The 67096-nt window shown below is 61.7% G+C and overlaps 4 protein-coding genes and 1 long non-coding RNA gene across 10 annotated transcripts in view; 2 read left to right on the top strand and 3 right to left on the bottom strand.

The window, feature by feature from the left end:
- Window positions 1-2656, bottom strand: part of LOC128829207 (keratin, type I cytoskeletal 19-like) — a 7406-nt gene extending 4750 nt beyond the window's left edge. The window contains exons 1-4 of the mRNA XM_054014499.1: window positions 2396-2656; window positions 1704-1832; window positions 911-993; window positions 1-35 (exon numbers count right to left, since the gene is read on the bottom strand). The exon at window positions 1-35 is cut by the window's left edge and continues 122 nt beyond it. Of these exons, the coding sequence (XP_053870474.1) occupies window positions 1-35; window positions 911-993; window positions 1704-1832; window positions 2396-2656 (508 nt within the window). The remainder of the gene's footprint in view (window positions 36-910; window positions 994-1703; window positions 1833-2395) is intronic.
- A 9239-nt stretch (window positions 2657-11895) lies between these two features.
- EIF1 (eukaryotic translation initiation factor 1) lies at window positions 11896-14373 on the top strand. The gene is made up of 4 exons (XM_054014501.1): window positions 11896-12056; window positions 12332-12495; window positions 13631-13732; window positions 14151-14373. Exons 1-4 carry the CDS (start codon window positions 12026-12028, stop codon window positions 14193-14195), a joined length of 342 nt encoding a protein of 113 aa, XP_053870476.1. The 5' UTR covers window positions 11896-12025; the 3' UTR covers window positions 14196-14373.
- Window positions 14374-21421: 7048 nt separating this feature from the next.
- LOC128829210 (gastrin/cholecystokinin-like peptide) lies at window positions 21422-25457 on the top strand. 3 transcript variants are annotated; one of them, XM_054014502.1, is made up of 3 exons: window positions 21422-23354; window positions 24562-24771; window positions 25225-25457. In XM_054014502.1, the coding sequence occupies exons 2-3, from the start codon at window positions 24564-24566 to the stop codon at window positions 25347-25349; spliced, it is 333 nt and encodes a 110-aa protein (XP_053870477.1). In that variant the 5' UTR covers window positions 21422-23354; window positions 24562-24563; the 3' UTR covers window positions 25350-25457. The 3 variants fall into 3 exon arrangements, with proteins under 3 accessions (XP_053870477.1, XP_053870479.1, XP_053870478.1); XM_054014504.1 differs by having other exon boundaries at window positions 21422-21556; XM_054014503.1 differs by lacking the exon at window positions 21422-23354 and having other exon boundaries at window positions 24375-24771.
- Window positions 25458-27177: 1720 nt separating this feature from the next.
- Window positions 27178-43489, bottom strand: HAP1 (huntingtin associated protein 1). 4 transcript variants are annotated; one of them, XM_054014484.1, is made up of 16 exons: window positions 43260-43489; window positions 38611-38687; window positions 38165-38281; window positions 37917-38017; window positions 37299-37407; window positions 36450-36528; window positions 36082-36212; window positions 35912-35986; window positions 35593-35721; window positions 35178-35248; window positions 34614-34820; window positions 33767-34080; window positions 31533-31751; window positions 30807-30912; window positions 30618-30682; window positions 29169-29258 (listed from the first exon to the last, which is right to left on the bottom strand). In XM_054014484.1, exons 1-15 carry the CDS (start codon window positions 43405-43407, stop codon window positions 30634-30636), a joined length of 1932 nt encoding a protein of 643 aa, XP_053870459.1. In that variant the 5' UTR covers window positions 43408-43489; the 3' UTR covers window positions 29169-29258; window positions 30618-30633. The 4 variants fall into 4 exon arrangements, with proteins under 4 accessions (XP_053870457.1, XP_053870460.1, XP_053870459.1 ...); XM_054014482.1 differs by lacking the exon at window positions 30618-30682 and having other exon boundaries at window positions 27178-29258; window positions 43260-43486; XM_054014486.1 differs by lacking the exon at window positions 30807-30912.
- Window positions 43490-49000: 5511 nt separating this feature from the next.
- On the bottom strand, window positions 49001-60380 carry LOC128829212 (uncharacterized). The gene is made up of 4 exons (XR_008443301.1): window positions 60325-60380; window positions 58378-58465; window positions 54177-54291; window positions 49001-49089 (listed from the first exon to the last, which is right to left on the bottom strand). It is a non-coding gene; the product is annotated as an uncharacterized LOC128829212 (long non-coding RNA).
- Between the last annotated feature and the right edge of the window lie 6716 nt (window positions 60381-67096).

The raw sequence follows: 67096 nt of genomic DNA on the forward strand, positions 1-67096 counted from the left end.
CCCCGCCCCGCCGGATGGCCAGCTCCGACTCAAACCTTTATGGAAAGGCTGCGTCTCAGTGACCCAGTCGCCACTACATGGGTCCTGGACATCCGCTGGGCCCTGCTGGCTGGGCATGGAAACCCGGCCAGGTTTGTCCTAGGAGTGCTAATGACCCGATGGCCCCTGCTCTGGGACCCTCATGCAGACGCCATCAGCCGGGGGCTGAGCGGAGTGCATGGGCGTCTGCAGCCAGGACATTCACCTCTGCTGGGTTTTCAAAGCAGTTGTCATGATCGTGAGCCCTTTGGGGCAGGGAGCACGTGTGTACAGCTCCCAGCACCATGCGGCCCCTAAGGCCCCATTCCCCTACCCCGCCTCTTCCCTCATGGCCCCACCCCCACTCCACCTCTTCCCTGGAGGCTCCACCCTTTCTCCGCCTTTTCCCCAAGGTCCCGCCCCCATCGCTCGCTCCTCTCCCCGCCTCAGCCCGTCACTTACTGGATCATCTCAAGGAGCCTGCCTGCAGGTAGGAGGTGGCCCTGGCAGAGCAGGGGCTGGTGTGGGTTGATAACCTGGCTCCTCTCCCTGCCCCAGGTAACGGGGCTTTTGGTTCAGGTGCCATTTAGGGTTGCCAAGGTCCCCTTTTCGACCAGACTTTCCAGTCGAAAACCGAGAATCTGGCAACCCTAAATGGTACCTGGACACAGAAGCCAAAACCCGGACGGGTCGCAACCCTAAATAAGTAACATCCGCCAATGCACCGACCTCTTTTGCGTGCGCAAATGCCTGTCTCACACCTGCGGCGGACGTGCTTGCAAATGTCACTGGGGCCATTTCAGAGCCTGCTTTGAAAATGTTGTCCTTAAAGAAAAAGGCCGAGGAGGAGGAGGAGAAGGAGGAGGAAGGGTGTCCAATGAAGATCCCTTACTTCACTCTGAAGTCGTCAGCAGCTAGTGTGGCATTATCAATCTGCAGGATCAGTTGGGCGTTACTCGTCGACGCTGCCTGGATCTGCAGAAGGAGGGAACGGGTGCTGCTGTTGTTTATTGGGTGACAGCCGGGTAGGTCAGTTACAGGTCAGTGGGCTGTTGGCTGCCCCCTGCTGTTATGTGAGCCGTACTCCAGCTCTCAGGTGTATAACTTTACAGGTCAGGGGGTCAGCCCCAGCAGATCTCAGAATAGCGGCTCTTCAAATCCCGTTGCAGTTGAAGTGGAAATATGAGCATGATGGGAATCAGAATGAGGGGACACACACACACACACCCCTCTCTGTCAGGGAATGATTCAGACACTCTGAACACGGCTGCTTTCCATTTCTGAGCCGCATTAATTTTTCACACTGGTACAAGATGTTGGTCCCTATTTCAGCAGCGAAATAGTGAATGCTGCTGACCATTGAATTGCCATTATTAGGGTTCAGAGTCAACACCCCTCTGAGATGAACAGGAACAGTTCACACCATTCAGAGCTATTGGCTGAGGCCAAACACGGCTCAGGCTGGTGTCTCTGCATCAGCCACACCAGAGTCACAATGGGAAGATTAGCTTCCTAATGACAAGGGCTTGTGTGCTTTAAGGGAAGGCTCGGCAAGCCCCCTCAAGGCAGCCGCTGAAATCCAGTCCCTGTAACAACACGGGGCAGTTCCTGGAGGCAAGGGGGGAAATGGAGCCATGAGTCAATGCCAGGTCCCCCCTTAGGGGAAGGACTCGGAGTCCCAGTACCTGTGATCTGAGCTCCGCAATGGTGCTGAAGTAGCCACTCAGGTCCTGGCATCCAGCCAGCGCTCTCTTTGCATAGACTTCCTGGATCTGCCGCTCCAGCTGCCCATTGGCTTCCTCGAGAGACCGCACCTGGCATGGGATTGAAGGCAGGTGAAGACCCAAGTGGGTGGTGACGGAAAAGGCTCCTCACCGGTCAGGGCCTGGGGGTCTGGGCTCTCCCTGGTAACAAAGCCGAACCCGCATCACTGCCTCAAGGGGAGCAGCCGGGGGGCACAGCCCTGGTGGAAATGCTTTGCTTACAGCAGATTTATGTGTACATTTGGGGGCTGGGTTTCAAAGTGGCCTCAGGCCAGACTCTAAATAAAGCTCTAGAGACTCTGGTGATGGGCAGCCTAGCGAGAGAGATTTCTGCACCCGCCTGGCTTGTGCACTCTCCAGAACTCAGCTCTGCCCTTGCCGCTGGTATCTGTATAACCCACTGGTCCGTGTGTCGGCTGCCCTGTGTTTGTACAGCCCCCAGCACCACGGGGACCGTTCTCAGCTGACCCGCATTACTACCATACCAAACGGGGTTAACAGGAAGAATTCCCGAGGATGTTCCCTTATCTAGAGCTTTGCTGCCCTCTCGGTTTCACTCGCTCTCCCGCTGAGCCGTGAGGCTGCCTTCCAGCCCATCTGGGTCGTGCACTCACCGTCTCCAGGTAGGCAGCCAGGCGGTCGTTCAGGTTCTGCATGGTGTCCTTCTCATTCATGCTGAGGAGGCCTGGTTCCCTGGCACCTCCTCCCAGCCCAGGCCCGACTATACCGGCACTGCCAGAAAACAGGTGGCTGCTGGTGCTCCCAGCCCCTCCGCAGACACCGAGCCCTCCCGGAACACCCCCCTGCAGCCCCACCATGCGGACCCAGCTCAGCCTGGGCCCCAGAGTAACCCCAGAGCGGGAGAAACTGGCCATGGTCCAGCTGAAGGCACCTCGCAGCCCAAATCCCTCCCTCTGCAGAGTGACCAAGAGTCAGGCTGCACCGAATCCCCGGGGAGTTCCCTTATATAGGGAGTGGAGGGGCTGAGGCAAGGCACCTGACCTCTCCCCTATTGCACTGGCACCAGGTGGAACACAGACACCTGTTGACTTGTTTTCTTCTCTTTTCAGCCAAACTTGCTTTACAAGGAGAGGGAGGCCAGGGCCCAGATTCTGATCTGTCAGCCCCAGCTGTGCTGCTGCCGGCTGCGTGACGTTTGCAGTCATCTGCCCGGGACGCACGGATCGCACGACCCCCACCCCAGCCGCTCTGAGTGCTGTCGGGAGGTGTCCCAGCCCCGCGAGCAGCGGCCTTATCTGCTGGAACTTCCCCCAGCAGCCAGCGCCTGGCCCCCTCCCTGGCAGGCATGCAGGCTGCCGAGCAGGATGGCTCCCCTGGCACCGCTAGCTGCGATCCCGCTATCGCACACATTGCTAGTGCTGTGCGCTCAGGACGCTCCCACGCTCCCGTCCCTGCATGCAATGGGACACGTGGCCAGCACATGGCGCAAGACCCGTTGGAAAAGGTTCCCCTTGAATAAAGAGGAGACACTATTGAGTGTCCGGCACGCTCCATCCTGGGAATAACAAATACAGACATCAGCCTGCGAGTCACACAATGCTTCGGGTACGGCACAGCTCTGCTTCTACAGCTGTTGGGGTCCTTCCAGGGGCACAGCTGTTTTGCCAGGAACTCCCTGCCCCAGCGAACGCCTCCCAGCCCTCAGCACTTCTTTGTGAATCGCTACCTTGTGGGTACGGGATAAGCACCTGGCATTTGGAATGGCTGCATCGCACCACCTGGCTAGTGGGGCCTGCTAAAGACCCAATGGCCTGAAGCGCAGCCTCCTAGAATTAGAGCCACGAGCTTGATTAAAACTCGAATGCTATTTCTGTTCTAGTCTGTGCAGGCTCTGACACCGCACTCCTCACCAGAGCAGCTGCGCGCCTTCCAGAGTGCAGGACATGCCGCTCCCCCTCTCAGATCCCCCCTTACTGGCTAGTTAGCATGATCAAAGAAGTGTTGTGTGTGAAGACTCCAGCCAGTGCGGCCTCGAGGCCGGGAGAGAGGAGGTGACACAGAGAATGCTGGGGAAGAAAAGCTGGTTCGTGAGAATGTTTGAGCCTGGAGGCCGGGTCTGAGCTGTGGAAGACAAACAACAGGAAGCCAAAAGTTGGCTTAGGCACCTGAGTGCTGCTAATTATTCCAGGTTTACCCAGGTAACAATAACCCCTAGCTTGTCTCTAGTCCTTTTCATCTGTAGATCTCAAAGCACTTTACAGAGGCCAGGATCATTATTTTCAGATGGGGAAACTGAGGCACAGATAGGGGACGTGACTTGCCCAAAGTCACCCAGCAGGCCGGAGGCCAAGAATCCAGGTCTGCTGAGTCCCTCTCCAGCGCTCTAACCACATGCTGTGCTGCTGAAGGTACCAGCTTTGTTTCTGTCGAACAGACCTGTGGCGCTGCCCTACCATTCCATCCAGCAGGCGTGGTGGAGAGCCGGCAGAGAAAGGGTTAATCTAGCACTAGTTTAGTTGCCCCCAGCCAGGGCCCGTCCTGCATTCCTGGGGTGGTGGATGTGGCTCTAACAAGGTGAACCAGTGGGGCTGGTGCCTGAGGAATCGTTTCTGTTCTCAGCTCCATGCAAAGCAGGGCTGGAGGCCCGGCCTGCCGGTATGTTCTGGTTCTGGTTCTGGTTCCAGCTGGGGCACTGAGGGGCGCACACGCTGCCTGCCCTCGGTACCTGCCTCCACCTGTCTGGTGTGTACGGACGGCGAGTGGCCTGCGGCACCTGCAGCCACGTCCAGCCAGTGACACGTCCAGGCACCGGAACCAGCCAAGCCAGCTGGCCCAGCACCCGCCACCGGCAAACAGCAGCAGCTCAGGCCACCGAGGTGGCTGGACCTTCGCAGAAGGGGAGGAGCTGAAAATATTTCTGCAGAAAAACTAGGTGGCCAAGGGAAATGGGAGGCGTAATAAATTCCTCCATTCCAAAGCCAGAAGGGCCCCCTGTGACTTCCCGTGTAACACGGGCCCTGGGACTGCCCTGACTTCATTCCTGTTCCCACGAGACAAACAGCCAATCTGGATTTCAAAATGGCCAGTGAGGGAGAATCCCCCCCCCCGGGGATACTGCTCCCGGGGTTACTGACCCTCCCTGTTCAAAGTCTCCACCTGGTTTCCTGACAGAATTTCTTTGGCTTCAGCTCCCAGCCACTGGCTCAGGTGACCTTCGTCTGCTAGACTGAAGAGCCCAATCTCAAATCTCTGTTCCCCGCAGGTACCCACGGGCTGTGGTCAACTCGCCCCTTCGGCTGCTCTTTGTTAAACCAACAGAGTGAGCTCCTGGAGTCACTGCTAAGCACGTTTTTCAGCCCTTTGATTATTCTCATGGCTTGTCTCTGACCCTTCGCCAGTTTGTCAACATCCTCCTTGAACTGGAACAGAGCTCGACCTGCCCTCCCTGGGGTTCGTCAGCAATAATTCCCTGGGACTGCAAATGGCTTCAAACTGCATTGCACAAGCACTCGGCTAGTTCAGCTAAACCAGGCCCCCCGCCCCCTTCCTACAATACGTGACGAGTTTCAAGGGGCTTGGAATGGGAGTGTTCCTTTGACTTCTTTTTCCTCCATTACGTGTTTGCGGAGTACTGGGCTGGGCGTGTGTACTGCAGTAACACCTACATGCCTCAACTGGGGATCAGGCCCCCCTGCGCTAGGTGCTGTACGCAGACATAACAAAAATACAGTTCCTGCCTCTGAAGAGCCTGCAACCTAAGGGCTTGTCTACATTCAAAATGCTGCGGTGTCAGTGTATCTGTAGTTCACCGGTCGGCGTAGGTAATACACCTCCGGAGTGGCAGTAGCTAGGTTGACAGAAGAATTCTTCTGTTATCCTAGCACGGTCTCCACAGGGTCTTAGGCTGGCTTACGTGCACCATTCAGGGGGGTGGATTTTTCACAGCTCTGAGCGACATAGTTATGCCGACCTAATTTACTAGTGTGTCGACCAGGCCTAAGTGTGTGATGAGGGTTCACAGGGAGATACAACAGCAGGTGGTGGAGCAAAGGGAAGTGTATGGTGTCCCTAACCTCTGTTTGCCAGAAGCTGGGAATGGGCGGCAGGGGATGAATCATTTGTTGATTATCTATTCTGTTCATTCCCTCTGGGGCACCTGGCACTGGCCGCTGTCGGAAGACAGGACACTGGGCCGGATGGACCCGTGGTCTGACCCAGTCTGGCCGCTCTGATGATCTAAGCGTGAGACTGTAATGAACAGCATGACACCCAGCCGTCACAGCTCACCAGCTGCGTTGTGTGGGCATCTCAGCATCATGTTGCAGACGAGTGCTGCTGGACTGCCCATGCTAGCCTGTTATTGTAGGGTTGTTGTGGGATGCTGGGCTGTGAATGCGGGATTGTTTCCAATGCTTCTCGATAAGCAGATGGAAAGTTCCTCTTTGGAGATCTCTTCTACAGCCCGCTCCTAGAGAGCCGTGTCTCTGTTCTTTCTAACAGGAACTTTGCAGATAAAGTCAGTCTTCCTACCCTGTTGAGGAGTTTGTTTCCTTGCTAGCTGGTGCCCTGTAGTGTCTATTTGTATCATTCACAGCTCATAAATAACATCTCTCTGGCTATGGTATCCCCAGTCCAATTCACCACGTCCTTGATGTGTCTAAGCCAAAAGCAGGTGTTACTGGTTACACATTGCTGTGGGCCTGGGCTATCACGAATGGTGCCCTTAAAACAACGCTGTCAGGCTCCACATCGCCAAGTTCCCAAGCACAGAGCTTTTCAACCACTTAGGCCTGCATGCCGATAGAGGTGGTAATTTGCCAAGTATTATGTGTAAACGGATCCTGCACCAATTTAATTCAGTTTTGAATCCACATGCATCTGATACAGACGTTTGGATGGCAGAATTGATCTCGCAAAGGAGATCAACAGTGCCACCTCGTGGACACTGCCGGACAAATACTTCCCACCGAGGAATGTCTGTTCTAATAGATATCACAACAGATTCCAGGTTAACTGGTTAAGGAACTCCTCGAGGTCACTAAGTTGCACAAAGGAAGGGGTCAAACAAGTGAGACAGAAACTTTCCCTACAGGTGCGTGGGGAGGGCATTTCCCATCTGCCAAGCCTTTATAGTTGCGAAGTAACCTGTGCCGTGATGCAGCAGTACGAGAGAGGCGAGCAGTGCCTGTGATCACTGCAGTGGCCTGTGACCCAGGGCTGGCTGGAAAACTCAGGTTGAAAAAAGGGAGCAATATTTCAACTAAAATGTTCACGTTGCCGTTTTCCAGCCAGCTGTAGGGGTAGCTCTGAACTGCGCCGCGCTCTCTGAGTCTGCCTCTCTCTTCGTTTTACCATCAAAAGGTCTTTATTGGAACAGCCGGGAGGGGTCAATTGGCTCCTTTTCCCCAAATCTCTATGAATACAGTCTAGTGACTTCTGGGATGGCTTGACAAAGGTTGGGACAAGGGATCAGTCCATGCGGTCAGCCAGTGGACTGGAGCTGCAGCTGGTAGATTGCTCTGTTGAAGTTCTTGGTGTCTAGACCGCTCTGATGGGCACCGTAGAGACAGGAACCAAGAAAATCCATTTGCTATAGGAAGTGACTGTGGTCATTCTAGAGGTGGTGCTTTTCCATGGGAGTCGTTACGGCAGTGCTGCTGGAGGTAAGCTTAAGATGGGATGTAAAACTCAGGCCCTGATCAGTTATGGTCATTAAAAGATTTGATTCCATGGCACCTTTCACAAGAGTTGGAGTGTTAGACGTTCCCCAACTTTGGTAATTGCCAACCCTGCCAGCCTAAATTCCCCCTGTAGCTTCAGTGGGTCTTCCCTCTCCATCTTAAACACCATTGGGCAGTTCTGCTGTCACAGTGCAGGGGCCACCTCGAAGTGGATGATCCCACTGTTCACACGATGTGAAGTATTTGGGGACCTGTCTAGCTGAGAGACACTATATACATGTATACTTATGTCTTTATCATCTAGAGACTGCGGAAGGGATGCTGCCAGATATGATATCTGGGAAGGGAAAGTATGAACAGAAAAGCAGGCACATTATCCTAGACAAAAGAACCATCTGTTTATTCCGGATGCTGGCACAGCAAATTCACATTTCAGAAAAAAAACAGAGCAGGATCTCCCATGAAGCCATCCCACAGAAACAAACCAAGGGGACAGATGCCTTAGAAATACCAGGCCCGGCCAATGAAATGCACTGAGGTGTGCCCACCACTCTGTATGGTAAAAACCAAGTTAGCTTTTAATCCATTTAACTGTGGAGCACCTCTAGGCTGGACATGTGTTGACGCTAGTTGGAGAAGTGGGTCAGACTAGATGACCACAATGGTCCCTTTTGACCTTCAAATCTATGATTCTATGATTTATAAAAATGAATAGAACTACCAAGGATGATGCAATCCCTAAATAACGTCATTGCTCACAGGTGCCACAAGGTGGCAGCACAGCCACTGACTCCAGTAGCAAAATATTCTCCCAGTGAATTCCTACCAGAGTAAAACAGCAACATCAGGAAAGCTGAGGGCTCCAGAGATGTGTGAGAGACTGATGAACTCCAGGTTCAACAAACCTCAGTGCAATACATACAATGCAATAGCCCCAAATGGCTCCAGGAGCGCTGGGCGGGGGGTGGTGGTGTCAGTTTCCTCCAATGTAACTGCTCCCCAGAGGATCTGTATGGTTTTTGTTTCTATTACTTGATTTTAATTGTTAGTGTATTTTTAAAAAAATAAAACACCAGGAGCTGGATGTGAAGTTCAGTTGCAAAGAAGAAGACCCCACAATTAAACTCCATCCGGTTTTACTCCAAATGGTGGCTGCACTGTGGGGAGACACTTCCCAACCAGTTTGGGAATGGGGGGTTTGGCTACCACGGGCCAACGGGAAAGCAATACATCGTCTTTTGATAACTGAAGCTAGTACAGACTGCTGAGATCCAGCCTCTTAGCCCCTGGATTAGAAGGACCTGGACACAGGATTAGGTGCTTCTATTTTTGAATTGCGTTCAGCAACAACAGGCCCATCCACACAAGGTTTGGGGAAAGGATTTGATCTGAGACAACTAATTCCGGCTGACAAGTGATCGGGGCTTAGCAGATTCTGACGAGCCCAAGGTGATAGATTCACCCCAACAGCCACAGACAGAGGGTGCTGGATTAATTGGTGGAATGACCAACCCAGCATAAGCCTCTGCTGGTCATAAAATCCCGCCCAATGAGTTGTTTTCAGCAATGCCACGCTGCAGTTTGGAGGGCAGTAGAGTCTGTTTGCGCTGACTGTAATTACAGTTTATAAGGAGTGTTTCTGGTGTCACAGCTCGAGCAGACTGGCTGCTGGGTGAGATGTGTTGTCCAGGGTGTCATGAGTCACTGGCAAAGCACTCAGAAAGCTGCTGCTTTGCGATATTTCAACGGAGCACGTATGTAGCAATCAAGTCACCCACCACTCACACAGCTACTTCTGGAGTGGAATGGGCCAGCAATGCTACACCACCGTTTAGGACAGGAAGTGGAGAGATTTACAGTAGAAACTCAAGTTACGAACGCCTCGGGAATGGAGGTTGTTCGCAACTCTGAAATATTCGTAACTCTGAACCAAACGTTATGGCTGTTCTTTCAAATGCTTACAGTTGAACATTGACTTAATTCAGCTTTGAAACTTTACAATGCAGAAGAAAAATGCTGCTTTTGACCATCTTAATTTAAATGAAACAAGCCCAGAAACAGTTTCCTTCCCTTGTCAAATCTTCCTTTTTAAAACTTGCCCTGTATGTTTTAGTAGTTCACATTGAACACAGTACTGTCCTGTATATATTTTTTTGTCTCTGCTGCTGCCTGAGTCTGTGTTTCCAGCTCCAATTAAAGTGTGCGGGTGACTGGTCAGTTCATAATCTGGTGTTTGTAACTCTGAGGTTCTACTGTAGGCAGTTGAAATGCCAGGGGGAATTTCAGTTGGTCAAAATACGATTGCCTGAAATGGAATTTAGTAAGAACAGGGCTAATGCTATATGTTTAACGAGCATTCCCCTTTTGGGGCCGGGTTAGCTGAAAGACAGCAGCGAAGTGCCCCCAGCACCGCCCTATGACACTCTGCTCAATCCTGACTCAAAGGGAATCAGTGACACCTCGTCCTGCAGCAGCTTGGGGTACCCTGAAGATCTAACTAGAGACCCAGCAGTGCTTTGCTTGCGATCTGACAAGCTCGAGATGGTATTAATGACCAACACCGAGGCTGCTGGACCCCACAGGTGCTTTTAGGAGTGACAAGATCAACTGTTGTTACTGGTTTGTGGCTGCGTTGGAAAGTCAGCCTTGGAAGAGAGCACAAGGAATCAGTCTGCATCTCTGAATCACTATCTACCTGCTGGGTTTCACACTACACCAGTCACCATCCTGGAATCTGAGTAACAAAAGTAAACACTCCAGCCTCTGCTGAAATAAAATCCGTTGGGGATGGAGCTGTAAGCAGTGAAGGCTATGCTGCATCCTACACGTCTTCTGTTCTGTTCCACAAGCCATCTGCCTCTCCTGCTTTCAGCGTCTGTACGCTTCCAAACAGGTTCAGAAGAAAGTTTCCTGCGCTGCGGGAGGGGAGACACAGCTCAGGGGGTCTCTTGTCAAAGCAGCATTTGGCCACTGCACATTTTTCTGAGAGTTTTAATTGGTTGAGATTCTTGGCGTAGGATCATACCTTCCTCAGTGTTTCCTGCAGTGTTGATGTAGCCAAGTAAGTCCCAGGATATTAGAGAAACAAGGTGGGTGAGGTAGTATCGTTTATTGGACCAACGTCTGTTGATGAAAGATATATGTTTTTGAGCTTACAGAGCTCTTCCTCTTTCACAAACAGACGCTGGTCCAATAAACGATATTATCTCACCTTGTCTCTCATCTGCTTTTGGGAGCCTCAAAATTATCAGTGATAACAATAAACAGCTCCCATGAAATCCTGGTTTTACCCATGACCTTCTGTCCCCTCCAAACCCTCTGCCAGGTGGGTCAGCACCTTTTGCTCGTGCTGCTCTCTGGTGGAGATGGACACGCGGCGCAGCCTGTCCCAGGCACGCTGGGGGGGCACCACATGTTTCCAGTGTGGGGCTGTTGTGTCCAGACACGCCAAACCCACAGAAAAAAACACAGAAATGGGGCTCGTTTTTGGCTTAAATGGCTTGTGAGTTGCTTGTTGGCTAGTTTCTGGCTTGTAGCTTGTTGTAGCTTGTTGTTCTTTTGTTTGATCTGCTCCCAGCAAGCAGGGGCAAGGTGGGGGGAGCGTCAGGGGTGCACAGACGGGCCCACCCCAGTCCCAGACTGCAGGCCGGGGGATCTAGTCACAGAGCGTTGGGGTTCTCAGGGCCTGGCTCGTTTTGAAATGGGATTCGCTTGAGTTCTGGCTAATTGTGACAGTCGGGGGCTTATTTACCACGTGGAAGTTGGCAACTGTGGTTGTGCCCGTTGGGGTGGAGCTGGGGGGCGGTGCCGGCTGCTCCGAGCTGCCCGGGGCTTGGGGGCAGACCAGGGCTCGGGGCTGGGGCAGGGCAAGTCCCGGGGCTGGAGGGGGCGGGGGGCACTAAGGGGGGCGCTGGCTGTGGTTGTTTTATTCCTGGAGCTGTCACCACACGACACAAGCGTTAATTCCTGGCGACTCCAGGCCCCCCCGGGCGGGTTGGCAACCGCAGGTGGGGGGGGAGGGGAATGGCCGGCGGGGGGGGAGGGTATTGGGGGGACAAGGGGGTGGGGGGAGGGCTGAGGGGGGAGGGGCAGAGGCGGGTTCGGGGGAGGGGCCGGAGGTCGGCGCTGGGCTCGGGGGGGGGGGGACAAGGCCCCGGCCCAGCGCTTAGGAATTAGGCCCCGGCTCCCCTCCCCCACCCTGCGGCCCTGTCCCACTAAGGCCACTCCCGTCCCATTGCGCATGCTCCACACCGCACGCCCGCGGTCCCGCCCAATGCGCATGCGCCAAGCCCCTTCCCCGGCCCCCAGCGCGCACGCGCCCGGCCCCACCCCTGCCAATCACGCCGGGGCTCCCCCTCCGCGCGGGGTGACGTGCCCCGCCGCAAGCCAATCACCGCCCTCGCTTCCCGTGCGCGCTGGCGTCACAAGGGGCGGCTATATAAGCAGGCGGCGCCAGTCCCGCCCCCTTGACACGGTCTCGAGCCGCCGCAGCGAGAGCATCACCCTCCTGAGAGAGACCCGCTCGAGCCGCTGCCGCCCGCCCTGCCCGGCCTCCGCCGCCCGCCCGCCGCCGCCTCCACCGAGGGAAGGGAAGCGTATCGTATGTCCGCTATCCAGAACCTCCACTCCTTCGGTGAGCGCGCGGGGGGGGCGAGGGGCGGGGCCTGGCGCGCGGGGGGGGGGCGCGCGCGAGGAGGCGGGGCCTGGCGCGCGGGGGAGCCCCTCCCCTCCTGCGGCGGGGGAACGGGGGGGCGGGGCCGCTCAGTGGCGCAGTTACAATTCCCCGGATCGCTGCGTCAGCGGCAGGGGCGGGGCCTTGCCGAGACAGACGCGGCCGCCGCCCAATGGCGAGCGCGGTTCCGGCGGCGGGGGGCGGGGCCCGGCTGACGCGCGCGCTCTCGCCCCCAGACCCCTTTGCTGATGCAAGTAAGGGTGATGACTTGCTCCCTGGCGGCACTGAGGACTACATCCATATAAGGATCCAGCAGCGCAACGGCCGCAAGACCCTCACCACGGTCCAGGGCATCGCGGATGACTACGATAAAAAGAAACTGGTGAAGGCCTTCAAGAAGGTGGGGGCTGCGGGGGGGGCACCGGGCAGGGAGGGGGGGCTGCCGGGGGGGGGTTACTGTGCATTGGGGGGGGGCTGCCCGGGGGGGGGTTACTGTGCATTGGGGGGGGCTGCCCGGGGGGGGGGTTACTGTGCATTGGGGGGGGGCTGCCGGGGGGGGGTTACTGTGCATTGGGGGGGGGCTGCCGGGGGGGGGTTACTGTGCATTGGGGGGGGGCTGCCGGGGGGGGGTTACTGTGCATTGGGGGGGGGCTGCCGGGGGGGGGGGTTACTGTGCATTGGGGGGGGCTGCCCGGGGGGGGGGTTACTGTGCATTGGGGGGGGGCTGCCCGGGGGGGGGTTACTGTGCATTGGGGGGGGCTGCCCGGGGGGGGGTTACTGTGCATTGGGGGGGGCTGCCCGGGGGGGGGGTTACTGTGCATTGGGGGGGGGCTGCCGGGGGGGGGTTACTGTGCATTGGGGGGGGGCTGCCGGGGGGGGGTTACTGTGCATTGGGGGGGGGGCTGCCGGGGGGGTTACTGTGCATTGGGGGGGGGGATGTCCGGGGGGGGGTTACTGTGCATTGGGGGGGGGATGTCCGGGGGGGGGTGACTGTGCATTGGGGGGGGGATGTCCGGGGGAGGGTGACTGTGCATTGGGGGGGGGCTGCCCGGGGGGGGGTGACTGTGCATTGGGGGGGGGGCTGCCCGGGGGGGGGTTACTGTGCATTGGGGGGGGGCTGCCCGGGGGGGCGGATATTTTACCTGGTTGGGGGGGGCGGATATTTTACCTGGGGGGGGGGCTGCTTGGGGGGGTGTTTTATTGGAGTTTCGGGGGGGTTACCAGGAGGTGAAGCTTGAATGCTTCCAAACTAATGGGGGTCAAAGTGCTTTGCGCTGACTGTTGAGGGCACATGAGGATAAATATTGGCTGCGGAGCTGCTGTTAGTCTCCAGCCTCTGAGATGACCAGATACAAACCTTTTATTAAAAAAAAAATCCTGAGTGCCAGGAACAGAACCAAGTCCATCGAATCCTTCCTGTGTTTCCGTAAGGAAAGATGACCTTGTGTGGGGTGTGCCTGGCTTCCTGCAGCGCGGGGCAGGCGGACACCTGACTGCACTGCATGGTTGGCAAAACGTGATTTTTCTGCTTGTAGAAATTTGCTTGCAATGGTACTGTGATTGAACACCCGGAATATGGAGAAGTGATTCAGCTGCAAGGTGACCAGCGCAAGAACATATGCCAGTTCCTCATCGAGGTATGACCTTCCCTTCTAGAACTGGTGCTCCAGAACTTAGCAGATTGTTTACTGTTTATCACCCTTACTGTAACTTCTTTATAATTGAGGAGATGCCTCCATATGCTGTGGTTTAATGAGCTGTTAGTGTTGGGTCTAGTACTTCCTCATACCAAAAGGTAGAATAAGAATCAGAAGAGGGGGGTGGAGAGGTACTCAGTAAATAAATTACCTGCATTTTTCTCAAACTGTGTATTGATGATCTTGTTTTTCTGGGGACTCAACCTAGTTCTTGAAGTTGTAGCTTTGTGTTTCCTTGGTGATGGGAGCTTTGGAAATTTGCCTGTGTCCTACTTAGGCAGTATCTGAATGTCAGAAGTCCACAGGTTAGTGTTCTGTAAGGCATGGTCATGTCTCCTTTTTTTTTTTTCCTTCACAGATTGGTCTGGCTAAAGACGACCAGCTGAAGGTCCATGGGTTTTAAGTGCCTGTGGATCTCTGACGCTTTAAGTGAGAGGACTGCCTTGCGATGAGTAAAATCCCATTCTGTCCCTTGTCATAAGTTTAAAGCCAGCTGGATTGTGTAATGTAACCATCTGAAGTCCGCTGTTTAGTCTGGACTAGTAGTGTAACTCAGCGATGTAATAAACTGGCAAGAGCCATGCTGTCTCGTCTTGCTGTCCCTCATTTAAACCGAGGTAAATCAGGCAGTGTCCAGCCTGAAGCTAAAAATAACCAGAAGTTTGTGTTAAGTCCAGGGACTCAACATGTCTGTCCAGAGACTGTCTGAATCTCTCTTCAGTCCAGCTTCCTTTCCATTTAAATGGACTTTAATACTTGAGGTGCCTGTTGTGGTCCTACATTGCATGAGGCACCAAACATGAGCTGTGACACTGAATGGGGAAATAGCATCCTGTAGGCAGGGCCTGCTTCTGGAGATGTCAAGGTCTGGCTGCAAACTGACTGACCAAGAAGAGTAACTGAAGAAATCTGCCTTAGGAGATACCTGGAAGAAGGGCTTCTCCAAGGCTGAATGTCTCAACCTCAGGCCAAGTCAGCTGTTGGTATCATTAAACCCAAAGATATGGGAATAGAGTGCTCAAAGGAAACATTACCTTGGGTTAAACTTTTGACAAGGGATCAATTTTGGATCATTGTAGCTAGAGCTGCAGAGCTTACATGTTGCTAGTAACTGCTGCCCAATGCCCTGTGAAGCAACAGATTCTTCGTTTCAGTTTTAATGTTGTATGTAATGTATTTAAACCCTTATTTAAATAAAAATGGTTTTCAAAAACATCTGTCTGGTGGATTCAATTTCCTGTTTGAGCCTGAGGGTCTCTAGTTGCTGCTGTCTAAATTTGGGGCCGTATGTACCATATGCTAGTCAAGCTAATTGGCTTGCTCTACTGGGGGTGGGAAATGACCCTTGAGAGGTGACTTATCAAAGTCCAGTTGGCTTCCTTTGTTGCATCTGCTCCCATAGCACTCCACAGCCATCAAACAACCTCCCATTGCTAGGACTGGGAGTAACAGACCTTGACACTGCACACAAGGTGGATCTTTAATTGGACCAGCTTCTGTTCACCTTGTATTGGGGTGACACGGAGCCCCTTTCCCAGACCTGAGAGGGGCTCTTTGTAAGTGCAAAACTTTTCACCCACAGAAGTTGATCCAATAAAGGATTGTCTCACCTGCCTTGTAGTCAGACCAACAGTTAAAACAACACTGGGAAGTGACCCTAAGTCAGACTGGAGCTTTGAAGCAGTTCCCCTAGTGAGTAGGGGAGGGCATGTCCCTCAACAAGCAAAGGAGGGCTCTGCTGTGCTGAGCCTCAGGCAGGCTGTTCGGTGATCTGACACTAGTCAGTACAGTGTATGTAGGCCTCGGCAGGCAGGCACCATGAAAATACAGCTGTCGTCGCGCATGGTTTTGGAGGAAAGAAATGCATTGAACCAATAACTGCAAGCTGCAATATGAGCCTTGCCTTCCTGTTTCTATAGGCTGGTGTTTGTGCACCAACTTTATGCTGATTTAGCACAAAGTAATTACTTCCTCTTTCCTAATCTGTCAGCCAAAGTGGTGAACAGTGACTCAGCCTGTTGTGTTGGCCTCACTTGCTTCTTAGGATAGCGAATCCCGCCCCCTGGAAAGAATTGAGGCGGAAGCTTCCATTTAAAAGATGTTTACACCCACATGAGTACCATAAAGTGGCATCCTCTTGTACAGGCAGTGCGTTGGGACTTCACACCATTCCTGCTTTAATGAGGATCTGGTCCCTCGGCAGCCTGTTTTTAGATAGCTGTCTAGTTACATGGTTCTTCCCCATTGTTAAATAGCATTACAAAATGATCTTCCTCCGCCTTTCCCCTGTGAGCAATTGATAGTCCCCAGCCATTGCTGTGCAAACATCTGGACACCCCTTCCCAGGGAGGTGCTCGGATGGGATTTCTGTGAAAAGTTAGTGAGCCCTGCGGGGGCTACTGCCTTAGCCCATACGGGATTGAGTGGGAATTCCCTCCTACCATCCCCACTGCGTTAACTCAACCTCAATACTGTAGCGAAGTCAAAATGTGGTAGCCATGTTTGTAGTGTTGAATTGTTAGTGTAGACAGAGGCCTGAGTTAATAGGCTGCCCATGTAGTGTGATATGCAGTGTAACTAGCCATGTTGGTCCTTTTCCCAGACCTGAAGAGGAGCTGTGTGGCTTGAAAGCTTCAAGTTGGTTGAAAGTTGGTCCAATAAAATAAACTTGCCCACCTTTGTTGTAATCAGCAAAAATCTTGGAGTTGGTTAGTGGTGGCTTGTGGGTGTGTCTAATACAGACCTGCTCAGGAATGCGGCTTGAAACTTAGCTGGAGCACAATGAGTTTTTATATGAGGTGAAAGGCTCTTTCGTTGAGTGGAGGAAGAAGTGTTCCAGGGTTAGACATCTGCCAACAGAGTGCAAAAGCTAGAGAGGATTTACCATAATGGATCAGAACACTGCCAGGCTCCTGGCTCGGCCCGGCAAGTGCCTCACACCACTGAGGAGGGATGTAACCTGAAAGGAGAGGGAGAAAGATGGCAGAGTTGGGAGCTGTCTGCTTTTTGCCAGTCTTCCTTGTTTGTTAAATTACAGCCATGTCTGACTGGCTTCCCTGAAACAGCCTTTGATGTCAGACCTATTTTCCCGGTGGAGCGCTCTGCCTGCTTTACAAACCTCTCTTGAGAGCTTGGCTACAGTTACACCCAGCAGCAGGGAATCTCTTACAAAAGCAGGGAGTTAGAACAATGACTCCCTATTCCTAGGGGGATGGTGTGTGCGTGGGCCAGGATTGAAAAAGGGGCAGGAGACGTTCATCATTCATCAAGGGCTGGGAGGGTCTTCACTCACTCAGCTGCACCTGTGCGCAAAATCAGTGTGATGCTATAGCCACCTCTGTGCCCTTGTTTTAATTGATGGAACAGCAGAAGGATATTCTCATGCTAAAGGGAAGAGAGGGTGGGAGCATCTGAAGGGGCAAGGACTAGTCTTCACCCAGGGTCGCTATGATGCAAATGAGCTTTTATGGAGTAAATTACTTCTAGAGCACCCCCTCGTGCGCCTGAGCGTGGTGACTGCTCAGTCCGTACCCTGCAGATGCCTGGCAGCTTTGTTGCTTGTCCTGCCTTGTGAGCTCCCTGCAACGCAGAGCCTAGCGAGCACTGAGAGGCTAAAGGCCTCCTGGAGTCGGGGATAAGAACACTCAGCCAAGTTTAAGTAACTTGTATGTATTAAAATAGATCTAGGACCATCACCAGTGTTAAACTGCAGCTGGGAGTGTGGTGGAATGATGAACATAGCTCTGGTTCCCTTCCCTTTGCCACTTGGAGCTGAGTCAGGAAAGTGTAGTCTGAAGAAAAGCTCGGTGTAAGCTCAATGGCTTGTCTCCCCAATGGAAGTTGGTCCAAGAAAAGAGATGACCTCCCTGGGACTCAGGAGGCTACAACAGTGCGTCTTTTAACCTTCATCCCTCAGCGGCCCTGCCTGTGGCTGGAGGAGGAGACCCGCCTAGGGGAGCTCTAAGGCTCTGTCTGCCAAGTACAAAGGGTGGGAGCTGTTTGCCTGAGGTTGGGAAATGGGATATTTCACATGGTAGAAACTTGACTGCACAAGTGTGAAATCAGGTGTCCCAGAGACCCAGCCTCAAGCCGAGGTGGCCACATGAGAGTAATGTATGGCTGCCAGACATGAACATCAGGCAAATGGCTACGTGTTACTACTAACCCCTTCCAGGGAAAAAACCTCTGGCCTAGGGCCCTTGTTAACACTGCTCCCTGATCTATAAAGAAGGCATAGAAGGTCTTTTCACCTTTAGAAATGCAGGTCTTTCATGAGGTGGAGAGGAGTGATATTAACCAGGGCTGCTTAAAACTCTGGCTCAGATCCTGGCCTTATTTAAAGCAATGGAAGTTTTGCCATTGAGCCCCCCTGGACCAGGATTTCAATCTGTTTTAACCACTAATGAATTTACGGCAAGGAAAAAAGTCTTTGTCGGAGATTTGATGGTCTTCAGTTAATGAAAATCCCTGCGCTTCCCGAGAGAGTTGCCAGCAAACGAGAGCAGGGCTGACTTCATGTTTTAAAGTTAAAGAACCAATCAAGAAGGAAATCTCTTTCCAGGCCTCCCACTAGTCATAACTACACCAAAACGTGCATCAGCCCAATTTTAATTATTTCCAAACAAGCCCCACAACCCCCCTTCGCAGGTAAACAAAACGGGTAGAGAGACACGGGTCTGACTCCCGTGTGGACGCTCTTATTCCTGTATAAGGGGCTTTTTTTTGGTTTAGTTTGAACCCCTTCCCAAGTGACATTGTTTCCCCTTTAGACAAGGCCTTAGTCATTGGCTGCAGTAGTGCTGTTGGAACACAAGAGGGAGCCACGTGCACACCAGAAGAGAGTAACTGGGGGACTTGATTTTCACGCCCTACGCCTGGGAGAGGGACCCGGCTGGCTGCTTTTGCCACCAAGGGCCTCTGGGAACTCACCAAACAGGGACAGTGCAGGTGGCCAAATATTTACTCACCTGCTGATGAACCAAGGGGAAATAAGGAGCACACGCCCGTGGACCACTCCTCAGATGCACCGGGACTTTCCAGTGAAAATTGACAGCGTGGGTGACAGCAGCACTTGAGTCAGATCAGCGGAAAGGCTCATTTAGCCCAGATCGGCGGCATTAGGGGCCGATAATTGCAGAACAATTTGTTTGTGTTGCCTGTAGGAAGTGCTCCAGGGAGCAAGGCATCGATTGGGGCGAAGCATTAGCACTTGATACCTTCCCGGCCAGTCAGATCCTGTTTGTCCTGGGAGCCAAACGGGAAGGATTTTGTTTAAAGAATATTTGCGCTGCTCGGAGCCTGTTTTGAATGTGGCCGACTCCAGATGAGTTGGGGGACAAGCTGAGAACCTCCCAGAATGCACCTAAGCCCATGGCAGTATCCTTGGCCACTAGCTACCCAGCGATACCTGAGTTAGCTTGGCACATCAGAGGACTTTCTTCCTGGCCTTAGCCATGGGTCAGCTCACGTCTTAATGCACAGGGAGCCCAGCTTCGGTTCCCAGGTCTTTGTCTCACCCTGGAAAAGAGGCTTCATCTCCCTGTGTTCTTCGGTGAGGATAACGATCCCGCCCCACCTCAGAGGGGCCGGGTGACGTCTCTCATCTTTCCCCTATACCTTAACCCGATCCCTTTTCACAGCACCCGGCTCTGGCTGCACCCAGCATAGCAGCTGGATCTGTCTTCAGTCTTTAGTTTAAATGAGCGCCAAATCCAGCGGCTGCTGACACGCTCGGTCACACTCCAGGTTACTGTCATGCCTCGCAAACACCATGGAAATGGGGAAAGTGCTCTGAGAACTGGTACCATATCAGTCCTGGGAGCAGAGCAGAGACGTGCATCAAGACAAATGCCCCATTCAATATATTGCCTCCCATGTCCTGAGTCTGCCTGGAGCTTTTCTCCCTAATCCCCCCTAATTAACACACACACACACACCCCATCCCAGGTGTCCCTGACAAGTTCCGTCAGCCCCATCCTGGCGTTTTCCCTGCCACATGGGAATTGCCAGGGGCTGGGATGTGTGTGCCGGGGCCGGCTAGTCTGGGATCCTGGCTCCAGAGAGGGCTGCTGCTAGAGGCTGGCTCGTCAGAGAGGGAAAGTGAGACCTGCTGGGTGAAGTCCTGCTGATGGGATGTGACAGACCCTGGAGGGATGTGTGATCCAGGCCCCGTTCAGTCCCATATCCCCGGTTTGCAGAGAGGGGAGACGTGACTCTCACCCTAGGTCACTGGTAGAGCTGGGAGTAGCACTAGTTCTCCTGGGTCCCCACCCACTGCCCTACCCTTTAAGGATTGGGGTGTCAAATCAGCTCCGACTGCGGGTCTTAGCAGCCAAGCCTCTAATAGCCGGGTTGGGAATGACAGCAGTTCATGCACGTGGGCAGGGTTGCCGGCTGCGACCACTTGGTCTGTAACGTCTCCAGAATCCCAGACAAGCCCTGGTCTCTGGCCAGGTCCCTTAGAAGGAGGGAGGAGGCCCTCAAACAGGCAAAACCCGGCCAATATTTTCCTCCTCCCGTGTGCGCCAGTGAGAGGCCCTGTCCCAGCAAAATGTGTGAACGCAGCCCGCGCCCGGAGGGGATGAGCCCGGCGCTGAAGAGCAGAGCCACGTGGCCCTGGCCTGCGGGCTGAGAACGAGCCCTGAGCCCTGGCAAGCAGGCTCTGAACGGCCTTAACGGCTCCTCCAGCTGGCATCTGGTGTTGAGCTGTTTCTGGGGTGGGGGCTGAAGGATGCGTCTCCGCAGAGGACGGGGGAGGAATTCAGGCTAAACAAAGGCTTGTGGCAAAAAACAAAACCCAGCTCTGGTGGCGCAGCTGTGGGTGAAATCCTGCCCCCACCGAGTTCAAAGGGGCTTTGCGCTGAGTGGCTCCAGCCTTGGCCGAGTGATCGGCCCACTCCCGCTCTCCAGCACCGCTCAGCTTCTCCACACGCCCACCAGGCCCGCGCCGAATGAGAGCCAGGCCCCGCTGCTCCCTGAAATCTTGGCCTGGGCCCTGACCCATGGGAGCAGCGCGCGCGGCAGACCAGGGTGGCCCAACGGCACGTGTGGCCGTGGGGATGCTAAAAAGCAGCCGGCTCGCCGGGCGCAGGTGAGCCCAGGGCAGCGTTGCCAACGCCAGGCTGTGTCCCTGGTCATTTCAGGGCAGCCAGGCAGCGAGCGACTCCCTGCCTCCGGTGGCAGGTGCGTCCTGCATCTGAGCTGGGCGCCCAAACGCCACTGCTGGGTGCCTGGCAGGGCTGGCTTGGGAATGGAGCCCGCCCCGTTTCATGCCCAGGCCACTGACTGGGCACAATGCAGGCCCAGCTGACACCCCGTGGGGCAATCACAGGCCATTTTCTCATGGGGCCGGTGCCCTCATCCTACCGGCCCCACTTTCCTGGCAGCCTCAGCAGCATGACGGGGTCCCGAAGCGTGACGGGGTCCCAGTGGCTGAGCCCCAGAACGGGAGGGAGGAAGGGAGCTGGGGAACGTGACTCGCAGCCCGTGCGGTCACACACCTGCAGAGCACGCTGGGGCCCTCCCCCCAGCTGCTCCCTTGGTGATTAAGTGGCTGGGTGGCGGCTGCTGCACTGACCTGCGGGTGCTCTGCGGTTAGTGGGCTCCTGGGAACAGCTCCACGGGCTTCGCTCCGCGTCGATTCTCCAAACAGGCGCAGGGATGTAAGCGTGTGTCTCACCCCATTGATTGCCAGAGTCAACAGGCCGCCGGTGACAGCCCAGGGACAGGGCCGCCTTGAGTCCTTCAAAACTACCGTTTGAAAAGGTCGCTGGGGAATTAAAAACCCATCTAGGGCTGAGCCCCCCGCCCCCATCAGCTCCCATGGGTGCTCTGCCTCACAGGGAGATGAGACAAAAGGGTGCCCCGCCCTGCAGCTCCTCGCCAGCTGCCCTGTGTGGTGCTGGGACAACGCAGGGGCTCTGGCGTGGTGGGGGGGGTCACGCCCAGCACGGACTGAAATCAGCCTGGGGCCGGTGGGTTTGTCCCTATGGGCGAGGTCCTGCAGCTGGGACCCATCCCGCACGTCACCCTAGTGCCAGCTAGCCCAGTGCCATAGCCCTCCCCGCCCCCCGCGGAGCTGGCGGGACCCACTTCTGGTGCCCCCAGACAACGCGCCTGCGGGGGGTGGGGGGGGCTGCAGTAACGAACCCACTTTGTGGTTCACAGGCAGCAAAGCGGCCAGGGACGGGCGTGAGACTGTCAGGCATGGGGGCGCTGGGTATGAAAACAAGGGGATGCCCGAACGTCCCCCCCCATTGCATAACCCCCCTGTGTGTGAGCCCAGGGCACTAAGCCCAGCCCCTTCCGCTCGGCCTGCACACGCCAGCAGCCTGCCACAGGGGCCCACAGCCCTGTGCGCCCGTCCCCACGCCATCCTGGGGCCCAAGCCAGACTGATGTGAGCTGGGCGGGGAGGGGCACAAGGGTTCTGGTGCAATGCCTGGTCCCCGCCCATGACCCGCTGCTCCCTGCAGTGCCCGGTGGGTGGGGGGCGTCGCCTCGCCCGCTCTGGAACGCGCCAGGCACGTGCGCCGCGGTGCCTTTTCTCCGGGTGGGGGCTGGAGATTGGTGCCCGCAGACACGCTGCCTGGAGCCAGTGGCGCTCTGGGGTTGGCCACGAGGCAGCGCATGTTGGTGGGGGGTGCTCCCCACTTTAGCCTTTGCCCAGGACACCTGGGTCTGTGCCGCTGAGTGGACACGTCACTGCACCCAGCCGAGCCAGGCCTGATGGCTCAGCTGAACCAGCCAGACAGGGAACTCGCTGATGGGCGTCCTGCCGCCCGGCCTAAGGGCCGCGCCCTGCGCCCAGCAGACGTGGCCTGGCTCAGCTGGGCAGGACCAGGGCCCTGGGGTGGGTCCCTGTTCGGGCGGGGGGAACCCTGCACTTCTGACTGCCCCAATCCCCTGGCCCACCCCTGGGGTGCCGGGTGGCTCAGGGAGGGGCAGTTCACCTACCCAGGTGCCCCCTTTGCCGGGGAAACTGAGGCGCACTGGCTGGGGTGCTGTCGTTGCCTTTAGCTGGAAAGGCGTCAGAGTGGCTCATACCTGGGATTAGCCATCAGGCCACCTAGGGGCTCGTCTGGCTCGGCCCCCACCGGCTGGGTGGCCTTTGCCCGCTCGCGCTGCCTCGTTTCTCAGCCATGGCTTGGCTGCTTTGCGGGCCAGCGCTTTGGGGTGGGGGGAAGCATCCAGCACAATTTCCCCCCCCACCCCGCATACACATCTCACTGGGGGAGGGGGGGCACTTGGGCCCCACGCTAATAGACACCCCCGCTCAAGAGAGCCTGGCCGCAGCCTGCCAGGCCTTTCGGGCTGGACCAGCCGAGCTGAATGACGCGCCCCACCATGGAGCAGGGCACATGGCCCGTGACGCACACAGTACAGCCAGAGGAGGCGGGGGTTGGGGAGCTGGAAGGCGGGGCTTCTACCCAGGGGGGTGGAGCCTAGCCCCCTGCGCCACCTTTAAAAAGCAGGGACTTGTCACCTGGCACGACAGAGGTGAAAATCTACCCCGAGGTGACACCTGATTCCTGCGTCTGCTCGTGGCCGCCGGACTCCAACAGGTGAGACCGCTGGGGGGCCCTGTGCGCGATGGGGGGGGGGGGGGAGTGCTAATGATTGGGGGGGGCTCACAGATCTGGGGCTCGCCTTCAGCTGGGCGTCTTTGTGCCACCCGCCGCCGCTAGGGTCTCCTTTAGCTCACCTCCCACGAGTGCGTCCCTGGTCCCTCCACCCCAGCTACCTGTCACTGGCTCTACTATCAACTGCCCGAGGCCCTCGGTCTCCGGCCGGGTCACGGCAGGTGCGAAATCCTGCTGCTGGGGCAAAGGGGGGGGGGGGGCGCTGAGCACAGCTCCCCCCCCCGCATGCCAGGGGCTGGCTGTGTCACACACAGTACCTGGCCAGTGCCCCTTGGTAGGGCAGAAAATGGCCCCGCATTCGCTGTTAGCTGCAAAGGCCGAGACGGGCCAGGCCTGGCAGCTCGTTCCCAGGACCAGGGCAGGCTCGGCCCCGGCAGGACTCCCCACCCCCAAGTGCCTGCTGGCCGGCTCGGCCCTGGGGGCAGCCGACAATGGCCTTGTGCCCCCTTTGCCCGGTGCTGCCCTGACCAGCCCCATCCCTGGCACGGTGTGAGTGGTTCAGCTATGGGCACCAACCCCCCCCCCCCCCGCCCCTGTGCTAGTGTGGGAACTGGTGTGGGGGGGGGGGGGGGGACCCAGTGGGCCTGCGCGTGTCACACCTGACACTATGGCGTTTGTTCGTACTCTGAAAGCTCCTGGCACTGATCGGGGGGCGGTGGGGGGGGGCTGCCCTGACCCTGCCTGGAACACCTGGGGCGGCGGGGGGGGGGGGTGGGGGGCTGTCTCTATGCTTTGAGCAAACTCACTCCACTCTGCATGCCCCCCCCACCCATCAGGCGTGCATGATACCCGGCTGTGTTTGACCCACATATCACCGAGTCGAGGGGGGGCGGGGGCTCTGTCTGCACTGGCAGGGGTTGAGGGAGCAGGTTAAGGGGCCGGCTTAGGGCTTTGCCAGCTATGAGGCACAAAGCACAGGCTGGGGAGAGCCTTGTGCCGGGCCTAAAGTACCAGCGTGTCTCGAAGCACCCGCTGAGCGTGCCCTCGGCTGGGCGACCCGCCCTGGCTGGTGGGCACCAGCCCCCCCCCACCCTCTCGAGTTCCCGGGGGGCTGCTGCAGCAGGACGCTGTCCCAGCCCGGAGCCGGGCGCAGCACCAGCCCCCAGCAGCCCCGTCTCCTCCCTTGCAGCCATGAAAGGAGAGCTGTGCCTGCTGCTCGTTGTCCTTGCGACCCCCTGCCTCTCCCGGCCCGACACCCACCAGCTGGGCAGCGCGCTGGGCCCTGACGAGCGCAGGAGCAGCGGGACTGACCCTGGCCCTGTCCGGAGAGACTTGCTCGAGGCCCTGTCTCAGGACCAGAAGCTCCTCATGGCCAAGTTCCTGCCCCACATCTACGCAGGTAGGAGCCGCAGCGGGGCCAGCGCCAGGCACATGCCAATCCTGGCCCTTAAAGCCCGTTTGTAATTGGTGCCTGACCCCCCCCTCCCGCTTGTATCACTCGCACCTTCCAGCCTCCACTGATGGGCAGCCACTTCTGGGGTGGGACACGGCTGCTGTTCACACACCCCAGGATAGTTGGGGGGGAACGTGGGGGATTCCACCCGACTGGATTGGTGCTGGGGGGGGGGGGCAGGTTGGCTGCCCCACAGCTCAGAGACCATTGGCCACTCTTGCCCTGGCCCTCACTGCTCTGGCTTCCATTCACCGGGGGTGGGGGGGGGGGAGAACAGGTACCCGGGTTGCCCCTGAGGCCAGCCCCTCCCCACACAGCACTTTGGTGCCGCTCAGGGGGGTGCCGCCAGCGGGCTCTGGCCAGGGGGTTAATTGGTGTCTCTGCTCCCACTCCCGGCAGAGCTGGCAAACCGGGAGGGGAACTGGCACGAGGATGCTGCCCTGCGCCCCCTGCACGACCACGATTATCCCGGATGGATGGACTTCGGGCGCCGGAGCCTGTCCGAGTCCGATGAGACCTCCTAGAGGAGCAGCGTCCCGCGTGGCTTGGCTCCGCCCTGCCCGCAGGGGCGGGGCAGCTGCAGGCTCCACCCTCTGGCACATATTTTTAAGTATGTCACACGTGACCTTGTCTTCAAAGCCCTTTGCTGCTGCTCACCAATAAACTCTACTCAGCAAACCCCTGTGGTGTGTTCTCGCTGCGCCATGAGCTAGGCCAGACGGGGGCCTGGCCTGAGGCCCCAGCAGGACACCTGGGTTCTGCCCCATGTCCCCTCCCAGGGCCTCACTCCCCCCCCCAGGGGATGGGGCTGGACGAGCAGCTCAGGACACAGCTCTAGAAGGCAGCCAGCTGCTGCTCATGCCGCTTCCCATACATCCCAGGCAGCCCCGGCAGGGCACCACCTGCGCCCCAGGGACACTGATGGCGAGGCCGTCAGTCCCCCCGGGGTTTTTGCTCTCCCATGGAGCCGGACGCAGCCCACTGTGGCCCTGGAACCTAGGACCGGCTGCCACCCAGAGACTCCCAGCCCGGGTTTGCTGCTGGGCGGGGACGGGAACGGGCAGCTCGCCCCACAGGCTCAGGGGGCAGCGAGCGACAGCGGGGGGGGGTGCTGGGGCTTAGGTAGCCCTGGGCAGCCGGCCTTGAACCCAGGGCAGGCAGCTGCAAGGGCCACCTCCCCTCCGGGCCCAGGCCCGCTGCCCCACCTGAGGCCAACGCAGGGTAATTTATGTTAATTTATTCTGTTGAAGCCAGTGCTTCCTTCCCCTCCCCACCCTTCTGTTCACTTTAAAAATAAAGATGTGTGTGGGGGGGAAGCTATAGCCAGAGAATCTCTCTCTCCCCCCCCCTTAATTAAAAAGCCAAGGCCCAGCCCGGGGCTCCCGTCCCCTCTAGAGCCACAGGGGGGCAGTCTGCAAACAGGTGAGCTGGTGCCCTAGGGGACAGGTAATGCTGGGGGCAGGTGGAGTGAAGATGGGGAAGTCGAGGGGCTGTCAGAGGTTCCAGGCCTCAGGGGGGGAGAAGAGAAGAGACGGCAGCAGGGTGAGGTCTGGTCATGCTGCAGCTCCCTGGCCAGCCTGGGCCAGCAAGGCCTGAAGTGGAGAGGGAGGGTTGCTCCCGCCCCCAGCATAGGGCTCCACCCCCTGCCCTATTGCTTTCCATGCCCACTAGCCCTCCATGTTCAGGACTCAGTGGTCAAGCCCTGAGGCAGGAGAAGGGCTTCCAAAGAGCAGAGTGAGTGGTGAGAAAGCCGAACAATCCCATGACTCCAGAAGCTGGGGCTGAAGGAAAACACTTGCAAGAATCTTAATAAAATTGCCAGCAGTGGCCTCGCTTCTCCCTGGCCCTGGCTCCAGACGTGTGGACGATGCCAGAGCTCAGCTGCTGGGCCAGTCCTGTCAGGCTAACTGTGTCCGCTCAGGCCCAAGAAACTGCAGAGGACGGGGGTGTGTGTGGATGCTTGCAGAGGGGTTTCAATCAATCCCTCCAAGCAGCCACCCGCACTGCAGGACGGCTCAGCAGGGGGAGCTGCTTTAGTCCGAGCCCCTGTGGGCGACCCGAGCACTATCCTACCCCCCACCTGCAGGTCCCCGCAGTGTTCACGTGGAGCAGGGCCTACACCCCTGGCTCCTGCCCCATGCAGCACGGGGCAAGAGTGAGACAAGGGACCGGCCTTTGAAAGGCCACAACCGAGCAGCTGACCCCTGCCGACCCCCCCAGCCTCACCCCTGCTCGGCTAAGCCCATAGGGGCAGCTCTAGAGACCGCCCCACTGCTGGGGTCTTGTCAGAGCCAGGCCCCTCAAGCCCCCGCCCTGCTCAGAGAGCGCTGCAAACACCAGGCTGGAGCCGGCTCTGATTAAGTCGTGTTTATTTCACCAGAAAGACACAGCTGGGGGGCAGGGGTAACACCAGCTAGTGCAGAGACTATCGAGAACAGCGGGACTTCGGGAGCAGCAGACGTGCATGCAACAGCTACTCAGACCCAGGGACCTGAGCCACGCCCCCAGCAGCATGCAGGCCCCGCCCCCTTCTGGGAAGGGGCGGAGCCTTCTCAGTAGCTTAGTTTATTGATACAAGACAAAGCAGTTGTTTAAAAATCTCAGTGTTTTTAAAAGACCGGCCGGCTGCTGGCCCAGGGCCACGCCCTGCTGGGTGACTGGAAATCGCACAGCCCAGCCCTGCCTGCCCAGGAATTCGAGTACAGCCCGGGGCCAGGGACTCGGGCCAGAATTGCTTGGACTGGGCTGGGCAGTTCTGCAATTGTCCAACATTAACAGTAGAGCAGGGCCCACAGGACAGCCCACGACATCCTGCATTTACCCCTCCCTGCCCCTCCAGGAGGGCAGATTGCCTCCCCTCCCCGTGGGGCCCGGCCTGGCCCTTAGGGTGTTACGAGGACGGCCTGACACATCCTTAAGAGAATCACTGCCCCCTCTCCGGCTGGAACAACACTGCCTGTTCCTCATCTAGGTCCTAAGCCCCCCACTCCCCTTGACAGCCACGGCCACAGGACCTGGCCTTCCCCACCCCTGTGTTCGGCTAAGAGCGAGCGTGGGGAGGGGGCTCAGGCAGTGACGGGAGCCACCGGCACCACCTCACATAAACCACAGACCTGAGCCGCTTCCCTGACTGTGGTTCCAAGGGCAGATCCCACCCCCGCCCCCCAAAAAATCTGTGCCCACCAGCTTTAGGGGACGGCAAGTTCAGGGAGGTGGCTAGTGCCCCTAGGAGCAGGGGCTGCGCAAACTTCCCTCCCCAGAGCCAGTGCCCCTCGGCCCCAGAGCTTCCAGACTTAATTTTGTGATCCTGACCCACCCCCAGCCCCTACCCCTCGCAGCCCCCCAGGAGCAGCGGAGGCTGAGATGCGGCTGTCCTGCCGAGGGCAGGATAGGACAGGGGACGGAGGCCCCCCCGGCCCCAGCGTGCACTCAGTGCTCCCCTGGCAGGCAGGGCTGCCCTGCTAGCGCTCTCCAAGTCCCTCTCTGGAGAGACCAGAGCCAACGTTACAGCCCAAAGCTGAGTCCCAGCTCAGCCATGTGCCCAGCCTCACCCCCTTGTCACGGGGCATGCGGGAGACCTGCTGCACTGGGGGAGGGGGGTTTGCCATGGGGCAGCCTGAGCCCCCCCGGGGACACGTCCCCTACTCCCGGCTCAGTGGCAGAGATCCCAGGTGCTTATTAAACTGCAGCAGCTGATGCACCTGTTCTCATGGCCACTCAGAAAACGGTCCCCCCCCCCCCCCCCGCCCTCACGCTGGGGACCCACTAACCGTGGCTGGAAATAAATTATGACAGAGCAGACCCCGCCGCTGAGACCAGCTCCCGCCAGCGGCCCAGACGCGGCAGATCACTGCTCTCACCGGCTCCCGGCTGGCTGGAAAGGGGGTGATGGGGAGGCCCAGGAGGGAGCCACATTGCTCTGCAGGGGGTCATAGCCCAGGGAGGAGGCTCACGGCTGCGTGGTGGGGGCCGGCGGCCCGACAGGCTGTCTGCTCTCCCCTGCGCCCCGGAAGCCGGCCTCTCCTCGGGCCACCACTTTGTCCAGCCTGAGTCTCTTCAGCTTCTCCACCAGGTTCCAGCTGAAGATGTTGCTCTTGCTCTGGGCTCCGCTGGGCCCAGCGGCCCTGCCGTCATCCAGCCCGTGGGCCCTCGGGAAGGGCTGAGCCAAGCCTGAGCTGCCCAGAGACCTCCCCCCCAGGCTGTCCCACTGCTCCCTCAAGGGAGAGAGCCAGGAGGGGGGCTCCGGCACCCGTAGCGCAGCCAGGGTGTTGCCAGCCCGCACCGAGGCAGAGATGCCGTGTTCCAGCAGCAGCGTGACGAGTCCGAGAGGTGCAGACAGCGCCCTGGGGCCAGGCTCCACCGCCTGGGGCATGGGGCCAGCGGCACTCAGCCTGTCAAAGGGCCCACAAGAGGGCACGACTGTATTATAAAGACTGGGGAGGAGAGAGAGAGAGAGGGGAGAGAGCTGGTCAGTACAAGGAGGTGGCAGCCCCACAGGCAGAGCCTGGCCTAGGAACGAGGAGCTCTGACTCTGGGGTGAGCTTTCCCCACAGTGCCCTGACCTCTGACGCTCCCCATGCCCCATTCTCCCCACCTCCCGGCTCTGTGCCAAGCTCCGGACTCCTGGGTTCTACTCCTGGCTCTGTCCCTGACTCGCTCTGGGACCTTGGGTCATCTTGAGCCCCTGGGGCCCTGACTGTCCAGGTGCCACAGGCTCCCGCCTGGCACAGTGTGACGCTCCCTGCAGCCCTTGCAAACGCCCATTGCCAGCACTGAAGGAATTTGCCCTGGGTGAGAGCTGGTCTGTTCGGGGAGTCCCTCACCCACGGCTAGCTCTGCCCTGGGCAAGGAGCTCCTCTTTCCAGGCACTGGTCCAGTTAGCTCGTTTGCTTAATGAATCCTTTACCGTTAACCTGCAGCAGCCAACCCCACCTCCCCCTTAGCCAAGTCACAAGGTGCAGAGAGCCCCCAGCGAGTTTGGGACCCCCTGGCCCAGGCTGGGGGCAGCCACGTTAGTCTCTTTAGGCTTGGAGAGAAAAGGGAGGGGGGTTAATGGCACATCCTGTGTCCAGGCAGCTACTGGTTAGTGGGTTAGTTGGTGCTCCCCAGAGACAGAGGCTGGACCCAGGCTGCTCCTCCCACATGCAGGGGGGGGCACGACCTACCCACATGGAGCATGGCACTGCCAGGGCCCCTGGCACGTTGGGAATCTCAGCCCGGGGGGGGGGGGGCGGCTCCTGCTGTCCAGTTGCTCATTCATGTCACAGTCAGGGCCAGGTCTCCACAGAGAGCCAACTCCTGGGCTGCACAGAACTCCCTTCATCTCATGGGAGGCAACAGCTGCCGGTTCCCTCTGGCTCCAGCGCTGGGCCCAGCTCAGACGGGCTCGGCAGCCCGCCAGGAGCAGCCACCCGCTGGTTCCTTAGGGAGCAGGGCTTCTTAGCACCCAACCCGCACGACAGGGACACCCGGGTTCGCCAGTTCCCGAGCGCAGCCGGGGGGGGGGACGTAGGGAGGAGCAGCCTAGCCCAGCCTCTGCAGTCCAGTCCAGCGGTAGCCCCACTCACACCTCGCAGCCTGCAAGGGGGCAGACTTGGGGGGCAGCGGAGTCCTGACCCACAGCAGGGGCCAGCTGGCGATAGCCCCCTGGGATCCCGCCCAGACAGGCAGCAGGGGGCGCTCCACAGCCACCTGGAGGGACCCTTCCTGCAGTGTGCACGTCCCCTGCCCCCCGAGCTCGGTGTCTGTGGGGCTGCCGCGCCCGGCTGCCAGCGTGATACGGGGACTCTTACGTTAGCACCGAGCCCCTCAGAGCGTCAGGGGCTGCAGGAGGCGCCTGCCCCAGGAGTGTCGCTGCCTAGAACCAGGAGCCAATAGACCAGCCCAAGGTGGGGGCGGGGGGGAGAAAAGGAGACAGGTTAGAGAGGGGACGATTGGTTCGCAGGGAGATGGGGGGGAGGGCAGGGCCCTTGCCGCCTTACCTGGGCGTCACGGTGGTGATCTCCTTGCTGGGGTGTAAGATGTGGCAGGTGGTGATGGTGAATGTAGATGGAGTCTGGGGGAGGTTGTTAATGGAGGAGTGGAACGCTGGCATGGACAGGAGACACGGGGTTAATGTATGGGTGGGGGATGGACAGAGACCTGGGGGGCATGGGCCCCCGGCGAGTCAGCAGGGAGGCAGACACGGGCGGGGGCAGGGAGACCCTGGCTGGCTCTCAGACCCATGGGATCTGTAGGGCTCCCGGGGGACCCCAGCTGGGGCAGAGATTCAAGGACCGAGGCGGATGTTTCCTGAGCAGGCCATGGGCCCCTTTGTGCACACCAGGCACATGAGAGCAGCTCCCTGGGGCAAGAGAACAAAGGCGTTGGGGGACCGGAGCGCCTCACGGGGACTGGAGGAGAGTCTCTCTCAGGCCCTGGCACAGCTGCCCAGCCAGAGACTGGCGAGACAGCCGGACGCAGCATCCACATGCAGATGACAGACAAGATGGACATGCAGACAGACACGGAAGGAGATGGCGGCCGGGGTTAGGGGGACGGGGCAAGTCCTGGAAGCACCTGAATGGGGTGGAGCAGAGGATGCCAGCCTTGTCGCACCCCAGCAGGGGACATGGCAAGTCCCGCTGGCCGGGCAGGGCCAGGCAGATACCTGCCTGCTGCTGGCTCAGGGTCCCGCCCCCCTCCCCTCCCCATCAGCCCCTGCTCACCACTGGAGCAGCCCTTGGCTTTGGACGGGGTGGAGGCAGCGAGTGCCGGGAAGGCGCTCAGGTCCACGTCGTCCTCCTCAAGGTCGTTCAGGTTGTAGACCTCCTCCAGGTCCACGTCCAGCTGCCGGAAGTCTTTGGTGAGCACGCCGGGCCGGGGGTCCAGGATCCCGCCCAGGTTGGGCTTCGCCAGCTGCTGCCAGTGGTGGAGAGTCACCGAGCCTGGGGACAGAGACACCAGCCATGCAGATCTCCAGCCCTCAGCGCTGTCCCATGCCGCCAGGGGCCCCAGTGCACAGAACCATCCCCAAGCCACCTCCTGCAGCGGGGGAACGTCCCAGGTTTGCAACACAGGAGACCCCAGCAGCGAGGACGCGGCTCTGCCCAGCCCAGCCCCTGGAGGGCAGCAGCGTTCACAGCACCCAGCTAGCTCCCGGAGGGACACCGGGGGGAGAATTTGGGTCTTAAACTGACTCAAATGGTGAGCTCAGCTGGGAGGAGGGAGTGAAAGTTCATAAGTGTCACAGTAACCAAGGCTGCTGAATGGAGACGGGAAAAGGAAGGCGAACAGACAGACCTGCGTTGAAACTGTGCTCAGTAAAAACAGAAGATGGTGGAAGCAGAAATTAAGGTCCCAAAATCGGGGTGCTGGGTATTAGGCCTAAGTGTGGGACAAATAAGGGGACAGGCTGTTCCCCTCCCCTCCCCAATGCTCTCTTGGGGCCTCAACGAGACTTTTGGGGGAAAGACAAGACGAGGGGGGCTCCTGATGCACGTTTCACCATTATGGCTACTACCCTCCCCCCCCCCCCCCCCCCCGGACCATCTGCATCCTAACGCAGAGAGACCCTGAGCAGACCAGGCCAGAGACACCACCACCTCTCCCGGTTCCTGCTGAATCCCAGCCCCCCTGGGATGAAACGGGGTTGGACTTTCACAGCAGCCACAAGGAAAGGTCCCCCTCCTTGCCGTGGATTTCCTCCCCTGCTGGACAGGTGTTACCCACCGAGACCCTGCCACACTGGGTGTCTGTGTCTGGGTGTTCCTGCTAGAACTCCCCAGCTAAGGGGAGAGAACAAAAATTGTTCCACTGAACGCCTCACTGACCCCTTCCACATCAGGCTTTAACCGGTTTGCCGTCTCCTGTAGTGGGAGGATTGTTATGTTTGTATTTTGTATAATTTAGAATAAAGGATAAAGACTAGTAACGTAGCCTGTATTAGATGTATTGATGCAGGCTTTGATCATATCCTGCCAGCCACCCTTTCTGACAGCAGGAAGAAATGGCCTATGGGGGCCATTGGTAAAGATGCATCAGCCAGAATCGGAGCGGATTTCAAGGCAGTAACAGACCTTTTAGGGTCACCACTTGTTGTAGGTTTTAGCATTTTAAAGTAAAACAATGCAATGCTCGATGTTCCTGTTCAAATGCACTGTGTGAATCAAGCCTGTGTTGTGTGTGAATGTGGGTGTTGGAAGAGAAGTGTAAAGGCCTCACTGGGCCAGACGTTCTAGGGAGGAACCGAGGACAAACGTAAGGGCACCGGGAGATTGCAACACGCCCCTGTTGAAATGTCAGTGGATGGCAAATTAACGACTCTCAAAATAAAACCGGCATCTACCAATGGGGACAAAATAGCTGTGATCAAAGCCAGCCTGTGGTAACTCCCTGAACAACTTAAAAAAAAAAAACCAAAAAATTAAAAAAAAATAAAAATGAACACAACAAGCACTTGTCAAACAACAATTACAGCATAACAGTGCAAAACTCAGTCCCAATTAAAAAAACCAAGCCACACTATATAAACAGGGGACCTTGCCATAAAGCCTTGGGTTCCTCTGGCCAAGACTTCCCTGGAGCATCGTGTTGCGACCGACAAAACCCAGATCCTCTCTACCCGTGATCAACCGAGCTGGCCACTAGGAGGATCCAAACTCTAAACTGGGAACGAGAACATCGACTGCCGGGACAGCGTGTGTGACTGAATGCATGTGCTAGTTGTTGTATTTCCAATAAATGCGGCGTGTCGCCTTTTCCCCTGAAAGAGATCCCGTGTGCTGTTATAAGCAGAACACTCGTCTGTCCCTTCGCAGGCTGCGGGCTCCGGCTGCCCAGCCCTGGTCCTCATTCAAGGCTGTTTAATGCTGTGAGCCCAAACCTGGCCTGTTCCTCACCACCTGCCCTGGGGCCCTCCTCGGCGCCAGGTGCCCCAGGCCCGCTTGTTCCCCTCACTCACCTTCCAGGGGCTTGACGATCTGCAGCTTGTCCGGCAGGTAGGAGAGGGAGCCGAGGGAGAAGCCGGAGCCTCCGGTGTGCTCCGAGCTGCCAGAGTAGTTGGTGCCGGTGGACAGGATGCTGTCGTTGGGCGTGAGGAAGCCGCTGGAGCTCTCCACGTCCCTGGCCAGTTGGTTCAGCTTCTGCTCGCGCTCCGTCTCGAAGAAGGAGCGCTCTGAGGCGTGGTTCTCCTGGCGGGCGGACAGACGCTGCAGCGCTGCCTCCAGGTCGTGCCTGCCTGGGGTGCCCGGGGTACCCCGCAGCTTCTCCTCTGCCCTGCCACGGGGAAGCAGGAGATAGTCAGCCCCGCAGCTGTGTGTGCCCCGAGAAGGGCCACAGTGCCCTGGCTGGTGCATCCACACTGTGCCCCCAGGCACCCCCCCAGAGCAAGGGGCACCATGCCAGGGCTGTGCCCCAGAGGGTGAAAAGCTGGCTCAGCTGACTAGTACACTCATCTATGGGGTAGACCCTTCCTCTCCATTAGCCCCTTGCTGGGTTGGGTCCTGGCACCAGAGCCAAGGGGGCCACCTGCACCAATCTCACACGCCAGCTACACCCCACTGGGGCAAGGCCGGACCCAGCCACGCTGCCCCAATCTCCTGTCAGGGGTCCTACTCCTGACCTCACACACCAGTAGAACATCAACAAGGAGACCCAGGAGAGCCCAGCAGGGGTTAGGTTAGGATGTCTGCACCCCCCCAGTGTCCCTCCCCAGCACAGACCTTTCGGGGGAAGCCCCGACTGACCCCAGCCCACCAGTGCATGGCACCCGCCTTCCCAGCCGCTGAGAGAGGTGGAGGGGCACTTACAGGGCGCTCTCCAGGTTCTCCGGTGCCAGGCTGGCGCTGTCTGATCCGTAATAGCTGGTGCGGGGCGTGCTGACCCGGCTGCACCCTGCCGAGGGGAGGGCCGAGGACGGCTTGGAGCCGGGCAGGTTTTGGGGGGACTCTGCACGCGACTTGGCTTTGACTGCCTGGTTCACGACCTTCACCGTCTCGAAGACCCGCTTGTAGCTCCTGGAGGGCACAGCACCCGTCAGCGGGATCCCGTCCCGGGGGCTGCCCGCCTGCCCTTCTGCCCCCCCCCCACCCCACCAGACAGCGCCCGTCAGTGGGATCCCCTGTCCCAGGCCCACCCACCCCGCCAGACAGCATCATCGGGGGCTTGGCCCTCCAGCCCTCATCTGGGCCCAGGGGACACCCCCTCAGCCCCCATCCATCACATGGGTCCACTCACATCTGATTCACTGTGTCCATGAGTCGCAGCTAAGCCTGCACCCTGGCAGCCAGTCGGCCCCACGGCCCCAGCCCCACGGCCCCAGCCCCACGGCCCCAGCCCCACGGCCCCAGCCCCACGGCGAGGGGGAGACTCACTTGTACTCCGAGGAGGACGAGCTGTCGGCTCCTTTCCTCGTGATCCCTTTGATCTCCGCAGCCAGCGAGTCCTGCAGGCAGAGAGCACGTGGCATCCCAATGGGGCCGGCGAGGGGAAATGCCAGCTGCCAGGCAGCCCGGAGCCAGCCACCCCTGGGCACCAGCGCCCAGAGCTCAGCACGGATGTGCCCAACATGCCACAGCTCGTGCATCCCTCATCTCCCTGCAAGGCAGAGCCATGCCAGCTTCCCCCCTGGGGCTGGTGCAATGGGCTTGGGCAGGCCATTCACACACGTGGTACAGTGCCCGGCTCAGCCTGGGGCGCAGCTCCAACGCGCCCAGCCCTGCCGGACCCACGCGCGGTGCCCAGGCTGGGCGTCTCCCCCGGGCGGTGGTGCCCCGCGGCCGCACTCACCAGGGACAGCAGGCCGTAGCGGTTCAGGCTGCTGTTGGGGAGGTTCCGGGTGCGCAGGGTTTTGATCTCCTCCTGGGCCTCGTGCAGCATGCCCTCGCACTCGGCGTATCTCTCCTGCAGGTCCTGCAGCTGCGCGGGCACAGGACAGGGGTCAGCAGGGCCTGGCACCCCACCACCCTCAGCATGGCAGCTGCGCCCACGTCCCATGCTAAGAGCAAGTCTGGGCCCGCGGGTGCCGGAGGCCGAGCCCGGTGGGTGGCCCAGCAGCGGCTGAGCGCTGAGCACCGGGGCCCAGCACCGCCCCGCCCGAGGGACTCACCTCAGTGCGCAGCTTCTGCTGAGACTCCTTTGTCGCGGCCAGATGCTGCTGCAGCTCCTCCACCTCCGCGCCGTGCTGGGGGAGACACAGCAGGTCAGGGCTGCCGTCACCCCCCCACCTCCCCGGCTGCCAGGCGCAGGCCGCGCCCCGGCCCCGGGGCAGGCACTCACCGTGCGGCACCTCTGCTGCAGGTCCACGATCTGGGCCAGGAGCTGGCTGATGTCCTCCTGCTGCCGGGCCGTGTCCTCGGTCTTGCGGGCCAGCTCCTCGGAGAGAGAGACCACCTGCCGGCTGGCTTCAGCTGGAGGGAGGGGGCGGGAGATTAGCTGCTGAGCCGGGAGCCAGGCCCATGGGGGCGCCCCCCCAGCCCGGCCGTGCCCCATGGAGACCTGGGTTCCATGCCCAGCGCCCACGGTCTCCGGTGTCTGAGCTGGGGAGAGCTCACAGCCGTGCGAGGACTGGCCCCCAAAGGGAGGTCACTGCAGCCCCCTCCCCACAGAGCCCCCCACCCCACCGGCCAGGCCAGGGGCCGACGTACAGAACTGTTCCACGCAGTCCAGCATCAGCTGCTGCTCCTGGTCCTCGTACTGGCAGGTTTCCGTGGCGATGCTGGTGGCCTGGGAGAGAGATCACGAGCGAGCGTTAACCACGTGATGACCAGCCCATGCCCACGCCGGCTCCACAACACGGCCCGACTCTGCAGGGCTTCCGATCGGGAACAGCCCCTGCTCGCACGCAGCACCAGGGCAGGAGCAAAGGGGGCCCCAGCTGCCAGCCAGGGGTGGGCAGGGGGAGCAGCTGGGACAGGGGTCCCTGGGGGCCAAGAATCCCCCCACCTGCCAGGTCACTGGCTGCCTGTTCCTAGGAGCCACAAGTTACCACCCGCCTCGCCCATCGCCTGCCCACCCCAGCCCAGCGCTCCCCCCTACCACCACCCCACAGCACACACACCCCCAATCAGCCTAGCCCAGCCTGGAGTGCCCCTTCTGCCAGCCCAGCCCAGCCCAGCATGGAACAGAGCTCCTCCCCCCCCCCCCCCCCCGCACAGCACCGCACCTTCCCCACCCCAGCCCACCCCAGGACGGAACAGAGCTCCCCCCCACCACAGCGCCGCACCCCCCTTCTACCCCTCGCCCCCCCATCAGCCCAGCCCACCACAGAGCTCCCCCCCACCCCACAGCACCCCTTCCGCCAGCCCAGCCCACCCCAGCACGGAACAGAGCTCCTCCACCCCCCCGCCACCCCACAGCCCAGCCCACCCCAGGACGGAACAGAGCTCCTCCCCCCTGCACCACAGCGCCACACCCCCCTCCTCATCAGCCCAGCCCGACACAGAGCTCCCCTCCCCGCCACCCCACAATGCCCACCCCACCCCCCCAGCTCTCACCTCCAAGCGCAGCTTCTGGTTCTCCTCCTCCAGGCCCCTGAGTTTCTGCTGCAGGGCGTCGTACTGCACCTGCTGCTGCAGGGACAGCGAGGACTCGTTCCGCCGAAGCCTGGGGGGCAGAGGGGCCGTGAGCAGCCACAGCCCGGGCACCCGGCACCCTCTGCCACCGGGCGGGGGGGGGGAGCAGCCGCCCAGCCCAGTCCCGCCCACAGCATCGCCACCCGGCAGGGAGCAGCCCGTAGGCCCCCATAACCCCCCACCCCCTGGGAGGGCGCGGGAGCCTGGAGAGGGGCCCATAAAGCCCCATCCACCAGGCGGGAGGAAAAGGGACCCAAGGCCCTTCCTGAACCCACCTCCCTGCTGCCACCTGCTGGGAGAAGGGGCAGAGCCGCTCCGGTCCAAGGAGCTTCCCCTCCGAGAGCAGGTCCCAGCGGAGGGCAGCTCCAGGACTTTAGCGTTCGGTCACTGAGTCCGGGAGATGGGGGCCCAGCTCCGGGCCGGGCAGGACACGGCTCTGGAGCGAGCGAGGCACGAGCCGTCCTGCAATGAGCTAGCCAAGGGCAGAGTCTCCCCCCGGCCCCCCAGCGATGGGAGCAGAGCCCCCCCCGGGTCACTCACGGCATGGCAGTGGCTGTGGCCGGCTCGCTGTCCTCCACGGTGTTGGTGTAGAGATGGAGCAGATCATCCCGCATGGAAACCTCGTGCCGCAGCTGGGCGATCTGGGGGAGACAAGAGGGCTGGGACGGGCTCGCAGGGCAGCATGGGGGGAGCTGGCTCACCGGCCGGTACGTAGAGCCAGGGGAGGCTCAGCGGGTGCAGGTGCTAGGGCCCTGCTCCCCACCCCCTCCCACCCCCAAGCCCTTTACCTCCTCCTTGGCCAGCTCCAGCTGCTCCTCCAGGAGCTCATTACGCTCCGTCAGGCTCCGGTTCTGCTTCAGCAGGGACTGCCCGATCCGGGCCGCGAGCTCCAGGTCCCGCTCCTTCTGCGGGGCGAGGGGGACGGGACAGACAGGCTGCTGTTAACTGGGGCAGGCCAGCAGGTACCCCATCCCACCCCCAGACTGGCCCCTCTCCACCTTACCCCCCCACCCCCTTACACACTTCCTCCCTCCCCATCCAGTCTGACCCCTCCCCGCCCACTGACCGGTCTCCAGCCCGCCCTCCCAGAACTGCTGCCCCATGCCCAGGACCCTCTTATCCCAAGCCAGGAGCCTCTCGGCATTTCGGACACAGCAGGGCACCGTGTGGGTTTGCCACCACCTCTGGGGAGGAGCAGAGATTCAGGCAAGGAGGGGGAAGCAGCTCCGCCTACCTCCTCCAGCAGGTTGGTCACCGCATCAAGGTCATGGTACGTCTTTGTGACCCTGCCGACCCGCTCGGAACAGAGGACTGGGAAACAGCAAGAAAGAAAGAGGGTTGGTTCCCCATCACATCACCAGCCTCCTAGCTCCCCTGCAACGGGTCGCTTCACCTCCCACTGAAATGCAGCCACCTCTGGGGTGAAGCCATCAGCTGCCCAGCCACTGCAAACTACAGCTTTAGGACAGGATGTGCAAGAGCAGGAGTGCCCAGGGAGGCAGGAAGTCGATCCCTGGGGTGCATTCTGGAACAAGGGGTGGGAAGCCAGTGCTCCCCCACCGCACGCTAGAAGCAGGAGGTGTTCAGTGGAACTGAGAGGGAGGAAAGGTGGTGCAGTGGTTAGAGCACTGACTGGGGGACCCAGGTTTGAGTCCCTGCTCTGCCACAGAGCCCTGTGTGCTTGGTCCAGACACTTAACCTCTCTCTGCCTCAGTTCCCCATCTGTACAATGGGGATAACAGGGCAGGGGCTGCGAGGATAAATGCAACGAAGATTGTGCTGTGCTCAGACACCCTGGGGCCAGGGTCTAGACAAGTGCCTTAGACAGAGCACATTTGTAACTGTAGAGAGGGACCATGTACTTTGTGCAATACACAGTTCGCCTGTGGAACTCACTGCTACAAGGCGGCATCGAGGCCAAGAGCTTGGCAGGGAACAGACGTTAGATGTGGCTACTGGGAACCTCCATGGCAGGTTTAGACATAGATCCTTGTACAAGGATCAAACCCCTCACACCCTGAGGCCGCTGACTTGGGGGAGGGTAAGGGGCGGGTCCCCGACGGGCAGGAGCCACCTGCCAAGGCCTCAGCAAAGCCCAAAGTGAAACAGAACTTCCCGGCCCCCCGTAACATTCTCCCCCTACACACACTTCACTGGAAGCTTGGTCGGTTGGTCACACACACACTTTCCCATCAGCCACGCTGTCCCCCAGCCCCCGTGCTGGGGTGTCAGGTCCCTCTGCGGGACTTTGGTCAGACCGAGCTCCGTGGGGCCAGAGGGAATGGAAAAATCCAGGCCGCGGAGACGGGATTGGAAGCGACATCCCGGCACAGGGCCAGGCTGGAAACGGCTCAGCTCCACGAGCCTCTATTTATACCACTGCCAGGCTCCCCAGGCCACGCCACTTCCAATCCGTCTCCCGCCTGCCCCCTCCCGCAGGGGATCTGGCGCCCTCGTTTCTCCCCGGAGCCAGGAGACTTCCCCTGGGTTCCGACCCGGCTCAGCTCAGCTCACTACGGCAATGAGCTTTGGCAGGTCCCAGGCCAGCTCCGTTGCCAGTCTCCGCTCAGGACAAGTGGGACGGGTGCAATGGACAGCCCATAGCCCAGCTCCCCCACCCCAGAGGGCCCCTGCAGCTAGAGAGGGATGGGCTTTCACCCGGCCTGCTCGGCCAGGCCAGCCGGGAGCTCCAGGCAGGACTCTACGCGCCCAGATGTTTGCAATGCTCCCACTGCCTGGCCTCTGAGGGGCTCCGCTCTCGGGGGAGTGCCAGGCTCACAGAGAGGCCAGAGCAGAGGCCAAAGGGTAACTGAGGCAGGGAGCAGGCCCCACAGCCTCCCCTGAGCCACACGGGACATGAACCTGTTCTCCCGCAGCTCTGCTCCAGCGCCGGCCATCATGGGGTCTCCCAGCCCTCGCACCGAGTTCGGGAGGCTCCACTCCCTGGGGGCTGGGTCAGGATGGTCCCTACTCTGTGCATAGAGAAACTGAGGCACCGAGCAGGGGATTGGACTTGCCCAAGGGAACAGAATCAGCAGCCAGGAGTTGAACCCAGGAGTCCTGGTTCCCAGTCCCCAGCTCTCCCCACCCTCCCTACCCAGAGACCCACCTCTCCCTATCCGGCAGCACCACAGCACGGCTCACTCTCCCAGCCAGGCAGACAGATCCCCCCCATTAGAGACCCCCTCGGCTACACCCTGCTAGGTCTCAGCACGAGCCAGCCCGGCCCATCGGCCCCTTCCTGGCCCGTGCTCGCTGCCATCCCTGGCACCTGCTGCCCTGAGCCCCCAGCCCCCTCCTGCATCGACCCCCCCAGCTGCTGCAGAGCAGAGAGGTGCCAGTCGAGCGCCAGCCCTGCGAGCTGCCACGGGCTCAGGCAGACATGGGCAGGTTGCCCAAGCAACAGCAGTGAGGCTGGACACAGCCGGGCACAGGGGAGAGACACCCAGGGCGGAAGGGAAGCAGAAGGGGCCTGCACCATGGCAGGGGGCACGAGCTCTGCTGACACCGCCAGGAAAACCTGCCAGGGCGGACATCAGGCTCCTACCTGAGGGAGGAGCTAGAGAAACAGGAGGCGCTCCGCCAAGGGGCGTGGGGTCTAGCGGTTACAGGAGGGGCGCCAGGAGCCAGGACTCCTGGGTTCTATCCTCGGCTCTGGCAAGGGACATGGGGTCTAGTGGTTACAGGAGGGGCGCTGGGAGCCAGGACTCCTGGGTTCCATTTGCAAGGTGATCACTGACTTGCCAAGCAGGCCGAGGGGGACAAAGCATCCCAACTGCGTGCCTCGGTTTCCCCACCTGTTGAGCGGGGACTCTCTGCCTGGGAGGAGGGGTGAGAGGATCAGCGAGCGATCTCCCCACCCAGAGCACTAAACCCAGCTAAGCCCGGCTGACACAGGGCCCGGGGTGCCTCTAAAGTGGGTTAGCAGGAGAAGCTCAGAGATCCCACAAATCCCATTACGTTACCCCGGTCAGCGGTGACGTCGTGGCGGCGCGTTGCCTTGGCGATGCCCCCACGCCCCCTGATGCCCACCCCCGCTGACCCTCGGAACAGCCTGTCCTGTTCCACCCAGCTGCTGTCTTGTCAACAACCTGGCTAATCCCGGCACCCCCGTCCCCGCCCCCTCGGGCGCCGCGCCCTGCTCCTGACACCCGGCCCGCGTGCGGGCTGGCACGTCCGCATGGCGGGCGGGGGCAGGATCCGAGAGGTCGGCCCCCTCCCCCAACGGGGCCTCGGTCTCTGCAGGGGACCCCCGCAGCGCCTCATCAGGCTGCTGAACCATAATTGGAAATAATTAGAGCATGAGCTTCGTTAAGGCGTGAGTGAGTGGCAGGCCGCCGGGCGGCTGCTGGGGTCTGCAGGCTGTGCGGCAAGATACAGCCCCTCCGTAGACCGGGAATGGGCCAGGCATAGGGTGGGGGCTGTATCTCGCCCCTGGGGGTAGATTCGCTTGGCAGCCATTGTTTGGCAAGAGAAAACCGCCAACCGTGGGGATGCGGAAAGACGGGTCCAAGCCCCATCCCCTGGCTGCGCCCTGCCCCCCCCCCAGCCCCAGCTCTACCCACCCCAGCTGTGTCAAGATCAATTGCTCTCCCCCCCCCCCACTGCTCCTCCAGCTCTCAGCCAGCCCCCACCCCCAAAGAGCCCCTGGCCCTGCGCTCTTAGGGGAAAAACCATCTTCCCGCTTGGAGTCACTGAGACGCCAGCATAGCCCCCCAGCGAGGGGTCCAGGGCACTAGCTCAGAGCTCTGCATTCACCGCGCCATCCTGACAGCACATTGCCCCCCCGAGCCCTCGGCACCACGGGCCTTCCAGCCGCAGGCCCCGTGTCCCCCAACAGCCACCCTGCAGTGAGCCAGAGGGGGGACTGGGGCAGTGGCTGGGCCCCATGTGACGCCAGCCTCCCTGCCAGGTGGCTGGAGTGGTAACGTAGGTGCCACCTGCATCCCCCCCAACATTTCCAGCTGGGCTGCCAATGGCAGCACCGGGAAGGGGCCCCCCCAGCCCTGTCGGAGGGGGGGGGTCCAGGAAAACCTGGCACTCCCTGGGGGGGCCTTCTGCTGGAGGGCAGCCCACAGTCCCTGCTACTCTAGGACCAGTCGGTGCCACACACACCTCGCCCGGACGACACAGCGCCCACCCTGCAGCCCTGGGCAGACACAGGGGCACTGCCCGGGCATCGCTGCCAGCCCAAACCCCTGGGGAAGCAGCAGCCGGGCTGGACGGACCCCATTTGCCACCCTCCCCTTCCAGGAAAGGAGCCCAATAGCACCCAACGAACTGGAGCAGACTCTTGCCCGGGCAGGGCAGACGCCCAGAGCAGTTCAGGGGCTCTCAGACCCGCTCCACGCCTGCAGCATCCGCTCCGGCCCAGGAAGCCGCCCCACAAGAGGAGAGCGATGGGGGGCACCCCGCCCCGAGGGGCTCCTGCACAGCATGGCACAGCTGAGCCACCGGGGCGCTTCCCCCAGGCGGGGCTGGAAGCCGACTGTGGCAGGGCCCGCAGCGGGCAGCCCCCCCGTGAACACACACTGCCCACGGGGCCGGGCGCACCAGGGCCACCGCAAACCCGCAGCAGGCGAAAACCAGGCACCAAACCATCCACGCAGCACGACCGAGCGCTCGCCCCAGTGCCAACGCCCGGGCAGGCCCAGCCACGCCGGAGGGGCAAGCTACAGACACCCCGGCCAGGGCAGAGCACACGGCACAGCCCCCAGGGATGGGCCTGGCAGATTTAGCCTTAGCCAAGCAGGGGGGTTACAGACAGCCGGGCAGGATCACCGCCGAGCACTACGGGGCTGTGAAGGTCAGCGCTCAGAGCGCACAGGGTCAATGCGCCCATCGCCCCCAACTCACCCCTCCACCGCCCACCCCGGCTCTCACCTTCCTCCAGCTCGGTAGCGATCAGATCCGTGGGGCTGACCAGAGCCGGGCTCCCGTGCACCTCGTCGTAGGCTGCAGGGCTGCTCCAGAACTCCATGGCCTGGGGCCCACGGAGCCCCCCCACCTCGCCCAGCTCAGGGGGAAACATGCAGCCAAGCCCCAGCTCCCGGAGCACAGGGAAGATGCGGCTCTGCCGGGCTGCAGTAGCCTGTCACCGAGCAGCAGGGGGGTTTCAGCTCAGCTCAGCCCAGCTCCCTCCCCTGCGCCCGCTCCCTGGCAATGGTCCCCACCGCTGCCTACCCCTATTTATAGGGTCTCCCTTGTTTCTGCACCTGGCTGGGCACATCTCATTCCAGCAGGCGGGGGGGGCAGAAGCAGCACAGACTAGACCATCTACTTGGAAAGGGAGGGTGTCCTGTTTAGAGGGGCACGGGCACTGCTGGGGATAAAGGGCTCATGGGGGGGGGCAATGCTGGGGTTAAGCCTGCATCCGTGGGAGTGGCTCTGGGGGGCGTCAGTAGGAGCTCCCCCCCGCTTCCCTGCAGAATGGATCGGCTCTGACAGAAGCCCGTTGCTCTGTAGCTGCATCCTTCTGCAGTGGCACCTGGCTCAGAGCATCCCCTGGGGGGGGGGCAGAGGCTGCCCCCCCCCCCCCGACCGGACAAGGCTCCCCTGCTGCAGAGCCAGCCCCTGGAGGCCAGTGCAGCCACAGGCGTCTCCTGGGAGCCGGGCACGGGGGGGGGGCTGCCCTCCCCAAGGCCAGGGGGCGAAAGGTCCCAGCTTGGAGGGCTCCGCGGATTGAAAATCTGACCCTGACACGACCCCTCTTCTGGCCCATAGGAGGGACCAGGGGCTCGGGAGTGGGGACCCTGCTTCCTGGATCGTTCCCCAGTGCTGAGGGGTGTCTGCTGAGCCCAGACCCCCCCGTCCGCCCCGTGGTGAGAGGAGGGGGAAATCCCGGGCCAGACCCTGCAGGTGGGTCCCTGTGCAGGTCGGGGCCCTGACACAGACAGACTCTGACGGCTGGTGTCGGAAAGGGGGACGCAGGGCCCTGTGGGACTGACCATCCTGCTGCCCCGCACCCCGCTCCTGTCCCCCGCTCCCCCTCGCCGCCTGGAGCTGCATGAAAGCAGCGTCCCCATCCCTGCCACGTACGCAGCTAATGAACCGGGGCGCTTGGGGCTGATTCACAGCCCGCCTGCCATGGCGGCTGCACACCGGGAGCGGAGCCCAGACCTGCAGCATAAAGGAGGGACGGGGAAGCCTGTGAGGGTGGGAGGTGCTGGGGGGATCTGGGGCCTGTACTTGGAGCATGGGGGTCTCTCCCCACGAAGGGAGGTGGGTGGGGAGCTCTCTAGTCCATCGTGGGTGGTAGGCTGGGGGCAGCAGGGGAGGTCCATGCCAAGCGGCAATGGGAGTCGGGGGGGGGGTCCTGTGACCCAGCCCAGACAAGTCCCAGATTTCCCACCACTCGGGTTCTTCTCAGCTGCAACGTTTTGAATCCGGGCCTGGCTCCCGAGCTCCGGTCCCAGAGCAGCGACGCTACAAACGAGCCCTCGGCTCCCAGCCCCAGCTCAGGGGGAACCAAGCTTGTTGGGTGGGAATTTCCTTCGTTCTGAGACACTCCTTGGTGCTGAGGGAGGTGCTGTCACCTGGCCCGGAGGTCGGGAACCCTGCCCAGCCCATCTGCTCGCCGCACCCTCAGAGCTGGGGACTTGTGAGCCCCGTAGGGGCTTCTCGAGCTGGCCCGGAGAGTCCCATATGCAGGACCCAGGCCGCTCTCTGTCTGTGCCCACGGTGCCCTCCATCCCCTGGCTGGCTGGCAGCTGGAACCGGGCTGGCTCCCTTGGGAGCTCTGCCATAAGCACAGTTGGGTGAAGATAGCATGGAGGCCCAAACAGGGGAAGACTTGAATAATTGATGCCGGTGCTTTAATAATGGACGAGGTGCATGGGGGGAACCTTCACGAGCAGGGGATGCAAGCACAACGGGACGGGTCCAATGGGGCATGGGCAGACACAAGCAAATCCCACAATGGGCCAGCTCCCGTCCCAGAGCCGGTCCCACAGACCCCCCACCCCTCTGCATTCCCTCTCACTGTCTCAGGTCAGGGAAACCGGCCCTAGGAACCCACTCAGCACCGAGGCTGGATGGCTTCCTGCCCTTCGCCCCAGAGTCCTGCCACCCCAAGAACCAAAGAGAAACCAAGGCACAAGGCAACCTAGCAAAGTGACTTGGCCATGGAGGGAACCTATGGCTTCTAGCCCACCCCTAGCCCCCGCTCCCCTCCCCCAGCCAGGACTAGCATCCAGGCATCCTGGCTCACAGCCGCTTTGCTCTAACCACTAGACCCTCACGACTTGGCTGGGCTCAGCGCGTGTCCGTGAAGCCCTTTTCCACGAGCGAGTCTCCCCCCTGGGCACAGACCAAGCAGCCAGACCCCCCCTCCCCACCCAGGGCAGACCCGGAGCCAGGCGCCCAGCGGGTTTGCGCCCGTGGCCGGGGGAGCTGGGCTGAGACTCCTTGCGGCCGGGCAGGAGACGCAGCCTCGGCCTAATCCCCGACTCAGGGATTTGCTCCCCAGTTAGGTCCCACAATCAGATTACACGGGGCTCGTTCCACTGGCAGCTTAATGGGCCAGGTCGCGGGATCAAGGAGAGAAGCCAGCACCCTTCCCCCCCCCCCCGCTGCCTCCCGCACATGGACTGACCGCACGGGCAGCCATGCCCCTTGCTCTGGGGTGTCCCATCTGCCCAAGGTCCCTTACCGGAGATGGCCTGGTGGGACTGAGCAAACTTGGCTAAGTTCCCAGTGGTCCATTTATACTCTCTCCTCACCCCCCACCTAGACCTCCTCCCCCCTCCCATCTACAGTCTCTGCCCCCCCCGTAACTCCCTCCCTGTCAGCCCCCCCCAGCTCTAATCTGCCCCCTCCCCTTCTGCTCTCGCAACATGTGGACAATAATCACAAACGAATCAGAGCTAATCCTGTCTGTGCCCCATACGGAACCTCTGACCCCAAAGCCCCCAGGAGGGGGAGCCACCTGGCCCCCCAGCTTCACCAATCCCAAGGGGTCAAAGGTCACAAGTCATCCCCCTGAGAATGGGGGCTCTGGGGGGGGGGGGAACACAGCTCTTACCGGCTCAGCCCACAGGGAGGTGACACTGAGTGGGGAACCACACCCCGAACCTCGGCCCCAGGGCCTTGACCTGTGCCCCGAATGGAACTGGAGTGGGTGCAGGGTGTGGGGCCCGCACACCAGCCAGGCGCCCCATGGGGGGCAAGACACGTTTGGCACCAGCTGGTAGTGGCTTGGGTCCCGTGGAGAGGCCTGAGCCTGGAGGGAAAGGCCACCAGCCCCTACCTAACGGGGGGCAGAGGGAGTGGGGGTGCACCTCAGAGGCTCCTAACCATCCTCGCTGTCCCCTCCCCAGGAGCCCCCTCATTGTAACCCCCCCCCTCAGCCTCTCAGCAGCCCCCCGATCCCAACCCGCAGTGTGGGGGTCCCTGAGCGAGGACGGAGGCTGCAGCACTAAGATATTCTGGGCCTGGAAATCCCCCCACTGCTCCCAGGCAATTAGCTCCCGCACTGCTCTTGTGTCCTGGGCATGGGGGGAAGCTGCCCATAGTCCTGTGGGGCTGGCCCGGGAGAGGGCACCCGCCAGCCCCCCAGCCCTGCTCCCTGCCCTGGTTCAGCGCCCCTAGCCCCTGCCCCCCCAATGGGACCCCCAGTACCCAGCTCCCCCCACGTCCCCTCGCTGGCCCCCAGGGGCGCCCCACGGCACTCACGGAAGTACTTCAGGGTCTCCTCAATCTGCTGGGGCGTCAGGGGGGTGGGCGCCTCGGGGGGCAGCAGGGGCGTGTGCAGCCAGTCGTCGTGTTCGTACCCGAAGAGCGTGTCGGCCCGCAGCGTGTAGTGGGGCAGCTGCTCCCCCAGCAGGCTGATGATCTCCACCTCGGGGACGTTGCCACAGCTACACAGGTCTGGGGGGAGAGGAACGGGGTCAGTGAGGCGGGGAGAGGGTGGAGCTGGCTGGGAGGACTGGGCTAGAAGGAGGGACAGCCGTGGGGTGGGGCGGGTTGAGGGGCACTGGCAGGGCTGTGGGGCGCAAGGAGCCCAGGACTGGGCTAGCAGGCGATGTGGGTCGGGATTGGGAAGCATTGGCAGATCTGTGGGGTGGGAGGGTCTCAGGGCTTGGGGGGAGCCCAGAGCTGGGCAACCGGGGGCTGTAGGTCGGGAGTGAGGGGCACTGGCAGGGCTGCGGGAGGTACCCGGGGCTCAGATAACAGGGGGCTACGGGTCGGGAGTGAGGGACACCGGCAGGGCTGCGGGGGGTACCCGGGGCTCAGATAGCAGGGGCTGCGGGTCGGGAGTGAGGGGCACCGGCAGATCTGCGGGAGGTACCCGGGCTCGGCTAGCAGGGGGGCTGTGGGTCGGGAGTGAGGGGCACTGGCAGGGCTGTGGGGGGTACCCGGGGCTGGGCTAGCAGGGGCTGCGGGTCGGGAGTGAGGGGCACTGGCAGGGCTGCGCGGGGTACCCGGGGCTGGGCAAGCGGGGCTGCGGGTCGGGAGTGAGGGGCACCGGCAGGGCTGCGGGGGGTACCCAGGCTGGGCTAGCGGGGGCTGCACAGAGAGTCGTTGACCCCTCAGGGAGCAGAGCCCAGGTCACTGATTAACCATTTATATTCCGGCAGCAGCCAGAGGCCCCGGTCAGGCCCCAGGGCGCAGAGCACAACCGCCCGCGTTCGGGAACCACCAGACCCTTCCACAGGCGTCTCTGCGCTCGGGTCCCCCCTCGCGGGCTGGTTCCCACCGCGTCAGTGTCGGTGTCACTCGGGGATTTCAGGTGTTGCTTCTCAGTCGCTGGCTCAGTTCACAGGGGGCCTCTGACCAGCTGAGGGCAACAACTTCCAAGTCCTGCCCGGGGCGGGACCGGCGCCAGCGACCCGTAGTGGGGACAGACGCCCCCCCGCCCTGCCCCCGAGCCAGCCAGTCCCCCGTCCTTGGGGCAGATTGGAGCTGGTGTCCCCGCGATTGCCCGGCTGCCCTGAGTCCATCTGGCTCTCGTCTTTCTTTGGCTGTGGGCGCACAGGACAAGCGGCCCCTGGAGGCAGGGCACCGAGGCTCCCGGGTCCCCACGTTCCGTCACAGCCCTGCCGCTCTCCCATGTCTCCATGGGAAAGGTCCTGCCGCCACCTGCTGGCCACAGCCCCGGCAGAGGAGAAAATCTCCAAGGAGAAGTGGGGAGAGGGTTGCAGGACAGCAGCCTGGCCAGGCCCTGGGCACGCTCTCGGGTCACCTGCCCCTGGGCGCCCATCTCCCTGACAGGCTGGTGGGCCTGTGCTGGCAGCAGGGGCTGGCCGGTGGCGCTCGGGTCCTTCCCGTGCGGCGCGCTGGATGGGATCCCCCAGGCAGGAGCTCCAGTGCCCTGGAGGGTGGGGTCCCAGCCCCTCCATCCCCTGCTGTGAACCCTGCAGCCCTCGGACCCACCCCCGCTCAGCGCCCCGATAGGCCAGCCCGGCTCCCCCCAGGGTGGTTACCCCAGTGCCCCCAGCTGGACCCACCGGTGATGGTGGTGGCATCATGGTATCTGCCCACAGCCGATCCCTTCGGCCCCTGGCCGGCATGGTGCAGGGAGTCCCAGCTGGGGTGGGAGTGGCGGGCGGGCGGGCTCTGGCCTGAGGGTGGCTCACGTAGGCCCGAGGCGTCCAGTTTGACTGGCGTTACGGGGGGCACCCAGCTGCCATGTGGGGAGCGCGGCACCACCCCCTGCGTCAGGAAGCTGCGACGGGGACTGGGCCAGTCCCAAGGTCCCGGCTCTGTTCCACACCTAGGGAGAAAGAGCTGGGCGTTAGGGGAGCCATGGGGGACAGGAAGTGCAACCCGCGTCCTGGCCACATGCTCTGGACACACGTGTCTCTGTGTTGCTCCCACAGCCCTGGCATCCCCCTGTGCCCACACGGGCAGCACCGGGCCACGGCTGGACACCCACAAGCGGGGCGTGCCCCAGAAGTGACGCCCCCTCTCACAGCCCGGCTCTGGGCACAGCTGCCTTCCCGCCCGGGACACCTGGCCCAAGGGTCCCACTGGGGCTGGTGGAGGCTGAGTGTGGGGCAGCCCGGGGGGATCCCAGACGGTTTCATCTGGAGGTGAGGGGAGATGGTGCTGGGGGGGGGATGCCCCCCATGGCAGTTAGAGCAGCAGTGATGAGATGGATTGGCCACCAGAGGGCGCCGGGGGCTCCAGGCTCAGGGCGGGGGGCAGAGCAGGTCAGAGCCCAGTTAGATACCAGGGTGCGGCGGTGTGTCGCCTTGGTAACCCCCAGCCTGCAGCCCCCCGCTACCCAGTCTGGGCTCCCCCCAGCCCTGCCGGTGCCCCTCACTCCCGACCGGCAGCCCCTGCTAGCCCACCTTCGCCTCCCCCCAGCTCTGCTGGTGCCCCTCACTCCCGACCCGCAGCCCCCTGCTAGCCCATCTTCGCCTCCCCACAGCCCTGCCGGTGCCCCTCACTCCCGACCGGCAGCCCCTGCTAGCCCACCTTCGCCTCCCCCCAGCTCTGCTGGTGCCCCTCACTCCCGACCCGCAGCCCCCTGCTAGCCCATCTTCGCCTCCCCACAGCCCTGCCGGTGCCCCTCACTCCCGACCCGCAGCCCCCTGCTAGCCCACCTTCGCCTCCCCCCAGCCCTGCCGGTGCCCCTCACTCCCGACCAGCAGCCCCCTGCTAGCCCACCTTCGCCTCCCCCCAGCCCTGCCGGTGCCCCTCACTCCCGACCTGCAGCCCCCTGCTAGCCCACCTTCGCCTCCCCCCAGCCCTGCCGGTGCCCCTCACTCCCGACCCGCAGCCCCCTGCTAGCCCAGCCCTACGCTCTCCCCCCACACTCCACGGGAGGTCGCAGCTCTGCAGACACCTCTCATTTCTGATCCCCGTGCGATTGTTCCCATTCTTGTTCATCACAATAACCGTTGGTGTTTTTTCACCCCATCACCTCCTGGAGGGTGGATGTCTCCAAGGCGCCCTGCCACCCCACATGGGCTGCGGAGCCGGGGGGAGGGGGGGGCACCTGGACCTCACCTGACTACTTTCTGGCCAGGTCACACCTGAGCAGCGCTGCGACCCCATGTGCCAGGTCGTAGGGACACACTGCACGGGGAGGGGACACACCAAGATGCTGCAGGATCTTTTATTGCTTATCCAGCACTTTCCATCGACAAACTCATCCCCGCAGGGATGGACCCACCTCATTATCCCCAGGATACAGACAGGGAAACTGAGGCACAGCCTGGGGCCAGGAGCCAGGATAACAGGTCCTGGACTCACACCACACCTAAAGGCTCATCTGAAAGCCCGTCTCGTCATTCAACAGGATCTCGGGAGGCCATGTGCAGCCATACAGCTGCCTAGGAGGCCCCAAAGGGGTTAAATTAACCCTCACGGTTATTCAAATTGTTAAACTCCCTCAGCCCAGAGCCTAGCAACGGAGCCAGGAACGCAGGGCCCAGGGCTCGGGCAGGACGTGCTTTGCCTGCTGCCCTGGGTTATTATTTAACTCTGGGAAGGTGGGGCGGGGGGGTCATTGGGATCCTGCTGCCGGGAGCCGGCTGGAGCTGAGAATATCTGACTCCAAACACAAACCCCATTCAAGGGGGGTGTTGGGAGGGGAGCAGTCAGGGGGGTGGGGGGTGAATTTCAATTTGCATTCAAGTCTCTTAATTTAATCAGAAGCCTGGTAAACCCCTGCTCGGGATCCTGAGAGACAGGGCCTGATTCTCCTGTCACAGGCACATAGATCTGGAGAGACACCGTGTCAAACTCGAGTAAGGACAGAGCCCAGCTCCTTTGTAAAACACATCTTGTTTCCACCCCATGGGTTGTTCAGCACAGAGGGTAACAGCCTACTACTGCTGCCCAGATAATGGAGCTGGCCCCTTTAGCTCCAGTGGTGCCGAAGGACCCCGGTTCGAACACTGCTGCACCCTGTGCGGGGCGGGAGGCTGTTGCTAACCCAGGATCCCAGCCTGGGCTGCCTGCACCCGACCCTGCTGGCAGAGCCAGCCCCTCGGCCCGCACAGTGTTAAGGGGACCCATTCTCCTCCCACCACCCCAGTGCACATCAGGAGCGTCCTGGGCACAACAAGGTGTCTGATGGGCCCTGCTGGGCTCTGGGACCAAAGGGGCAGCGGTGCAGGGCTGCCAGGCTCCAAACCCCCTGCCCAGGACGCTGCATGACCTGGGGTTTGTCTCGCTCTGGTGGGCAGGGCAGGGGCGTTGGTTCTGCAGGGACCGGAAGGAGCCTGGGATATGCAGCTGCAGTTTTGTGTTTCTCCCCGGCGTCATTTGTCCGGTCGAGCCCGGTCTGGCCTTCCCCACTCAGGCTCTGAAATGCCCCGAGGGGGCCAGATCCCCTGGGAGGCCCCGTGTGCTGCCCTCAGGCAGCCCTCTCCCAGGAGAGCCCTGATTTACACACAGGGAAACTGAGGCAGCGAGGGGCAGTCCCCCAGCCAGACAGCGGTAGAACTGGGACTAGAACCCAGAAGGCCTGGCTCCCCCACCCCCGTTCCTACCCCCGGATGCTGCTTCTCTCCCAGAGCTGGGAACAGAACCCAGGAGCCCCGACTCCAGGCTCCCTCTTGCTCTACCCACTAGACCTGACTGCCTGAAGAAACGCCGACTCTTTCCTGCATCCCACGGGCAGGACGGCTGTGAACAGCCAGGCCCCGCCCTGGCAGGGGCAAAGTCCAGCCGGCTGCACTTTCCCTGCCACATCACGCGGGGAGACACGCAGGGCCAAGGGCGGCTCCCCCAACGCACTGTCTGTGGCCAGAAAGGGACCACGGGACGGGCAGTAAAACCGCTCAGCCTCCCAGGCACGGAGCCTGCCCCCCAGCCCTGCACCACGCCCCCTCCACACACAGGGGCCAGGGCCCTTCCCAAGGCCCTGCTGCAGCTTCACCCGCTTCTGGCCCCCAGCGCAGGACCTGTCGGGATGGGGGCGTCCCCCCGTCCCCGGGGAATCAGGGCCCTGTCACACAGAGCCGGCTGCCTTCCCAGCGCCCACATGGCCTGAGCAGCGACTCAGGGGAGGAGCCCCCCCGCCCTTGGCAAGGAGCCAGGGGAACGCAGGAGGGCAAAGGGGGGCTGCTAATTTCAGTGTCGGGCCGTCCTCCCCTCAGCCCCTATTCAGAAATCCTGCCCAGAAGCCTAATGGTTAGAGCAAGGCAGGGTGGGAGGCAGGACTCCTGGGTTCTAATCACGCTACTGGGAGGGGAGCAGGGGCTAGTGAGGGAGGGGGGCACCTTGGCGGCCAGGACTCCTGGGTTCCATTTCCAGCTGCACTGTGTGCCACTGAAAAAGCTTCTTCCCTTCTCGTGCCTTGGTTTCCCGGGCTGGGAGTGGGGTCCGTGGGTGGGAGCCCCCTGGGAAACTCCCAGCCAAATGGGGGGCAGGGCGATTCCTGGGCCTGTCCGGGAGACGCGTCCGTCCTTCTGGGAGCCCTGTGGGCTCGAGCTGCTTCGGGATCCCCGATAGCTGGGGCTAGTGGGGGAGGGGTGGGAGCTATTCCTAGACACACCCCCCCCGCCCTGCACCTGCTGACACCACAGAGCGAACTCCTCCAAGGCGACGCCTGTGGGATCTGTCCACGCCCCGAGCACCGTGGGTTCCAGGCAGGAGCAGCTCCCTGGGTATAAAGCGTTTCCTCCCGTGGCACGTCCGCCCGCCCGTTTGCCAAGCCCACGACTGCCGCGTAATAAACCACCCGCCACTTCCCCCTGCGCCTTGTGACTGAGTGATGGGAACCGGGCTGGCTCCTCCTGGCAGAGCTGCCCTGACCTCAGCTCCCCTCCCGGCTTCATCTTCCCTTCCCGGGGCACTAGGACATCCCTGGCGGGTTGGCAACCTGTGGGCCAGCGAGCGCCCGGGGACCCGGCACGCACCCTGAGCAACCCGCAGAGAGGCTCCCGGAGCCGCCTGAGCTCCCCCCATTTCAGCTCAGCCCCTGGCCCGGGAAGCCGGCCCGATACTTGGCTTCGGGTCCAGGGGCTGGGGCACTGGGGTGGGGTTCTCGGGACAGGGCGATTTCTGACGCCAGCAAACCCTGACTCGGCTCTCTGTCCGACCCCTCAGATCCCAGCCCACGCGATTACACGTCCGGGCTCTGCTGGCGGGATGGCTCAGGCACCAGAGCGGGGAGTCTGAGCAGTGGGACTGGGGCTCCCGGCTCCTGCCTGCTCCAGGCTGCGGTTGCTAGCTGGGTCCCCGGGGCTCCTGAGGAAGAACGTCCCGATGCTGAGGGGCAGCGAGGGACGGGACAGGAGCCCAGCCGGGGAGCTGGGAACCGGAGCACGACCCTGCCCAGGGCCTGGGTGGACTAGACGGGCTCTGGGGCACGTCCAATGGCTCTGAGACAACTGCCCTGGGCCTGGGCTTGGCAGCTGGGCAAACTGCCTCCCAAGGTGGGCTCCTCTTGGCCTCGCTGCCTCCAGGGCACCCACCCTCCCAGCCCTCGCTGGGTCCACTCCCACCCCGGAGCCTTTGTGCCGTCTGCTCCAGCCAGTCCAGTGTTATCGGGGCCCAATGGCTAGGGGGGATGTTGGCCGGGGGCCGGCGGGATGCTGTGCACAGAGTGCCGCCCGCCCGCTGCAGAGCTAGGCGGGAGCCTCCTACTTCCCCGGCACAGGGCCATGGGGGCAGCTTGAGGGGCACGGGGTGGGTGCAGGCTCAGACAGTGCCCGCTTGGAGGGCAGGGCTAACGCTCTGGCCCGGCCCCCAGGGGATCCCAGTGCTGCACCAGGCTCAGGCCCCCAGGAGAAAGGAAACGCTGCAGGGGTGGGGTGTCTACCTGCCCCCCCGGATCCCTTTCTCTCTCCCAGGGTGAGCCCGGAAGCCGCCTTCCCTCCCCGGTTTCCCGTGGAGACAGACCGTGCGGTTCAGAGGCCGGTGGCTCCGGGATCCCACTGGCGGCACTGTCCTGGCTCCCCGGCCGGCCAGATCTGGAGGGGAAGCGGGTTCGTGAGTCAGCGCCTTGGCCTGGCTCCTGCAGACAAATGAAGGCAGCCTGAGAACAGGACCCTGCTCTGACAGCAGCTCAAACCAAGCTCCGAGCCCTCAGCCGCCTCGGCACGGGGGGTGCCACCCACAGGGGCTCCCAGGGCATCCGGGGCCAAGCAGGGCACCTCTGCTGCTTCCATCCCTCCCCCCAGGCCCGGCATGGCACAAGCCTGGGCCACGGAGATCTGCACGGGGCGTGTCTAGAGCCACCACAGGGGGTACTGCAGGATCACGGGGGGCTCCCTGCCCTGGGCACTGAGCTGCCACAATATTCCGGCCTCGGGGATTGAACCTGGGTCTCTTGTACAGTCCTCTCTGTACCACAGTCCACTTCCAGCCCTGCCCTCTCTCCTCCAGGTGCCGGCCTAGCCCCCTGCTACCCAGCCTGTCAAGCAGCCCGCCCATGGGCATTGTCTTTGCCAGCCCGCGTGACTCGCCGGCTCAGAGCCAACCACGCCCAGAACGAACACACACAGAGCAGGCTGGGGAGGAGGGAACGCTGGCTGAGCGCAGAGGCCTGTGGAGAGGGGTCCCCTTTACTGGGATACCTGTTTGCACAGAGGTTACAGCAGCCGGCCGGGGACTCCTGGGTTCTATCCATGGGTGTGAGAGGGGAGTGGTGTCTAATGGTTAGAGCAGGGGGGGCTGGGCGTCAGGACTCCTGGGTTCTATCGTCACTTCGGGAGTGGGGTCTGGTAATCAGAGCAGGGGGGTTGGGAGCCCGGACTCCTGGGTTCTACTCCCAGACGACACTGACTCACTGTATGACCTTGGCCAAGTCCCATTCCCTCTACCTGTTGACTGTCAAATGAGGCCGTGGTGCTGCCCGACCGGCTGGGGATTGTGAGGCTCCATGTAAAGTGGTGTGTGAGTCCCAGGTGGCACCAGGCTAGAGACGGGTCCCCAGGGGGGGACAGGCCAGGAGCCCCAGACTATGGCACGTGTCCAGCAGGATGGAGCAGGCAGACAGAGCCTGGGGGGCATGTCTGACCCTAACGCCTCCCAGCTGCCCCTGCTGGTCTGGGAACGGCAGTGCTAGGAGGGGCCGTGACAGCCTGGGCCCCCTCGGAAGGCCCCAGCAGTCGGGGGTGTCACCGGGAGGCCACGGGCTCCGTGCCGGCTGCCGTTTCGGAATGCGCCTGCTGGACTATTTATTCCCCACAGCTGCTGCTGGAGCACGAGGCTTGCCCTGGGAGTGGGCCGGGGGGCAGCCAGCTTGCAGCAACCCCCATCTGGTGGTGTCAGGAGGGGTCTGGGCAGGAGATCCGGGGGCCGGGCGGGGCTCGCTGGGAGCCACCGGCTCTGGGAATTGGGGAAGGGCGGCAGGCGGCGGGCGCACAGGTGGCCGGGAGCAGTGAGCATTGCTGAGAGGGACGAGGACAGGAGCAGAGCAGGGTGAGGAGGCGGTGGGTGGCAGATGGCGGGCACACAGGTGGCCGGGAGCAGTGGGCATTGCTGAGCGGGACCAGGACAGGAGCAGAGCAGGGTGAGGAGATGGCAGACAGCGGGCACACAGGTAGCCGGGAGCAGTGAGCATTGCTGAGAGGGACCAGGACAGGAGCAGAGCAGGGTGAGGAGATGGCAGACAGCGGGCACACAGGTAGCCGGGAGCAGTGGGCATTGCTGAGAGGGACCAGGACAGGAGCAGAGCAGGGTGAGGAGATGGCAGACAGCGGGCACACAGGTAGCCGGGAGCAGTGAGCATTGCTGAGAGGGACCAGGACAGGAGCAGAGCAGGGTGAGGAGATGGCAGACAGCGGGCACACAGGTAGCCGGGAGCAGTGGGCATTGCTGAGAGGGACCAGGACAGGAGCAGAGCAGGGTGAGGAGATGGCAGACGGCGGGCGCACAGGTGGCCGGGAGCAGTGGGCATTGCTGAGCGGGACCAGGACAGGAGCAGAGCAGGGTGAGGAGACGGCAGGCGGCGGGCACACAGGTGGCCGGGAGCAGTGGGCATTGCTGAGCGGGACCAGGACAGGAGCAGAGCAGGGTGAGGAGACGGTGGGCGGCGGGCGCACAGGTGCCCGGGAGCAGTAGGCATTGCTGAGAGGGACCAGGACAGGAGCAGAGCAGGGTGAGGAGACGGTGGGCGGCAGGTGCACAGGTGCCCGGGAGCAGTGGGCATTGCTGAGAGGGACCAGGACAGGAGCAGAGCAGAGTGAGGAGATGGCAGGCCCCGGCTCGCCCGGCCCCCAAGCCAGACGCTGCCTCACTCCTGGTGACTGTACAGGTGGCTGGAGCCTGGGTGGGGCCGCGAGCGGCAGGTCCTGGCAGGCTGCAGCCGGCTCCACGCGCCAAGGAGAAGCACGTCTCCCGGGAGCCCAGGGCAGGGCTGATGGGGCCAGGACAGCTGCTGATTGGTGCACAGGGGCTGGAGAGCCGCCCAGGTGCCAGGAAGAGGCTCACCAGGGACCCTCTCTAGCTGGTGAAGGGGCAGCACCAGCGGGAGGGGTCCCTGGGGACTCTCATCCGGCCCTGCTCAGCTGGGGGACGGCACTGAGATGCTCCCCCTTGAGCTCCAGGGGGACACTGGGCCCGGGGCTGCTCCTCCCTCCAGGGCCGTTACTAGAGACGCCCATCCAGAGCCTCGGCCCGGACACCAGTGGACCTGGCTCGCCGGGGGAATCGCAGGCCCAGGGCAAGCTGCAGGCTCAGCTCCCGGCACGGCCACCTGCCCCGTGCGGAGAACCCGAGGCCTCGACGTGGAGTCACATGACACCGCGCCCTGCCCCAGCGCCGGTGCAGGGAGGGGGGAGCAATAGACCCGGGGGGCCCGAACGTGCAGGCCAAGCAGGGCCAGGAGCGGTAAAGGCTCGTCTAAGAGACTCTCATCTCCTTATCCATGAGGGGAGGGTGAACCCTGCTGGGACTGGTCCCTGGAGCCTGGGCCACTAACCCGCCCCCTCCCACCCCTCCCAAGCTCATTCAGCAGCCGCTGAGAGACATGGCAGAGGGGTGACCACCAGTGTACCCCCCAGAGCACCGCACAGGCCTTGTACAGAACGGCACGCGGGGCAGGCCCCGCCATCACCTCCCATCTTCCCCCCGGCACAGCTGGGAGGCACCAGGCCAAAGGGGATATTTTTGGAACCAGCCAGGAAATCTACTTCCTGCAGCAGCTCATGGGGCAGTAAAGTGGGTGAAACCAAAGCAGCCGGAGCTGGGGCATTTGCATGGGCAGGGACGAGTCAAGCCCGCCGTGGGCAGGGCAGCCCTGGTGTCGGCATCCCTGCTGCGTGTCTGGGCAACGAACAAGCACAGCGAACACTCACTAACCATAGCAGGGCTGTACCCGGGGGCAGAGAAGCCCAGACCCCAAGCTTTTCTCAGCACTGGTTTCTCGCCACACTCCCTGAGTCCCCTGATGGACATCATGTCCCATCCCTCCTGCTCCTCTGACCCACCTGAGCCAGGGGTCAGGGCCCCCCGCCCCTCCCCATGCCTGCGCAGAGCGGCCCATGGTAAATATAACACAACCCTCACCCCTACGCTGTGGGCTGGAGCACTGACGGAGAAGCCAAGTGCTCGGCTTCCAAGGTTTGGCCCTGGATCACTGCAAATTTGACCGGAGACACTGAGGCAAGGCTCCGGGATCCCAATGCCCAGACTGTCCCTGGCCACACGCCGCTCCCTGCCTACCCCTGAGAGCGGCTGCACAGATCAACAATTCCTCCTGCAAAAAACATTCACACCCATTTGTTTTTATTAAAAATGTTTCAACTAAATTTTCTGGGGTTTAACCCCCCAAAATTGAAACAAAACAAAAGTTTTCATCTCGCCTGGTGATTTTTGGTTTGGTTCCGATTTCAGATGCCTGGGGCAGTTGAAAAGCCCCTTCCTCACCTATTTTTCCTTTTTCCCAGTGGAAAAAAGGTACAAAGAGAGAGAAAGGGGGAGGGGGACAAATATCTGAACATCAGGAACAGAAACAGAGCAAAAATATTAATTAGAGACGAAACAAAAACTTTCGTTTTGTTTCATTTCTGATTCCCCCCCCTCTCCCCCCCATTGAACGGTTTTTGCAAAACATTTTGATTGCAACAAAACTACTTTTCAACAGAAAAGCCCAGACCTTTCCACCTGCTCTTCCAATGGCCTCGAAAGGGCTGATTGTCAACCTCTACCTTCCTGGTTCCTCTGTCCTCTGCTCAGGCGTGGACCTGCATTGGGATGAGAGAGGCAGGTAGGACGAGGCTGGTGACACGCTGAGGACTGATCACAGCCAAGATGCCATCGACAAGGGGACAACATGATGTCAGCCTAGCCCAGTGCCGGGGCATGTCGGGTTTTTGTAGATTCACAGAGTATACGGCCAGGAGGGACCATTAGATCAGCTAGTCTGGCCTGCACATCACAGGCCATCAAACTTCAGCCAGTTCCCCCGGCACTGGGCCCAGTCACTTGTGTCTGGCTAAAGCATTGTCCAGAAAGGCGCCAGGCAGGACCTGCAGCCCCCAGGAGATGGGGAACCCACCACTGCCCTGGGGACCTTGTTCCAGTGCTCAGTCACCCGCCCTGCTCCGAACATGGGCCTGTGGGACCCAGGCTATTTGCCAGACCTCCTGTGGCCTCTCTAAAAACACGAGCTTTGTCTGACTTCACCTTCCAGCCGCCGGTTCTTGTTCTGCCTTGTTCTGGATTACAAAGCCCGTTGGTAGCTGGGATTTTCTGCCCAGGATGGTATTTACACCATATGCCAGAGCGAGTCACCCATCGGGTTGGTTCTGGGCCACTGAACATTTCCTTCAGCCCTGGAATCCCTGAGTCTCCTTTGTCCACCCGCTCCACTTGGTCAGCACCCTTGGGAGCGCCAGCACTGGGTGCAGGATCCGGGTGCGGCATCCCCTCCCTGCCTGGCTCACTGCTCCCCTAGGGTCACACCAGCCCCTTTGGCCACAGCTTCTCCTCCTGAGCCTTGTCTGGAGGGCCCGGGGCTGCCCTCCCCCCTACGCACTCAGGGACCAGGCAAGACCCCGCATCAGCAGCCCCCCAAAGGCCTCGGAGCTCAGATCCCGCAACTCTGCGGCGCGTCCCAGGATCGCTCCTGCGCGCTGGGCCGGTCGCAGGGAGGTTTCAAGCCAAGGGACCCGGGCGCCCAGCCGGGAATGCGGCGGCGCGGCTCAGGCGGAGCCCGGCCAAAGCTGCATCCCCGGCACAGCCCGCGTCCCGGCGCCAGCGAAGCGCCAAACCCCGTGAAATCCCCCCAGTAATGCGCCGCCGGCCGGGACCCGGCTCCGGGGGAGAGCCCCGGGACCCCCCGCCGGCAATCGCCGGGCCAGCGAGGGGTCCCCTGGGCAGCCCAGACCCCGCTTCTCCGAGTCCGGGACCAGGGCAGCCAGGGAGACCGGTCCCAGTGCCCAGCGCCCGGGGGCTGCAGCAGGGCTCGCGGGGGGCTGCGGGGAGTTCGTGGGGGGCTCGCGGGGGCTGCAGCGGGGCTCGTGGGGGGCTCGCGGGGGCTGCGGGGAGTTCGTGAGGGCTCGCGGGGGCTGCAGCGGGGCTCGCGGGGGCTGCATGGAGTTCGTGGGGGGCTCGCGGGGACTGCGGGGAGTTCGTGGGGGCTCGCGGGGGCTGCGGGGAGTTCGTGGGGGGCTCGCGGGGGCTGCAGCGGGGCTCGTGGGGGCTGCATGGAGTTCGTGGGGGGCTCGCGGGGGGCTGCGGGGAGTTCGTGGGGGGTTCGTGGGGGCTGCAGCAGGGCTCGCGGGGGGCTGCGGGGGCTGCGGGGAGTTCGTGGGGGCTCGCGGGGGCTGCAGCGGGATCGTGGGAGGTTTGTGGGGGGTTCGTGGGGGGCTCGCGGGGGCTGCGGGGAGTTCGTGGGGGCTCGCGGGGGCTGCAGCGGGGCTCGCGGGGGGCTGCGGGGGCTGCGGGGAGTTCGTGGGGGCTCGCGGGGGCTGCAGCGGGGCTCGCGGGGGGCTGCGGGGGCTGCGGGGAGTTCGTGGGGGGTTTGTGGGGGGTTCGTGGGGGGCTCGCGGGGGCTCGCGGGGGCTGCAGCGGGGCTCGCGGGGGGCTGGGTCGGACTCACTGTGTCGCGGGCCGGCCGGCGGCTCCGAGCTGCATTTAACTAGGAAGCAAATGAAACTTACACATTCCCCCCCCCCCCCATTGATCTGTTACCGAGCCGCTCCTACAGCAGGTGGGGGGGAGGGGCCGCAGGGCCTGCTGGGAGCGGTAGTCCAGGGGCCCCCCAAAGTTGCCTCTCCAGAGCCTCTTGGGCAAGGAAGCGGGACTGCGTTTCCCAAGGGCCTTGGCGCACAGCCCCAGCGCCTCCGAATATGGGACCGGCGGCTTCGCCTCCCAGGCTGGGCGCGATAAGGAAGAGCAGGGCTGGGAGCTGGCACGGGTGAGCTGGGTGGAACCAAGACTTTGATCCCCCTTGGGACTGGAGAAAAGCCTCCTAACCTTGCCCCCTGGTGCAGAGCGACCCCATTCCCCGCGCCGCCGGCCGCCTTACCCCGCTGCCAAGTGGGCGTCAAAGCCTTGGCAGGGCCGGATCCCCAGCGTGGCCCTGCACGCTAGGCCCAGTTTTCCAGGGAGCCCCCCATTTAGGCACCTAAGGGGCAGGTTTGCCACGTTCCCCCGAGAACCGGCCACCCACCCTCCTGAACTGGGCCCCCGCTGGGGGCACTGAGCCCTCTGCAAAAACGTCGACCCTCGCGCCGTCATTTCTACCAGCCCACAGAGAATGCCAAACGCACCTCGTCCGATCCACGAGCACGCGGCCCTCCCTTCGCACGCCAGCACCCGGAGCAGGCCGCTGGCGAGAGGGGCCCTGGGTGAAACGGAGATCTGACTCTCCAGGTGCGAGCGAATCCAGTGCTTGTCCACCCTCGGCCACGTTCCCCGGCGCATCCTGTCCCTGCGTGGGCGTTTTAAACCACGGGGCCTGGTGCTCCTCCAGCACCCTCGCCTCCGCGCTGTGGCAATGTGATCGCACCTTGGAAGGGGAGCCGCCGTCAGATGCACCCAATGACCATCATTAATGACAGTCACCAGAGGGATAAGGAATCCTGGAGTCCCAAGATAGGCAGGGGAATGCGCTCGCCCGTTGCTGGGAAGCAGCTGTCTCTGGGTTGGCTGCAGCAGTTGTGTAGCAGCTCCCAGAAACGCTGCAGGACAGCGAGCAGAACATAGGAACGACCACACTGGGTCAGATCAAAGGTCCACCAAGACCAGTGTCCTGTCTGCCGACCATGGCCAATGCCAGGTGCCCCAGAGGGAATGAACAGAACAGGAAATCATCAAGTGATCCATCCCCTGTCGCCCATTCCCAGCTCCTGGCAAACAGAGGCTAGGGACACCATCCCTGCACCTCCTGGCTAATAGTCATTGATGGACCTATCCTCCATGAACTTCTCTAGTTCTTTTTTGAACCCCGTTATGGTCTTGGCCTTCACAATATCTTCTGCCAAGGAGTTCCACAGGTTGACTGTGCATTGTGCGCAGGGTGACCAGACACCAAGTGTGAAGAATCAGGACAGAGGGTGAGGGCAATAGGCACCTATATAAGACAAAGCCCCGAATATCAGGACTGTCCCTATAAAATCGGGACATCTGGTCACCCTAACTGTGTGAAGAAATACTTCCTTTTGTTTGTTTTAAACCTGCTGCCTATTCATTTCATTTGGTGACCCCTAGTTCTTGTGTTATGAGGAGTAAACAACCCTTCCTTATTTACCGTCTCCACACCAGTCATGATTTTATAGACCCCTATCGTATCCCCCCTTAGCCGTCTCTTTTCCAAGCTGAACTGTCCCAGTCTTATTAATCTCCCCTCATACAGAAGAGTAAAATGCCCGGCTAGACCCAATTTAAACAGCAAAGGGGAGGGAGGCGGAACGCAGTTACCTGAGCTGGCTCTGGCCAGGGCTCCTGGGAAAGCCCCTCTCCTCCTCCAGACAGACCCAGGGGATCCCTAACCCTCACAAGCTTCCTTCTGTAGCTCACCTGAAGGGTGGAGCCTCCCACCCAGCCCTAGAGGGAAGTGTGCTCCTGGCACAGTCACCCCCTGGGAAATCCCCCGACAGCAGGCCAAGGCCTGACCCTGCATAGCTGGGGAGAGAGCACAGGGGCAGCGTGTGGGGCGGGACGGGGGGGGGGGGGGGGGGGCGGTTATACGGATGTCTCAGTTTATGGCAGAACAAACTCAGCTCTCAGCCCAGCTCGGCCAGTGGGGCTCTAGGCCTGGGGACTCCTTGAATCAAACGTAACCAGCTGCCATCCCTGGGAGGGGCTTGATAAGGGGCCCAAGTGCAAAGACAAGTGACAAAGACACACACCGTGCTCGCACGCACGCACACACACATCCCGGGGGGAGGAGGCTGCAGCCTGGGGGGTGGGGATTTGATCCTTGTCTCGTGCCCTGATTAATTCCCTTCTCTCTCTTTTTATTATTGTTTCACCTGCTTTGAACTGGGACTAGCCGGGAGCACTCAGATATGTGGCTTGGGAGCCCCGGCTGCAGCACCCTGCCCCTTCGCTGAATCCCAGCGATGGCTCGGCTTGCTCAGGGAAAGCCCTCCCCGTGCTGAGAGGAGAGAGGGGATGAGAGCAGCTGTCAGCTGGAGCACGGCGAGGAGCTGCGGAGGAGAAGGGTCTCGCACCAGGAGGGTGTGGTGGGATGAAAGGACCGAGACCAGCTGGGCAGGCAAAGGGAGCAGGGAAGGGAGCAAGACAGGGCCCGGGAGGTAGTTTGGAGACTGGGGGCTGACGACAATACTGAAAGGAACAGGGAGCCGGGCGTGGGATCCTGTCCATCCGTCCGTCCCTCGCTAGGCTGGCTTCTCTCTGCCGCCCGCCCAGGCTGAACCCTGGAGAGCAGAGACTGGAGCCACCCAGCGAAGGAAGCGGGATAGCCCAGGCCGGAGCCAGATCAAGGTGCTGTAAAGGGGGACGATCACACAGGGGGTGACGGCAGCGGTGCCCATGCAGGAGATGGTGGCGGGGAGGAAGGGAGCTCAGAGCTGAGGAAGGCGATGGAGGAGGAGCAGCAGGTTCCTCCGGCCCAAGACCCTCTTCTCCCTTCGAGCCCCGCAGTGAACAGATGCTGGGATGGAGTCAGGTGGTGAAGATGGGGGGAGGGGCAGGGGGGGTCATAAAAGCATCCAAAGATCCGGCCTGCAGAGCAGCCACCCCAGGTGCCGTTTCCCTGGCGCCGGCACGGCTCACACCCCAGCTGTGCTAGGGCAGGGCTGGGCTGACACCCACGGACCCCCCTCCGAGTGCTGATGGACACTGGGTGCCCAGGGGCGGGCGGGCTCCCCCAGGCTGAAGGCGCTGGTCCCTCGCTAGCACAGACGCCCCGTTGCTCGGAGGAGAGCCGAGTTCAGGCAAGCGATGCTAAGGGGGCGCGGCACATTCTGGCTCTTACGGCTCCAGCCGAGCATGCTCATGTTACCGACAAGCCTCAGTAATGCACAGGGCCCCCCGGCTCCTTATCCCCCGTCCGAGCCCAGCAGCGGGGACAGAGGAGCAATTGGGTGGCACCTCAGAGGCTCCGGGTTTCACTGCCCTGCATTGGTCCTTGCTGGGAAGGTCCCAGGGGCCAGGATGGCCTGGAGCTGTGGGAAAAGGGGGCTGGACCCTGCTGGAGCTGCCTCCTTCTGACCTGTGAGGGAGGAGGCTGACCCAGGCAAAGCCAGGGGGAAGGAGGGGGCCTGCGGAGCTGAGGCCCGGCCTGCCCCGGTTTACACAGCTGGGGCAGGGTCTGCGTTGATTCAGGGAAATGCAGGGTAAGGAGCAGAACCGGAGGGGTCAGGACGGGCGCGGATAAGGGCTGGGAAAAGGCTGGGTGTGCTAACAGCCACCCCAGCTCTGCCCCCTCCCTGCCCCACTCCCAGCGGGGTGGAGCCACCCACAGGCCTGGTGCAGGGGCAAGGAGACGCCTGCCACCCTGTGCCACTGCAGGTCCCAAACACACCTGTACGTCCCCAGGGCAGGGGCCAAGGGCACAGCCCAGCTCTGGGGGCAGGGGGCTGAGCCGGCTCCACTCTACAGAGATGCTGGTGTCCAGCCTGCACAGCAGGAAGGGGCCGTGTCCGAGCGTCGCTATGGGGTGGGGATGGGGGGTGGCGCACAGAGAGCATCGCTGCAGAGCTCACCCAGCTGGGGCGAGGGCGGTAACGGGGCTTTGCCACGGGGAGGATCAGGCCCAGCGAGCCATTCTGCAGCACAGACGGGGCACGCCGCGTGGCAGAGATTCGTCACTGCTGACCTGACAGTGATTGAGCCCTGAGGGACCGGCCGGCTCGCCCCACGGGCTCCCGTCCAGAGTGGGGGTCTGCAGCGACTGCACACCGCTCCCCGCCCAGGGCCGTTAGTGGAGCTGAGTCTGGTGGGGCACAGCCCATGCCAGCGGGGAAAATTGCCCCTCACCATGGGGCTCAGCTCCTAGGCAGGGGCGAGGCACAGGGGAAAGGGGCTGGTGCCCGTGGGGAACGTGCCTGGTACTGCCAGGGCTGTGAATGCGATATCTGCCGCCTCCAGCTCCCTGGCCATCTTGGGTTCTGATCTGGCCCCAGCCCCATAGGGTCCGAGCACCTGACACTGCTTGTAGCCCCCTCCCCCTGCCCAGGAGGCAGGGCAGGGCTGTTAGCCCCACTCTACAGCTGGGAAACTGAGGCACCGAGGCTAAGGGAATCACCCATGGTCACAGCGGGCATCAGTGGCACAGAGAGGCACTGAACCCCAGTCCCTAAAGTCCTGTAAGACCAGGGCCCACCCCAGAGGCAGCACAAGCCCAGTGGGGGGCCTAGGCAGGAATATTTTGCCCCCCAACACATAATAAAAAGTGAATGGGGGCCCCCTGGAGCTGCTCGGGGCCCTGAGCGATTGCTAGGCTGTGTACGCCTAGCGCCAGCTCGGGCCCCTGCCAGGCCAGCCGGGCAGAATCCACCCCAGGCTGGTTGGTGTCAGCTGCGTGCACCGAGGGGCGGGCGCCACACAAACCTCCACGAGGTGGCAGTAAAAGGCCAGAGATGGTCAAAGCCAAGGAGGGAAGCGGAGCCGATAAATCCCCTTGGGAGGTTGCTGAGAGTTTCCAGGGAGCTCGTGGGGGGAGCAGGCCCCCCAGGTCCCTGGCCACGGCTCTCGAGTCCCACCCTGTGGCCAGTGCAGGAGCAGCCTTGGCGACTCCCTCCCCCAGACTCTGCCCGATGACAATTCAGTGCAAATTCCAGCAGCTCCTGGCCTAGTGCTGCCCGGGATAGCAAGTCCGGCCAATGGCGTGTGCCAGCCCCACGCCAGGCGTCACCGTGCCCCAGAATTATCTGCCCAGAGAGGGCGCGAGCGTTGGCCCTGGCTGAGAGGAGGAGCCCAGCAAGGGAACTTGCCTCTCCCTTATCCTCAGCCCAGCCCAGCCCGTTCCCTCCTGCCCGGCTGCCTCGCCTCCCCTCTCACGCTGGGGGAGAAAGTGCCAGCTGGGCCTGGCGCCTGCCCACAGCGACCCCCCGGGGGTGGAGCCCCCAACGTGCCCGGCTCCCGGCCACTCAGCTTCCTAAGCCGGCCCAGCGGAGACCAGGGCTGCGCAGCGTTGATTGTCGGCAACAGTAACAAACCCGGGGCTGGTGGCGAGAGCAGGACCGTGAGTTCTGGGGTCTCTTCAGGGGGGGCCACACGCTGCAGGGCCTGGTCAGCCGCCCCAGGGAAGGTCTTGGCTCAGGGATCTCCCACACGCAGCCGGCACCTAGGCCAGGCTGGCAGGAGGCTCTGGGCACTGCCAGCTCCCAGCGGGGGGCTGCCCATAGTAGCAAAGCCTGGGAAAGTCTCTACTCCAGGCACTGCCCAGGGGGATCGAGTGGCCAGGGTGGGGCAGCCCCTGTTAGAACAAACAGGTCTTACGGAGTCTCCTGGAAGCTGCCTCCCTTTGCGAGGAACAGCAGCAGACAAGGCCCCTGGGTGCTGTGAGCTAGGAGGGGTACAGCTAAGGCGCATGGGGGGAACCCCGGGCCGTGACAAGTGCTGGGATGGCCTCAGGCCCAGAACCAGTATGGGGAGGGGCAGCAGACAGGTGGCAGGCAGTGGTAATGGGACCCACGCCCCTGCCTACACCCCAGGACACGCTCCCCGAGCTGCGTGTAGAACCCAGCCCAGCAGCCCCCTCGGCTGCCCACGAGCTCCTTCCCCTTGGGCCCTTTTGTCCTCTCCTCCCCGCTTCGTTCCCGGCCCAGGCAGGATACAGGAGTCTGGGCAGCAGAAAGCGCTGAGCTGGAGCCAGGGTTTGATGTCGAGAGCGAGACAGGAACGGCTGCTACTTCCCTCCCCGCTGCCTTTGATCACGGCTGGCAGCCCGCGGCGCTGAGCGCTGGTGGCAGACGGACCCAGCTGATTAGCGTCTCACTGGGGGCTGCGTGAAATGGGCTTTGCTACGGCACAGCCGGGCTGGGACCAGCATGGGGGGAGGGAAGAGAAGGACAAGGGGGAGCAGTGAAGGAATGGGCCCCCCAACTGCCTATCCCCCCCCAAACCCAGGGCATGGGCCATTGAGTCTTTGCCTGGGGCTCCCCCCACGCACAACGTCCACGACCGTGCCGAGCTGCCCCAGCCTCCCTGCCCTCCCAGTGCGGCCAGGGCCTGGCCCTAGAGCAGGTCTTAGCAAAGGGGAAGAGAAGGAGGCGAAGCTGGGAGAGTATATTGCTCATTGATCTTCCCTTGCTGGGGCCCAGGCAGGACGTGCCCCAGGAGACGGGCGGTGGGGCTCAGGCCAGAGGAGAATAAACCCCTGTATTCAGAGTACCCATGTTCCACATCACTCAGTTTACCGAACACAGGAGGGCACATCCGAGAGACCGTGGCCAGCA

The sequence above is a fragment of the Malaclemys terrapin genome, chromosome 25 (genome assembly GCF_027887155.1).
Source record: "Malaclemys terrapin pileata isolate rMalTer1 chromosome 25, rMalTer1.hap1, whole genome shotgun sequence".
In the NCBI taxonomy this organism is placed as follows: Eukaryota; Metazoa; Chordata; order Testudines; family Emydidae; genus Malaclemys; species Malaclemys terrapin.

Excerpts from the sequence above, each read along its gene's own strand:
- HAP1 (XM_054014482.1), bottom strand. The coding sequence starts at position 43,407 with ATGTTTCCCCCTGAGCTGGGCGAGGTGGGGGGGCTCCGTGGGCCCCAG. Across the intron at positions 38,282-38,610 it reads TGACCAACCTGCTGGAGGAG|AAGGAGCGGGACCTGGAGCT; the intron begins GTAGGCGGAGCT and ends CTCGCCCCGCAG. Across the intron at positions 36,529-37,298 it reads ACCAGAAGCTGCGCTTGGAG|GCCACCAGCATCGCCACGGA; the intron begins GTGAGAGCTGGG and ends TCTCTCTCCCAG.
- EIF1 (XM_054014501.1), top strand. The coding sequence starts at position 12,026 with ATGTCCGCTATCCAGAACCTCCACTCCTTCG. Across the intron at positions 12,057-12,331 it reads CCAGAACCTCCACTCCTTCG|ACCCCTTTGCTGATGCAAGT; the intron begins GTGAGCGCGCGG and ends TCTCGCCCCCAG. Across the intron at positions 12,496-13,630 it reads TGGTGAAGGCCTTCAAGAAG|AAATTTGCTTGCAATGGTAC; the intron begins GTGGGGGCTGCG and ends TTCTGCTTGTAG.
- LOC128829210 (XM_054014502.1), top strand. The coding sequence starts at position 24,564 with ATGAAAGGAGAGCTGTGCCTGCTGCTCGTTGTCCTTGCGACCCCCTGC. Across the intron at positions 24,772-25,224 it reads CCTGCCCCACATCTACGCAG|AGCTGGCAAACCGGGAGGGG; the intron begins GTAGGAGCCGCA and ends CACTCCCGGCAG.